The sequence below is a fragment of the Mercenaria mercenaria genome, chromosome 11 (genome assembly GCF_021730395.1).
Source record: "Mercenaria mercenaria strain notata chromosome 11, MADL_Memer_1, whole genome shotgun sequence".
Lineage (NCBI taxonomy): Eukaryota > Metazoa > Mollusca > Bivalvia > Venerida > Veneridae > Mercenaria > Mercenaria mercenaria.
Window position 1 is genome coordinate 34,848,024 of NC_069371.1, and position 72,089 is coordinate 34,920,112.

Below are 72,089 nucleotides of genomic sequence, written 5' to 3' on the forward strand. Positions count from 1 at the left end.
TAGAATCTTGTTTTAAAAAATATTAAAAATTGTTGATAGAATCTGTTTCAAACAAATCATTCAAAGTTTGAACCTGAGTGAAATCAATTAAAAGATGTTTGAAGTTGTGCTTGACATGGGATACATTCAGGTTGGTCTTCATTATTCAAAAGATAAGAATAAGTCAAGAAAGGAGTATTAGGAACATGAACAACTACTAAGGTGTTTACTTTATCATTTTGTTACACTCATGATATCAAAACAATGACTGTATTCAAAGACAAATCACTCTTTATGATATATCAATTCTTAAACATATAATCACTGCAGGGAAAAGTGTTAGTTGTCATTAACAAGAAGAGTTTCATCATGTTGGTATCGAATGGTTTATTTTTCAGCATGATTATAATCACTGGAAATGTCAGTCCAGTGTACATGAATGCCTTATGAAACAACCGTCGCATTCATTTGTATAATTGCTTTGCGTTAGATTTGCAGAAAAAAGGCATTAAATTATCCAAAATTCGCGCTTTTTCTCTACCGTTGCTTTAAGCGCACGCCTGTTAAAATTACCAAATTATACTGTTTTACAAATGTAACATTAAAATAAGTATTTTGCGACACTAATGTAATCAAGTTGCACATGAAAATACCCAAACGGTACTAAATCATTTGTACACGACCTGACAAAGTATAAATAGAAACTTAATAGATTCGCAAGCATATTACGTATGATAATGTTTGCATGTAACATAACAGTTAGTCGGCTCGTTATTTATGTTGTTTCAGAAATAGATTAAGCCACAGTTCTGTTGCGGGTGCTGTTTTTTGTAAAACATAACGTCTAATCTAACACGATCCGATTCATATTCCTATTAAACAAAGAAGGCTGAAAACAGCGAATTATTATTCAACAATTCACTGTTCTGACGTCATAATTATTACGTCATAGCGTCAAACGGCATAGCGGCGCGCTGGAAAAGAAACCGATTGAAAATGGGCAAATATTTAATGAATGCCGTCAAGGATGTACTTTAAAGTCATTGGTAACGTGTTAGAATCGAAATAATATATCTCATTTAGTGATTTGCACTTGAATAAAATCATTGTTTGTCGTTCAGATGCGTATTATTATATCACTGCGTCCTCGTGATATTATTCCTTCGCATTTGAACTCCAGATGTTCAATGACTTATTCAGCGACAAATCACTAAATGAGATATATTATTTCTTAAATATTATTAGTTATTGGGTTCGCTAACGCCTCGTACGCCATTTTTTATACTTACCCCACATATATCCGTGAAGGGTCATTGAGAAACCCTATAAATTAAATTTATTTGTTTTATCAACCACTTATTTTTAGCCTAGAACAACATGAAAATCTACTGACCCTCCACAGAAATATAGGGGGTCACCACGTGACCATCTTTTATCCAAAGAAAATGCTAGGATCTTGTGGGAGGTAAGGCAAAACAATTTAGTACTTTATGCATACTGGAAATATGTCAAAGACCATAATCATGATTTATTCTGGTGCGGTGGAGAGACATAACTATTATAGACACTTTACGGATAGAAGTAGAAAAAATTATTACTTATAAGCAATAACCCAGACAAATTGACAGTTATTATAATAAAATATAACATTCTGTGATAAACTGGTAATGGTGCTCTATATTTAATAAATGTTTCACCCATAATTGTGCACTAGAGCAAGCTCCACATTTGAATTATAATTAGATATTTAGGCAAATATATATACAATATATATCTATTCTTTTATTCATTGATCAAATTGCTACAACGCCAGACATTACAATAGGTTTAAAGAAATATGTGATAATATATAACTAATTTATGAGAAAATTGAGAGCTAAAATCTGTTGATATATTACATCAAAAGAAAGCCAGTTATGAAATTAAAAGAATGCGTTATGTCTGTTTAAGAGGACGTTAAATGATTGCACAAAATACAGAAGTAGTGATATTCGATATTACACTTGAATTGGACTCTTTCATATCGTAGCTGGTAAAATGTGGTAAATCCATGACTGTTTGTTTTTAATATGTAAGAATCACCTTCAGTTCAACCCTCCTGAAATACTGATAAAACAATGCTTTGATACCAAGTATTTAAAAATTGAACACAGGAAACATTCTTCTAAGATCTTTTCAAAAACGTGACATTGAGTTTCATCGTATTGCTCTAGATCTCTATACAACTAGTTTAACATCTTCTTTCTATAACTTTGAACTATGAATGTTTTGTATCGGCGTAATCTAATTCGAATTCTGTTTATGAATGTTAATCCAAAATAATTTGCACCTAAGAAAACACCCTTTGTTTACTAAGAATTCTCAGTTTTCTCAGATAAAATTCAATACAGAATTATACTGCTTATCTATATTAACATGGCAGCTCAGTGTAAATAATGTAAATATATATCAGATATCTTATTATGAAACACAATTTCCACAACAATTCGGAAGATGAAGCATGCGGAAGTCAAGTAATAAGGTTTGTTTGCCGCCAATAAAATACAACAGTTTTCATTAGATATTATACTGCACATACACTGATGAAGGTACATCTGTTTACTAATAGGCTAAACTCCACTAAATTCGGCTGTTCTTTATTTGATATAAAATCCACTTACTTTATAACGGTTTTCGACATTTTCTAGCATATTAGATGTTCAGAGACGTATATTCTCATGAAGAACTATATCGCTACTATAGCAAAAGAAAAAGAAAAAGGGATGTTAACTTTATATAAGAAAACTACAATTCGTTGAGTACAACACACTGAATTTACTCATTTTCGCTTCTTTCAATGTCTCTTTTCGAGAGACATAAAATTCTTACGCCTCTATTTCTACGTAGCATGAGATAGGAACATGCCGATTTCGATCGAATGCTACACATACAAACTGAAACGCGGTAATGCAAAAGTTAACACGTTGCTATTGAGAATAGGCACTTGGAAAGGAGAACAATAAGACTATTTTTATTTGGACTACTTGTGACCAGACCTGCGGAGGCTTACATTTGATATGGTAGTGATCAGCCTTTATTTCGCCTATACAAGTTCTTGCATTTCATTGGTCAACAGACGTCACGTGTTACTTAGCTTAGGTTTGTGAAGATAGCCATAAACAGCAGAAATAGAAGAAAAATAACTCTGTATGGGAGAAAATGATATTATGCTAAACTCGTGTTTAAATCAAGTCCTCTTAGAGCAAAGGATATAACATATTAGTTACTCAGCAATTTGTTGTAGGATCATTTGACCTACGTGTAAGATTAAGGATTTAACAGGAAAGCCGAAGTTTCAAGAAATTTCTGATATCGTGAAATCTGATAATTTTCAAAACGATGGAACACAGACTGATAAATTTTTCTGTGTTTCTGAATAAAACCAGTTCATAATCTGTTTTAAATTAGCTTTTGTGCTTTGTGATTCAGTCAAAACACAGTTCATTGTGCATTTTATGACTGATGTTAATCTACTATAAACAAAACATGATGCCATAAACCAAACACATTATGATTGCTGGAGTAGGAAACACACGCTCCTAACTCAAACGGCGAAATTTGACTGTGCCTCTAGTGAGAGTCCGCACATGCGCAAAAAAGAATTCTTTATACAATATTTCATGACCGACCAGGTCTGTATTCATGGCAATTATATCGTGTTTTCACGAAGACTGACCAAGCCCTGATCATGCGATGGAAAACGTGCTGACTGGGCAATAAATGTTGTGTCCGCAAAAGCGTGCAACCATCGTAATTACATATAAATACATAACAAAATGTATAGGTTTTTAATTCATCAACTAAAGTGTTTCTTTGGAAGCATGGCGCCCAGTGAAAATGAAACTTATGCGATTTAATTTCGATGGCTCTAAATTTGTGGTTTTGATATTATAATACTAAAGAAAGCTTAAATGTGTGGAGTTCAACGTTTAAGAGTTGGGTCCATGTTTCGAAGAAAAGCTTTCGAACATCACCATACCATAGAAAGAAAGAATTGTTTTACATGAAAATTACACAGCATATAAAGCATTTATATTATTCTACAAAACCATTGTCAATTTACTCAGTAATGTATTGAATTCCGAAAAGGGACTGCATGAAGGGGCCACCCCATTATTAAAAAGCTGTTGCATGTCTCCGTTTTGATGCTTTTGCAACAATGTACCAGTGCATAAACTTTCCATAACTAGATTAAACATCGTTTTTGACAATTGTTTACTTTTATTTCTTTACAAATGACATTCCTTTTTAAAGGGGGAGAACTCTTTTAGAATATTTTAAGTACCCAATTCTACGGACATGGTAAAAATGTATTGGACAGATAGGCTGTTTTTTAATTTAAATTAAATGTACTTTGCGTGCTGGTCGAGATTGAAAATGATTCAACAACACTCTTTATAACTGTTTTACAAGTAAACACAAAAATCAATCGTTACGGATATATTTTCCCTCGTTTTTGTAAAAATGATTTTCGAATACATAGATTTTACTAAGAAATTTATACCTCCGCTCTTCTCCTTTAAGTATATTGTTCAACTGAAAATATATTAAGAAAAAAATACACAACATTACGCTACAGAGAATTTTGTATTGCATTTCACCACATGAAACTTCACGACTTCATTTCCGACAAGTCACGAAGTAACAGGAATTTTGCCAAACATTCGCATACTAACCTAATACAGCTAGCTACTTTACATGTAATTCTTAAATCGCAAGTGTAAGCGTATTTATCAATCATTGAAAATGTTGCCGCGAATAGATTTTGCATATGCTGGAAACAAACACGTAAGTATTCATATGAAAAAAAAATCAAACAGAGACACTATAAATTCCTTTTATGACTCAAATGTACTGACTGAAATAGTTTAAACATATTTTATTGCAAACTTATAATACAAATAAACACATGCATTATTTTAACATAAATTAAAGACAATTTGAAAAGCATGTTAAGTAGAGTATACATGAAATCAGAAGCAAAATGGTTGGGCCACAAGTGTTTCCAACATTAGCGACGGCCCTTCGCCAAGAGTAGGTTAAGGTAACAGATGGATCTAGAATTTAGCATAAACATACATTGACTGAAATATGTAGCAGATATAACCTGAGAATCAATCTTAGAAAAAAGTTCGCATGACGAAAACACATCAATCATACAACCGAGTAAACAGAGAAGAGCAATATTCGACGTCGATAATGGAAAACACAATGGAATATATGGATGACATTTGAAAAGTCGGAATATGAGTCGCATTTGCTGACACTGTATGATAAATGAACATCATTAATATATTTTGAATAACAACCCGACAAAATATATATCAGTTTAGAAGAAATGATATAATATATTGTAAATTCAACCAGACAAGCTTCATAAATTATGCAACAGCAAGGCACAAAACAACCTTCTTTTTCTCTTTGTGGACCTCTTTAAATGAATACATAAGTGCAATTAACGTTTAACTTGCTAAATTTCTAAAATGGACTTGTCCATCATTCAATTTGGGCAATGCCATTTATTATTCGAAGGGGTGTTTACGGACTGAATAACGAACAACGCAGACTATGATTGCACTGGTCGGTCGCAAAGGCAGAATCACTTGCCAGGCTAAAGGTTGAAGCAGTGAATGCATAAACATACTGAAATAGCTGTTTTTATTCTATTTAAAACTGAAAATCTCCCAAGGTCCGCACGATACACCAAATACACCAAATGACTGTAATCTGGATGTTATTTTCTTGAAGAACGTTGTCAGTATAAAGTACACAACGAAAGAAAATCGGGGGCATGTCTGGTGCAAGAATCTAACAACTAAAACTGAAACAGCTGTAACCGTTCCATCTGCTAAGACTTAAAATAGTGCCAACTTAAGCTGATCCTGTAGGATGCAATTAACTAGCAACCCTCAAGTTCACTCAAGTTTCACCAAGCATGCAGCTTTCCAGCCATGCTATAGCTCCAAAGAGCAGATATTTCAGTAGGGTGGTTACTACCCTAGGTTCGTACACTGGGTATATCAAGTTTACTCTAAAGTTAGACCAAGTAAAAACCAAGCTGTATAACGGTTTTCAAACTTATTTACAAAACCCTTAACAATAGCGAACAGCTAAGTTATTATACGAGAATACCATCATAAAATAAAATTTGACAAGTAAAATCATGAATACTATGTACAGTTCATAGATGAGGCTTTGCTAAGAACTTGCGGGTTGTGACAGAAGAGGGCCGTCCGTAACCCATATTGTACCATATGCTATTATAAGGGTTATGACAGAATGGGGCTGTCTGTACCCTTTTAGATGTAGAAGTTATTATATCCACTAGAGTTATGACAGAAATTGACTGCCAGAAACCCGGATTTGTGACAAACAAATATACTAGACGTAGGGTCAGAGTTGCTGACCTAGTTGCTTTGATTTCATTAGTATTTATGTAAACTTTCAGTTACAGTTAAACTGATATGAAATTAGCATATTAACATATTCATAAGTAAGAAACATTTTACTCATATCATAATCAGAATTCTTTTACATTTTAAAGAGAAATAAAATTGCTCTAAGAATAATTATTAATGTGTAACTCTAACAAACTGTATATTTGCTGTGAAACAATTGTAATTAAATTTTCAGAAGAAAAGGATATTAATTCATGCGATATTACAAAATTAAGTAAGAGTTACTAAACTTCATATTAGCATAAAGAAAAGTCAAAACCATTACACAGCAAAATGTAGCTGTAGTGTATAACATTTGATTCCATGACATATTCTACACTCTAATTATTATAGGGCGCCATAAAGCATAGACCTATTATTTGATCTCAGCAAAATATTGCAATAGAGTCTTGTGGCACTTGGCTGTTTAGTGTCAGAAATCCTAGAGCTTAAAACTACTGGTCAACAATTTAAGACATTTCTGAACAAGATCCGTGTGTCTGGTCCTTTCGTTGTGAACAGTCATGATCGTTGACAGAGATTTCTGTTTGACTAGTTCATTAAAGGTTTTCGTTGAAAACAGCTGCATACTTTTGTTAATTAATCGTTAAGCAATCAAAAGTCATCTCTAAACGCCGAGCTCAATCTAAAACAATATCTTTACTTTAACAGTACATATTTTGTAAATAAGACCAGAAATGAAGTAATGTAATAAATCCACTGTACTCAACAATGACATTGAACCACGCAGTCTTAATATCGGGGTCACAGTTGTGGTGAATAAAAGGGCATAAAAGGTGTGTCCCCATCAATCTGACTAAGTACTTGATCTTCTAAACGAAGATCTGAGAACGACCCATTCACATTCGTATTCTGTATATTTTGTATTTCCAGTATTGCTATTTTTATTTTATCCAATCAGACGACTTGTTCGAATGTCAAAGAGTAAGAAAAATTGCAGTCATTCTAGGGCTCGAACCCGGGACCCCTCGCTTACAAAGCAAGTGGCCTACCGACTGAGCTAGCCGGCTATCTGATACATTACGACATAAGAATTGTAAATATCAAAAGTCAAGGCTACAGGTAGATTTGCAAGATGTTGTAAGTTAGGCTCTGATTGGCTAGCGAAAGGGTCGTCAGAACGAGGCTATGAATAGGTCGTTCTCAGATCCTATGCGTAGCGTAATAGGAGATGTACTTCAGTCAGATTGTGTCCCCATCTCAGTACTGAGAAAACGTTGTGAAAGAAATAACATAGAAGGGGACATTTCCAGGCTTTGCAATCCTTTTTACTAAAAACTAGAATTAAGTAATAGTTATAGTATGTGTGAGAGTGTGTTACCTGGATATATCAGAGCTAGGGGTACATCGAGGGTATTTTTCTCTGCACATATCTGTCTCGGCCTACCGGCCTCGACGATATGTGCAGAGAAAAATACCCTCGATGTACCCCTAGCTCTGATATATCCTCGTAACACACAAGCATTACATATTATAACTGTTTTATCGCATAGTTTTATCATTTAAATTTATATATTATTTTCATTTATTTTTTTTAATTATTATCTTTACACTTTTGATTCCCTTTCTGTGCCTCGCTGACTGAAACTTCTGTTTTAGAAAATGTGTTCCCCAGATAAAAGTATCCAACAGATTTCTGCATCGGTTTTAAATCTTTGCATTTCATTGGTCAAACATATTGTAAAACTTGTTGTTTTGTTTCTAAAAGAAACAAAGAAAAAATAACATTTGAAAAAACAGTAAGAAAAAAGTGTTTTTTCTAATGAAACTCCATAGAGATTTCCGTGTTGATATATATCGTAACAGTTTTGTAAAATATCAGCACATATTTGTAATAATAATGTGTGTTACCATGTTTAACATACCGTAAAGATCAAAGGAAAATTGCCGCACTATGCGATAATAATATATATCTGCCCTCTTATCCCTCAATTATTCTTGCAGTTTTGACATTTGTCAGATAATCCCTCTTCCAAAACGGAGGCGTATATTGTAATTATTATTGTTATATTGTAGCATATTAGTTTAACCTTAAATATTGAATTACAAATAATACTTGCAGAAAATGGTTTTGTTATTACTGTATTCATGTTGCACATAAAATAACAAACAATGGAACATGACAAATTATATGTTAAATTGAAAAATAAATTTAAATATAAAGCAAAATAATATTGGCATTGAAGAAAGAAAGGTCGTCGGCACGGTATGTATAGTATTTCAGAAGAAATTAACTACACGTTCCCTTGTTAGCTCTGTTGATTTAAATGTACTGTATTTCTTTTTATTTACAATCTCATTTGTGTGAGCATAACAATTCTTGTCTTATTTATGAACTGCATTTAAACATTACAGTTCTATTTTTAATTTGGGGAGAGGGTAGGGGTTCTGGTCTAAAGAAATATCTTCGAAGAAGAGGGTGCGTGTTTATCGTCTGTCGGTCGGTATGTCGGTCTGTATATCATTTATTTCAGATCAATAACTCTCGAAATTGTTGAGACCATTTTGTACAAGTCCACTTTGACCCTAAGAGTGAAAACAGTTTCCGCTCAATGACTAATTAAGAATGCTTTGACTAAAGTTCTTAAATTTCAAAGGTTAGTAAATGACTCCCATTGTTCCGTAGGTCAAACATTAAAGTCACAGTGACCTCGAGACGGAGAACCGTTTCCGCTAAATAACGTAGGAACACTTTGGCTTACCATCGTTAAACGTCGTATAATAATTGCCTGTGAGCAGTAAAATGTTATGATTAGTATGTTTGAGTAGCGGAACAGCCCAACCCGTATGTATTTCTAATAATGCCTGCATGAATTTGATGTCTGTATATGTGTATACACACACAATAAATAGATTCCTTGTATTGTACATTAGTTAATATGGTAAGGTATATGATAAAAAAATCGAATCTAGTCAGACAAAAATTAAACATTCGATATTACCTATTGATATTTGATAATTCAGTGTTTTGTTTAGTATCTATTTTTTAAGCACATATGTCAGTACCATTTTACTTTAAAATTGTGCATATTACTTTGATGATTCACATTATTTATAGGTAACAATCAGTTTTTACTACTATGCATTATTTAAAAAGTCAGACGTCATCATTTGGTTGTATTTTGTAAGTTATTGCATTAAGTTGATTACGAGTGCGCATCCCTGTTGGGTGCAGTCCAAAATTGCCCATTGATTCTGGGTTAGTTACCTTGAAACCTGTAGAATTCCAGGAATTTATTCCACTGCCAAAACAAATTCTAAAAAAGTTCTTAATAAAGCAAAAGAACAAGTTTTTCATGTAAAAGTGCTTTTATTGGGAATTATACTTTGATTAATGTCCAGTTTCAGAACTTTAATTTATTTAGTAGTTTAAAACAATCTGTTTTTGATGAATTTTTAAAACCATAGTTTTGGCTGTCCATGTACACATTGTTTGATGTTAATTGCAAATTGACATCACTCAAAGTTTGTGTGGGGCACCATATCGTGGTCTGTCTCACATGTTGTTTAGTGTAGCTTGGTCAGTATAAAGCTTTTTGTAGCATCATTCAATTCTCCAACTTTGAACTTCAAGAGCCTTAACCTATTTTTTTGTAACTCCAGTTTTCTATTTGACTTTAGATTTTTCAAACTTGAATTATTTTGGTTAAGTAATAACTTTTAAACAGTAAATAAGATTACTTTTAAATATTAAAGACTGAAGTTATGCAAGCTTTTGTTTCATTTAAAGATTCTAAAAATTTAAAGTTTTGTTGAACTAAGATGTTTTGCTGATAACAATTGTATTTATTTTAGAGTCATATTTTAATATGCAATTGTCTCATTAATTTTGTTAGGAATAAAAAAAATATTTGAATTTAAATTTTAATTGATCTTAGTGTTTCTTATTATTAAGAAATTAAGTAAATCTTCTGAAATAAGGTAGTCTAACTGAGTAAATAGACCTTAGTGAATCGGCACAAAGCAGAATTGTATCGAACCAATGTTTAACACGAAAAACCGTGAAAGTTGCAAGCCTTGCATGAATAGACCGTTTTACGTAACCAACATAGCCAGAAGTTCGAGATCAGCCGTAATCCTCTAACTCAAACTTCTCTGCCGAAACCACAACCATCCCGAAACCATCCGAGCATAGCCCAGAGCGCAACAACTTTTGTTTATATTTTGGGGTAATAATGTTAAAGTCTCTTTCATGCGTTTTTAATATACATACAATATGCAGCAACATTTTAACAGGCATTATTACGATTAAAAATGGTGATATGTTTTCTTTTTATATATCACAGTAAGGAAAGGAAAAATACGAATGAAGAAACTTATAACTAAAATCGTTTACTGCTGACTTGTGTCAAAGTGCCTGCAATGGTCAAACCCAAGTCCAAATCCCGGTAAATGTGCAGTTTAGGTAAGGTAACAGTCCAAAACGGTCACTTGTGGAATGCGTCTATGGATCGCGGGATCGTGAGTTCGATCCTCGGGTGGGGCGTATGTTCTCCGTGACGAGTTGATAAAAAGACAATGTGTCTCAAATCATTCGTCCTCCACCTCTGATTCATTTGGAGAAATTGGCAGTTACTTTCGGAGAACAGGTTTGTACTGGTACAGAATCCAGGAACACTGGTTAGGTTAACTGCCCGCCATTATATGACTGAAATACTGTTAAAAAAACGGCGTTAAACCCAAAACAAACAAACAAACAAACACCGTCATGCGTTGCAACTGTATCCACCGCCCCTGCGTTGGAATCGTATTCGGTTGATTATTTCATATTCTTGCATTGGCAATTCGGCGATTACAAGGAAACAGTTGTGGATTGATAGTGTCATACTTACGATATATTTACAAACGTAATTAGGGGTCGTTTTGTATAAAATACTACTATTGTAATCAAAGAAAACGACAGTCCCTCATCAAACTGTACAGAAGTGTTTACATTATTGGCAGGGAATTGCACTGCACAAATGTTTGTGACTGGAAGAGTACACATGGTGGCTCCTGTCTCACTTGTTGTTTCCAGTTAAGGTATTAGATCACTAATAGGCAACCTCCTTTTTGAAGAGTATTCAATTCCTACCATAAACCTACTTTTACTGCAATTCTTAGGGGGCTTAGGTTCAAGCCCTACTTTCCTTATTTTCCTTTTTTTTCTAGTAAGTTTTTACTTATTTCAAGACTTATTATTGATTTCTTGTACAAAAATGGAATAAGCGATTTCTTGGTGTTCAAAGTGAATTTACTACTTAAACAGAAGGAGTAGAGTTACACATCTTTAAAAATATTGAGTTACACGCGGTGAAAGTTCTCTATTTTGCTTTCACTCTTAGATTATATATTGTGGAAGAAATTTAGGTAGGTTTTACGTCTGCCCTAAGGTTATTTTTAAATGGAGTAAGCAAAATTCAAAAAAGAAACACAGCATTCGACCTTATTTTTTCAATGTTGAAGTATGAATTCTGTCTCATTAAATCCGTTTACTTGAGGCACCATAGAAAAAAATGATATTGACATTTTTATTTTGTGTTTATAATTGTATACCAATAGTTTGATGTTTCTTTTATTAAAAATAATGGTAAAATGAGTTCTCTGCAAACGTTTTGGATAGTGGCTATCACTTTGAAATTTGTTACTACTTGTGCTTGAGGAGATACCATAAGTTATACAAAATTTATAAAAAAACGGCATGGTGAAAGTTGTTTAAAAATTGCAAAATAGTGCAAAACACGGTTACCTTTCAGAATATACCAATCAAAGACCATTTTGTAAACATTACTATTATTATTGCTCTAATACCTTAAACGTGAAAAATCATGTAAAACTCATCAGGAAACTAACAGATTACATTCACCCGGCCATATTTATCCACTGTTTCTGCGAGAAATCCCACACCGTCGCTGCGAAAGCTTTGGACAGTGTGTCTATGGGAAAATTAATTGGTGCGAATATATTTTCGCAAAAATCACTGCATAATGAAAAGCACGTGTGTTTAAAAGTTCATACGGATGCACATGAAATGCCCATTTCCATTTGCTATACAGGGCCCTTATTCCCAAAGTTATAACAAGCAGCACTGAAAATATTTGTTTTCAGCCATCATTTTAAACTACACAGACGGTGACATATAAATATCTACATACAAATATTAGATATATATAGCCAAAACGTTCGACTTAGTAACAACACATCTTGGCAGAGACGATCGGACCAAATCAGCATTTCCTCTTGCTCTTTATATTCCCACGTAACTGCATCGCTACATAACATAATTCATTTGGGTCCTGTCTTTCAATTGACCGTTATTTTGCAAGCACTACAATGTAATATTTATTCATAATCCAATAACCTGAACATAGTGGATTGACAATTGGAAGTACTTGTTGATGCATTGGCGTGATGACTTTTAAATATGGACAGAGTGTAGCTATCATAAAATGATAGAAAATATGTTTTCGGACTTCATTTTAATCACATTGTCTTTGCTTAAGTGCAAATTGAATTATTGCAAAAGTGAATTATCTAGGAATTCTACCAGCTGTCAAAGAATAAGTAATTTACATGCACGAAAAACACACTGCCTTTACGCTCTAAATTGCTTTGAACATAGTGAAAAAAGGTATTGCCTTAATAAATTCAGAAAATAAAACGAGATTATTTCACGTTTTGGCGTGTATACACTCTAAATAAATATTAATAGATAAGTAAATATGGTTAGATATACAAGAACAAAATTTCACTTTAGTAGTTCATTGCATAGTCCTTATATTGATATTTAAGGGGAAATGGGACAGTTAAAACAGTTAAAAGGTCTCATATCGATGGCCAGTCTCACAACGGTGGCTGATTTCCACAACGATGGCCGAGTGTACTACACAATGAAGGCCAATTTATAGTTTCCACAACGACGGCTGATATCACAACGACGGCCGACTCATATTACCCATAACGGTGGCCGATCTATAAATCCTAAAATGTTTGCGAAAATGACGTCATGTATAAGCAAATAGAGTGACGTTATGAAATACTGACGTCATAATTAGCCGCTCGCCTTGATGTTCATGTTCAAAGACGGATGGTCAACGCCCCGACAGCTTTAGACATAAGAATATTTTCAAGATGGAGGTATGCATTATAAATTTAATATTTCTACTGTGATATTTATTATTCACATTCAGACTGTTTGCGTGAGAAATTGTAGCCAGGAACCCCATTGTATCGATCTAGTTAATGTTTACCGTTAAGTGCAATAAAGAAAATACAGGTTACCTGTATATTTCATCAATATGCAATCATTTGATCTCTCTCCCTTCTAATCATGCAAAGAATCATAAGGAAATGTAATTTTATTAGGCAAAAAATGTCAACTACAAGCAGCCATGTTGAAACTGGGTAAAAAATAGGTCACACCATTATATCGTACTATTGTGAGAATCATTCATTGTTTTCAAACTATGGAAAGCCTGTTCGGCGTTCCATAGTTGAAAAGAAATTGACAGGATGTGGTCACGGGACTTTTTGTTTTGCAGACGAACATGCTGATCAATAAGCCGAAATGGCAAACAAAATGTCACATCAGTGCATCAGTTTTGTTAAAAACTGTTGTAAAACTTTCAATTATGATACTTACCACTGGTTTGAACATGTTTTTGCCGAAAACCTTTGCTAAACAGAAACTGAAAGTAACCGGTAACACTGCTGTGAACGTAAACAATCGGTAGAGGGCGCTCATAAAAGAAATATCACCCATGATATGAAACTTTCATATGTATATAGGCAAAAATTTTCCTATGGGCAGAATTTCTTTAAACTTTGTATCCTGACTGAGAATCAAGTTTAAAACGGACATATGTATTAAAAATCATAGGTATCTAGGCTTGATCCCGAGTTATCTGCCCTTAAAAATCAGAAAATACTAAAACATTCAATTTTCGAGGGCAGATAATTCAAGATCAAGGCAAGAAAACTGTGTATTTTAAATTTTATTTCTGTTTCAGACTTCATTTGCAGTCAGTATACAAGGTTTAAAGAAATTCGATCTATGGGAAAGACTAGGACTTTGCGGTATCATTTTGTCATGTTCATAGTTACGGACATTTGTTCATAGTTACATAGTCTCTACATTGACATAGGGTAAAAATTTTCTTACAGAAGGAATTTTTTCTTTAAACTTTTTTTACTAACAGAAAATCAAATCAAAAATAGAAATTTGAAATAAAACAAACCATAGGAACCCAGCCTTAGTCATGACTTATCGGCCCTTGAAAGTAGGAAAATACTGAAAAAATCTACTTTCTAGGGCAGATAATTCAAGATCAAATCTGGGTACCTATGGTTTTTGATACATATTTCTGTTTTAAACTTGTTTCCTAGTCAGTACACAAAGTTTAAAGGAATTCTGCCTGTAGGAAAATTTTGCCCTATATACATATAGGCAACTGTGGCATTTCCCCTTAAATGAGACCTAAATATTTGCTTTGTAAATTAATTCTTTATATGCACCTGCGAAAAGATAAATAAATTAAAACGAGCTCTTCTTTGGCTATCACTGGCTTGCTTCGAACTTGCATCACCCTGGAGCAATTTTACACAACTAAGAATCTAAAACACAAGCAATTGGGTATGTCAATAAATTTTTTAAAATATTTGAATATATGCTACAGTTATGATACGAAAGCTAAGATTCAAAAAAATATATATGTCAGCTATATTAAAATTTCGTTGTTTTCCTTTTGTCGAGTCCCTATTGAAGAACTGTAACAATAGTAGTGTATCGTCATTAGTGTCATTAGAATGTCAGTCTCACTGAACGAATGTCAATTCGTTAATTGATGTGGTAATCTTTCGGGTGTTCTGCAAAATCGTTGTCTTCACAACGATAACGCGAAACATAAACTTAATTACTGGAGTTCTGGTACGTTTAAACACATTAAGATATGACGAGGGTATCGCATAAGGCCGTAAGGGATATATTGCGAGTTCTATTGATTGTATTGATTGTAACATGGTAATAAGTGAATTAACGTGAGCTCACTCGTGTAATTTTTGACATTTCGGTTTTCAATTCTGCAGCAGTGTAACGTAATGAAACGACTGGTGTCATTCAGTTAAAAGTACGATTAGAGTTTATACAGAAAAGCAACCGATGAACTATAGTAAACAGATCAAGCATAGTTGGTACAGCCAAATGAATGTTTTTGGTCGTTTCTGTGACTGCTAATGCTACTGGAAAACCTAAGTGTCAACGAAACGTCGGCGGATTGGATAAAAATGTGTCATCAATATTCTTAATATTCTGACCCTTTCTTTAAAATTTCTGATTAATTAGAAGTGATGTATGTGATTGCCAGATATGTATATATCTTTTCTCTCTTCTTTTTGTTCTAATCTCATTCTTCTTTTCCTTTACCTCCCACTTCTCATTCTTCTTCTTCACCTTTGTCTTCTACTTCTCATTCTTCTTCTTCTCCTTTTCCTTATACTTCTCTTTCTTCTTTTTCTTTCTACTTCTTCTCATTTTATTTCTACTTCTGATCCTTCCTCTTCTCCATTTTCTCCTAGTTTTCATTTTTCTTCTCCATTTACTCCTACTTCTCATTTTTCTTCTTCTCCTTTTTGTTCTTCTTCTCATTCGTCTTCTCCTTTTTCTTCTACTTCTCCTTTTTCTTCTTCTCTTTTTTCTTCTACTGCTCATTTTTCTCCTTTTTCTTTTACTTCTCATTCGTCTTCTTCTTCTTCTTCTTCCTCTTCTTACCAAGATTAATCTGAAGCTTTATATAATCTTTCGTAAAGTTTGAATTCTTTCTTTATGTAATTTCAAGATGTAAACAAGATCTTTTACCGATATAACCCGTGTTCGATTTCTGACTCAGACATACTAAGTACGTTTTCTTTATCTAGCATTTTTAACATAGTTTAGAAACAAAAACTTATGTTAAAAAGTTCATAATATGACAAAACATTAATTTCAGAAAAAGTTAAATATGGAGTCCAGTTCCTTTAACTTAAACGCTTTTTGAATGGAGAAAGTTGTTAAGGTAAGTAATCTCGAAATGTTTCCACAATATATATACTGACAGTTACTAAGTGTCAAAGCCTTCTCTTCTTAAAAATGTATCAATAATTTATGATATCATAAATGGTCATAAGTGGGCCAGATTGTTGTCGTAGGATTTGGTGGACAGTCCCTTTAATGAAGTGTCAATTCACCACTAGAATAGTGGGTAGACTTTTTAAATAAAAACTGCAAAATGGCCCGGTTATGCCAAAAGTAAAATGTATGTCTGGAAGTTGTTTTCGTATAAAATGAAGCATTGACTGTCAACAACTGTTGTGAAGTAATCTTACGTTGTCTTACAATGTAAGTCAATTAGAACATAAAATGTGTTACTTTGTGTGTGTTATTGCTGAGACTTATCAAGAAAATCTTAATTATGTTTCAAAAATATCAATAATATCAACATGTAGAGTGCTCTAGAAATAAACAGAGGTGAACTCATTATGAATATTGGAAAATTAATGTCGAATGATATTCTTTGAAATTCCAGTTCTGACGCAATGTCGGCCATACTGGTCATGAAGACATAATAATACCTTCCTTATATCGAAATTCACTAATTATGACGAAGGTATATTTCAAATCTTAATTCAAATGTGAAAATATGAACCTCGAATGTAAATCCTTTACTAGTATTTAATAGTATTAGACATAAATTTGCTATTTTTACCGTGTTTGCTGTGTTTGCTATTGACTATATGGGGAAGAAATAATGACATTTAGTATCCTTTCTTTAAATATTCAGATGTCTGTATCATTCATATTTTCAGTTTTCATGGAGTTGTACTTAATGGATATGGTGCATATTTTCTTTAAAATAAATAATTACTGCATTTCTTTTCTGTATTTGATTCTTTTTATAATCTGTAAGAAATATATCGATCAAATATAACAACTCTTGTCCCACTTATATCAAAGAGTGGAAGATACTAAATCAATAGCAATATATCATTTTAAACCGATAAGTCATTTACAATGTGTAAAAAGTGGCTGATGAATATAGGATTCTTTAAACTTTCATTGTGAACGTTAACCTTCTGTATACCACTAATGGGTATTTATAAGTATAGATAAGCAATGAAATTGAACGTTCATAAAAACATTATATTGTTTTCAACAAAATCTTCAGGTGCATTATTAATCTTAGGATCCATTCTTGTGTGTTATATCGGAAAGACCGCTATGAATGTATTGCAGAGTAGAAAAGGGTTGGATCCTGAGCAATTTGTTGTGGATTATATAGCAGCAAATCTCAAGGTGAAGGTCAAAGCTGGTGACAACGAGACAACTGCACGGTCCGTTCGAGTCACTCTATCAAATGTTGGACATGAGAACATATCATTTGGAGAATGGAGGATATTTTTTTATACATTAACTCCATCTAGCACAAACAAAACGGCAGGATTTAATGTGGGTCAGATTAATGGAGGATTGTTTTTCTTGGCACCAATTAAAGACGAGTTCCCAGGGATTTCTGTCGGCAGTAGCCTCGATCTCATCCTTGAAGGATGGAAGATGTCGGCTAAAACAGATCAGTTCCCAAACTGGTTTGTTGCTTTAAGTACGTATGGATTATCATCTCCAAGAATAATTGAAAGTACAAAGGACGAGAGCCTATCCTTTGTTACTTCATTTGAGAACTCAGTTCAATAGAAGAAGCACAAACGTGATAGGTACAATCCGTACACGCCAGGAGGCAGGTATATGATGAATAAGGCATTTCAGGTGGTAAAAAGTGGTATTCAGGTTATACCGAAACCATTCTTTGTGAAAACTTTTCCTAGCAAAACCATAGTTTTCGATAAAACTTGGGTCATTGTAAAGCAAATGACTACAGATAGAGAGCATGTGCCAGTTTCAAACATACTAGCAATGCATCTTGGACTGAAGGAAGTGCCACTTCTAGATGAAAATGGTAAATGCATTAAATTTGAAACGGATGAAAGCCACATCAAGGAACAATATGAAATAAAAGTAGAGTCAAAAACAAAATCAATCGTTATAATTTCAAGCAGTAGTAAAGGGGCATTTTACGGCATCCAAACGCTTATCAGCATGTTGGAATTATCACACACATTACCGGATATGGTGATAAAAGACCATCCACGGTTCTCGTATCGCGGATTAATGATAGATGTAGTTAGAAACTTTCACAATTAAGAAACAATTAAGAAATTAATCTACATAATGTCACTGTATAAATTAAATAAATTACATATGCACCTAACGGATAATGACGGTTGGAGAATCGAAATATCATCGATCCCAGAACTAACAAAAATATGGCTGACGGCGATGCTACTATTTTGAAAATGATAAATATTTAATTCCGAGTCTTGGATCTGGTCCACATTCAGACAGACAAGGTTCTGGTTTCTACACTGTTAGTGAGTTTAGGGAGATATTACAATACGCAAAGGAAAGGCACGTTGAAGTGATACCGGAAATAGATGTTCCAGGACATGCTTTCTCCGCCATTAAAGCAATGCAGTATAGAGAACAAGATTTACGTCAATTTAAAAGCGATGGAACTAGACAGTCTTATATTCTTTCAGACTATGTTTCTGGTGTCCAGGCTCAGCAAGGTTGGTTGGGAAGTTCTATAAATCCTTGTCTAAATGCGACCTACAGTTTCGTCGAAACGATTCTAACTGACTTACAGTCAATATATAAAGGCATAGAAAAATTAAAGCTTGTTCATTTGGGCGGTGACGAGGTGCCAGATGGCGTGTGGGAAAATTCCAAAACACGTAAATCTTTGTTGCAAGACTCTAGTCTTGATCACAGTGCTATCAAAAAACTGTTTATCGTTAAAGTAGCCGATATTGCGCGCAGGCATGGTTTAAAGTTCTCGTTGTGGGAGGACGGAATTTATAATGCTACCCAAGGTCCTTATGACGCAAATGAATTCAAACAAACAGAAGTCCTTGTGAATGCATGGAACAACATTTGGGAGGCTCGGATTGGTCATACTTTCGATGGCCACCCATTTATATTTTGACCATCCATATGAACCGGATCCTGAAGAAAGAGGTCTATACTGGGCTACCAGGTACATGGACACGTACAAAGTTTTTGGATTCATGCCCATGGATATATATGCTAATGCAGAGTTTGACTCACTGGGGCGGAAAATAGACTTAAATGACCTGTGCGAAGGACCATGTCCAAAACCTAAAGCTCCAAATAATTTTGTTGGCATGGAGGCCTGTATATGGTCAGAAACTATACGAAATGAAAGTCAACTTTTTGAAATGACTTTTCCACGACTTCTTGCTTTTGCTGAACGGGCATGGCATGAGGCAGGGTGGGAGAACTCGAAAATACCTAAAGAAAGAAAAAATGCGAAAATGAGGGATTTTAAGAGATTTGTAAATATTGTAGGAAGGAAGGAATTGTGTCGTTTGGAAGATGCTGGGATCACATATAGGATTCCGCCACCAGGTTTGTCTTTTTCTGAGGAGAAGAGGGTTCTTAAAATAAATACCTTTTATTCTAGGCATGAAGTCATGATATCGCTTGGGAATGACAGTAGATCATGGAGAAGTGTCGGCACAGAAACTCAAATACCAAAGGGAGTATCAGATATTCATGCATATGCTGTCTCGCCATTTTTGAACAGAAAAAGTAGAACAGTATCGTTACATATCACAAACGATGCTGAATCTAATATTTCGCACAGGAGTTACACGTGTATCTTTGCGATAATGCCAATTCAGTTATTTGTAAATATATGTATTCACTATTTGATACTATGAAACAATGGCGAGTACATTATATAATTGTTATGGAGGTTATCAAGAACATTTTCTTTAGCAAGTGACCTTGCTGAACGTTTTTGGTATTTCAGGATGAACATTAGAATACAGAGTGTACACACTGCGTTTACATTGCAAAGTTTTTGTTAATCACATTATCTGTAGTCGAGTAATATCAAGATGCAATATTTTCAAGAAATATATTCTAATGTTGTTGTGTAAACATGTCTTTCTAAGGATATATTTGGTGAAAAAATCCGTTTATTTATAGCTCCGCGGTCAATGATAACTCCGTGCCATGGTAATTATATTTGACAATCTAAATGTGAAATATTATTAGATATGTACTATCATTACATTTCAGTAAAAATGAGAAACATGTATAATTAGCCTCTGTTAGTAGTCTAATAAGGGTGGAGGTTGTTAAATCAATTGCAGTTTTATTGCCAGATCTTTTTTTCTGCCCATGAAACAATTCTCAAATTTACATTTGTACATTAACCTGTTGCTTTGCCGCTATTTCTTTAAAGTTTCATAGCAGTCCATCAATGAGTATAGAAAAAAAATGACAGTTTTACATTTTGGTGTCCAATACGGCTGAAATTTACAACAAAAGTATCTCATGGAAAGTTATATTAAAGATATATTCAAAACTGAACATTTTTTAAATGATTTTATCACTACCTCGTCAGTTTTATTTTAAATGGTGCATGATATGAATGGGTCAAGGGAAATCAACGAAAATCAGTGTTTTGAACAGAAAATGTAGATCAATGAAACAATAAACGATGGGAAAATTTATGCCGCTAAAATAGGTAAACAAGGAGATGTCTAAAATTCACGTGACACAGCTGTTCTATCTTCCCATATGTTGTCTGTATGAACATTTTGTGCATACTTCCATGATAAATTTCTTCTACGGACATACAATATCATCTAAGAAATTACAAACGTTTTATATTAATTTCCGGACATGACCATGTGATACACATTAGGGAAATATACTCCAAATGCAGATTTGATTGGGGAGATAGATTGGAAACCACTAAATGTTTGACTTTGGGGTTCAGTATTCAGACAGTACTTTAGAGTTATGAATATGTCAAATTCAAGAAGGAACAAAGTTATATTTTCATAATCAAAAAATGAAAATATTAGGAATTATAGTTATTTTAGAATGAAAAACTGTCTTCAGAATATTAACTGTGTTCATTTGTTGAATCATGTTGTTGGAAACTATAAACCCGTAATCAACCTCATTGAAGAAAACTGTCTAATGTTGAAAAATTGAAATGGAAAGCATTGTTAGATAGAAATACCGCTATAAAAGGAAATGATGGTAATAAGCTTTGAACCTATAGAATTCTCAAGTCAGATTTTTGTTCAGAGAAATATTTAAAATCAAATATGCCTTTTCATTATCGATCAGCTTTTACAAAATTTAGGTGTGGTGTAGCACCATTACGAGTGGAGACCGGTAGATATGAAAACTTAGAATTGAGGAGAAGATGCTGTTTTAATTGTCAAGATGTTTTGGAAGATGAGAAACATGTATTATATAACTGCCCTTTGTACAATGAATATAGAACTGAACTGATTTCTGCTATAAATAATATGCCAAATGTTGACTATGAAAATTTGTCAGATGATGAAAAACTATTTGCAACATTATACATGATAAGAATGCATATATTGCTGCCAAAACCTGCTATAAAATTTTATCCGAACGTAGGAACTTTTTATAATCTAGGTCATAAATCTACTTTTTGTATATATATTCTGAATTCTCAGTCAATGATTTATGTGAAAATTGTAAAAAGTTACTTCTAGAATAGTACATTTGAACGCATCTTGTATATGAATAAGGCTTCTTACCTTTTTAGCAAAATTGTGTACAGTAATTAGTATTTTCAGACAAGATTGGTATTTAAAAAAAACAACGTAGAAACATTTTTAGATTCACTGATGTGATTTTATGGTATAGTATTGTCTTAGTGATGGTAAGGGTCTTTTTATGGTATAGTATTGTTTTAGTGTACGAATTGCCATATGTATAGTCTCAGATAAGTCATTTATAATTGGTCACATACAGGTTCTTGTGATATTCGATATTTGTAAAGTGTACTGTACATGTAATGTGAATGAGACTTTAATAAAATATTTGAATTGAATTGAATTTATTACTGCTAATTACGTAAATCAGTTCTATAATGGTGCCTTCTAGCGTAAAGTGTCCAGTTTTAAAAAACGAGGTGAGTGTGAAATAATAATATTGATTATGGTAGATAAATAGAAGACCAGAATTAAAACTAAAAAGACACGAACTAAAAATAAATAGATCAGATTATTCTAAATATATTGTATGTGCAAAAGGCCGGGCTACGTTAAGAGCTTAACTTGCCCCAATCAGTATGTATATGAAATAGCATATTTTCTACGTGTATTTCAGACTTCGTCAAGATATACTGACCAGACGTCCATAATGAACAAACTATAGATTACATGTAGTGAAGATTTACTTCGGGAAGATGTTTTATTGTATTTGATTGATGTATTGAGTATTACTCTGTAGAATGTTTCAGTTTATATTACTTAATCCAATAAGATGTATTTAATCACAATACAATAAAATTAATATACCTAAATTCGGATTTCGTTTTCGACTCGAGATGATTTTGCTAGACCTGAATTACCTGAGGCTCGAGGTGTGTCAAGGAATAAGACAACTTGAATCGATGGAAATTTAATTTACAAACTTCGTAATTTCCGTTCTTTATTTATTCAATGACCTTATTCTGATTCACATTGTATGTTTAGGGTTCGGCCCTTTTACTGTTGGGTTGGACTACATATGCATTCTTCTTTGCCTGTGCATTGACGGAACAGGCGAGGGAGTGCTCTTCATTCAGCTCTTAATTCCTCAGTAGGGACGTATACGTACTGATTGAACAACAGTGCCGAGTCCTGCTCCCTCCTAATGCTATAAGTAGTGTTCCTCCTGGTTGTTTTGACTTTTGCAAAGTCTACACTTCGATTTGCATTTTCAAATTAATAATTTCAAATCATACTTACACGCTTGTTTGATGTGGTACTTTTAAAGTTTGCAATATTTGTGTCATGTGTCGCTGTACACGTTGCCATCAGTAAAAGTTCAATTAACAACAAAGTGAGCAAGAAACATTTTACAGTGAATATTTTCATTTTTTAGGCATGAACTTTCGTCGTTTAGGTGAAAATGGCTTAATTTCGTAGGGATAAGTATTCGTAGGTTTCTGCTTTTACATATAAAATGATTCCAAAATTTTATTAATTTTGTTCCTTTCGTGGATTGACGCAAGCAAGCATGAAATCACCGAAAAAAAGATAAAAGGAATGATAATGATTTTGCAGTATATAGTAAATAGTGTACAGTTAAAACACGGTTGTGATGTAATCCTTTGTTAGTTTTGTCCATTATATAGGTTATTGTACCGATACCGCGCTATACCCACGATTAGTTTACTATACCTGTCCATTATCATTAACCTGTAACTGTCCATTCTTAAAATAAATGAACAGTTACAGGTTAATAATGGACATGCATAGTAACAACCTCGTGCGTTCAGAGGTGCTGGTAAATGAACCTAAGAAATTAGAAAAGTTTCGAAATATAAACAATTTTTTCCGAATATTTTACGTACAAATGACATTCATTTTCAAAGGGAGACAACATTTTCCTAATATATTAAGTATTCGTCGAGAAAAAGTTGTCTCCCTTTGAAAATGAATGCCATTTGTAAAGAAATAAAGATAAGCAATTGCTGAAAACTGTGTTTCATCTTGTTATGTGAAATTTCACCACTCGCACGCTATTGCAAATGCATCCAAACGAACATGTGTAACAGTTCTTTGAAAATGGTGAGTTTTTAAAGGCGTTTGACTGACCGAAGTGGGGTCCCTTTACGCAGTCATTTTCTGGAATTCAATGTTTATATCAGTATAGTGACACTTGTTTCGTAAAGTAATATAAATGTTTTACATGCTGTTCAATTTTCGTGTTAAACAACTCTTTCTTTCTATGATTTGGTGTTGTTTGATTTTTGTTTCTCAAGGCTTAATTCTCAACCTTAAGATATATATCCTAGCAAACTTTGACAAAGAATAATACGTTTTCTCCATTCTATGATATAAGATTCGGACTTATATATGAAATACCACACTATTGTTTATTACAATATAGGGCACGGTAAAGAAAAACACTACTTTATTTGTTAATCTGGAGCGGTGCTTTGATTGATGTGGTCGGTTTCTGCCAGACGGAATTAATATCTTACCGAAAAATATATGTGAACTTCCTCTCCTATTTGAAGAGGTAACCTTTTGAGCTACATAATTTTATATATTTCGCATTGCTCAATTTAATCATTGACAACAACCAATAGAATATCTTATTTTGCTATAAATACACTGAACATACTCAGCGGCATTTATAAAGGTAGAATGAAAACAAAAAGCTATTAAGAATGAATTTTGGTCATTAGTTTCCATGTCTGAAATACCAGTATCGGACCCCCTCTGTATATAAAGATAATAACACAACTCAACACTAAAGAATAAGGGAAGCTTCTGGAATTTGAACGTCTTCTGTATCTTCCACTATCCGTCTATTAACACTACTAACAGTCCTGTGGAGTTGTCGCCCATATGGGTTACCACCGTTGGCGACTTAAGATAAGACAGTCAACAATCATCTCCATATCTCCAGCTGATTGGTTCTTTTTAATTTAGAATATTTCACGTATACTTTATTTAGTTGTGTATTGCACTTAAATTGGTCCCCTCTAATAATGTCTTTGCTGTTTGTACGTTTTTATATAAATTATATCATGTCTATTATTTTACCAAAAATTACGGACAGAAATCCACTAGACTTACAATAATAATATTTGCTTTTCTTTCATATTTTGTAAAGGTCAGCCATTTTAAGCCATTTTCAGAGTAAACAAAGTTTGAGGATTCGGGTTTCTGCATAACTTAATTGTTCAAGAAAGGATACGACCTTTTTAACTATTGGTTAAGGCGTGGCATATCACATTAATGCAGCAATTTTTGCGCAACTATTTTAACCGAGAATGTATGATAATTTTGGTAGAAAAATTATTTAAGTAAATGTGACATCTTCTCTTCTCTTATATGGTTATGTCTTACAAATATATCTATATAACATGTAAAATTGCCTCCCGTCCTTTACGTAAAACGGGGGTACTCGAAAGCCTGTTACAGATTTTTACTAGCCGTTGGCGTAACACTCTTCATTTGATACTTTTATATTTATGAATAATTTTGCCCAGAATGTATGTTGGTTTCTAACTACAGTGCGTTTACTGGCTTGACGTCCTATGCAAATAAACGCGGAAAGCAATCCCAGCTTTAGAAGGAATTTGACAAATTACTTATTTTGTCATCAGGCAAGCAGACATTGGAGTATTATCTTATGCCTACACAACACTGATTTAATTGAATGTGTCTTATCTGTTTCGCAACAGATACTGAGTCTATGTCATCTTCTCTTTATAACTTGTGTTAGGCTTATTTATTCCCTAAACATACGCACATTGAGACGGAGGAGGAAATCATTCAGTTCTGTTCTGAAACTAGAGAAACAGATAATATGTCGATCATTCAACTTGGGAAGTGCTTAATATATGAACCCGGCCGCAACTTGCACGGGTGGTACCTTGTTCCCTAGATAACCAAGTACTGCACAAAACTGTTAGTATTTCCTTTAAGACTCCACAAAAGCACATTTTCATCTGATGTCTTAAACATTCCTTATTTGGGAGGAAAGGGCAATGAAATGTCAGTATAGAAACAGCCTTCTGGAAGGGTTTTCCACAGCTAATGATGAAAAAACTTATTTATGAGTAATTTGAAAGAACAAACATATGAACGGGAGCCAGTCTCCCAAGGATGATGCTGATATCATCTCATAGAAATCAGTGACGTCCAAGTGTTTTCCCTCCTGACTATTCGTTCAACCTATATATATTATGTCACGTAGATAAACTTACAATAACGCGTTACCTTTACAATTCTTGCCAATATGCCAAATGACTGACTACTGCCTATTTCTATTCAAACCAATGAAAATCCTTACACAGTTTTTGAAATCTAGAGAATTGACGAAATCCGCTAGAATATACTTTTCGTGATATTAATATGGACGAACTTGCTACTTTCTCTAAGACAGGCGATTTAGACCGGTTTTATAATCTATATACATTGTATATTTTACATGACTTTATAAATCCCTAAATATCCTATTTCGATACGTAAGCAGCGATAAACACAATACAATATAATGCTAATGGCAGAAACCGTGGAAGTCGAAAGATAAAAAAACTAAATTCTGCTAAACAGCATCTCATTTTCTTACACATTTGATTTTGCGCGTACCATCGTTATAAGCAACTGCGTTAGTCGCAAAAGCTTGAGGTAAAAGGGTCGAACTATCCATTGATTCAGAAATGGTTGCACGTCTTTATTAGATATCAGTGATAGAACTGGCGACAGTAATTTGTTTGGGTCAACAATAAATGCAATTAAATGCAGCAGTTGTTCGTAAATAGGCTAATTAAAGTGGAACAAACTAAATAACCTAAACGGTATTTTTCTTTTCTAAGGCTATCTTATGGTAGCATGGAGATTGGCAATGATGAGGACTTCATTGTTTTATTGGGAAGGTATTATTTTATACACAAGAGAGATACTCTTGAGTAGGCTAGCTCCTAGACTATGATATATATATTTTTTTACATTTTTATGATTGAATATAGCCAGTCTATATCCTATGTCCAATGTCATTGACTGATAATTTCAACATCATTCCTCTGTGAAAATCACTAAAATAGACTGGCTTTTGTCTCTATGAAATTGAATTCGACAAAAAAGGGGAATAATGTAGAAATATATTTATTATCAGTCTAGTGGCTAGTCTAACTCTTGAGGTACCACTCGCCCTGTGCATTATTTCGTCTACTAACGTCTCAAACAGTAATTGTAACGTATTCATTCTTTAGATGGGGTTTAGATTGGGTAACTTTCTGCGTATTGGCTTGGTTTGTGTATGAGAGATACGAGAAGTTAATTATGATTGAGATGGCAATTTGCAGATTTCCTGCTTACTCAGTGAGAATATACTGTTATCTTTGCCTTTAATATTGCCATTATTGGATAGTTTTATCAATATAGGTTTTCATTATTCAGACAGTGTAATCTTTGTATTCTAATATGTATTTGAATAGTATGTATGACATGAAGTGCAATAAGGAACTTCCGCAGGTTTTAAAATTATTAAAAATCGTTGTAATACATTGAACAATTTTTGTCACACAGGCTCCTTGATAAGAATATTGACTTGCTTGATAACCCCTAACAACAATGACAACTACTGGCCAGTTAACTACTTCACCTGCTAGCAGTTACAGCAGTTAACTGCTACAACTGCTGCAACTGCTAACTGCTATTCTTAAAGTAAATTAATTCTAACACCTAGAAAACCGGAAAATGGCCGTCGATATCCGTGAAAAATATTAGCTTTCCTTTTACTTGAAAGATATTGTCAAATTACGAATACTAATACAGAGGAAAGAAAGACACTGAAATTGAATAGTTTAATAAGCATACACCCTGTACGTGAAGAACAAATGTAATGAAAACGTGACGGAATTTTTGAGAAAATAAGCAGATATTTTTCTTAAAATGTGGAATTTCTACGACTTCACTATAATTTTGTGAATATAACAAATATCGCATCGTGTCCACATTTTTGTCCGAGTGTTTTGAAAAACCTGAAAAGATCAAGTTCTATTAATTTGATGCCTGAAAGGTAGTTAAGCAAACCCAATAAGGTGCGAGAAGGACGCGTTCAGTGTACAAGTAATTATTTCAAGAAAATAACTTTTCAGATCGAGGTTATACGATGATAAATTGCTGTTTGTCATGTAATTTATTTTTGGGGGCAAAAATATGATAAATACTAATTACTAAGCAGGCACAGTAAAATATAAGCATGTTTCTTATGATTATTTTATAGAGACATCATATGAATGGAAATGATAAAACTGTCGTTTTTCAGGCTTTTGAAATTTGCTACGAGTGTTTCGTGTATTATATACAACAGTGACATCGTCATTGTACGGCACATGCCCCCGTGAAAATGAAGAATATGAAGTTCAAACAAGTGGACTTATTTAAAAGATAAGTATGAAACTTCAAACAATATGTGCCAATGTGTATTTCAATATGAGGAAGGCTGTAGGATGAGTTAAGGTGGATCGATACCTTATCCATCAAATATGACATTCCTTCCGATTTTGATGAAACTTGGTCCAACTATAGCGCTATGGTTCCTTTTTTGTTTTTCAGTCGTCTTAGCAACAATAAATAATCAGTGATGACGTCACGAACGTCACAACTAAGGGCGCCAAAATGCCCCAAATCCGCCGTAATAGGTCTTCTAAAATATCTAATCAAGATTTAAAATAGGCGAAATTTCACAATATGATACTTTATCTAATTCACATATGGTCTAGTGTGGTTTTAAATGGTATCGCACCACATTACAACGGACATTTATAATTTTATTGAGCAACCCATTTCCTTCTGCTATAAAATTTTGACAAAAAATTGGCAGATATACGCAAAAATGACATCTTTAAAAATCTACAGGCCCATTAAAGTCTGATTTTCAGCACAAGCGATCAATTTGCAAATGGAATGTCAAATAAAAAAGGGAACTTTACGTTTTCAGTTTTTCACAACATTGTGTTAAAGACAAACTGTCCTTCCGATTTTTGGACGTAAAACGCAACGTTTTATCGACGTTGCTTATTGTTTGCATCGTTGTGCTTTGGACGTTTGCATTATATCTTAGGTCCATTCCAACTGTATTCATGAGTCAACCACTTTGATAAATTATTATGCATCAGTCGTTCTAATATTGACGCACTACCAGCTATCTGGGTTTCACGCAAGGACATTTTCCTTCCTTTTTAACTACAAGTCGCTACTTAACTGACCACGATACACGGAACGTAATTTTGACATCATCGATCTAAGAAATATGATCTTTCCTTTTATTTATGTTCATTTAATATTAGTTTTTTTTGTCTCCTTCCCGCTGAATTTACAGTCAGTGTCCTTAATCCCGCCCTTCATTCGCACGTGAATTCCGTCTGGCACGTTGCGCGTATGCGTATCTTTAAGTTAGTAATGGCTGTTTCGCATACGCACCAAAAAACTGAACCGGAGAAAAAGAAATAGAATGTAGCTAAATGACATCGAGGCATGCCGAAACGAAAACATGCATGAATTGAGTATTTTTCCTTGCATGTTAATCACTTTTCCCTAATATTAGTCGAATTTTTACATGCTGCACGACTATTTAAAACAGGCGTACAGATTCATCGTGCAATCATATGTTGATAAATCAATGCTACCGATTTCATTATCCAATGCCGACGAAATTGTTATATCATCATAATCCATATTAAGGACATATCTGTGTCAGGTATTTTGATATATTTGCAAAGCACTAGCCTATTCGGAAACCTTTTTTCCACAGCAAAATGTGTAAATCTCTAAGAAAACCAACAGTATAATATTTCCAGCAGTCATTCTCGTTTACAATTATGTGAAGTCACTAATGTTGCATAGAGTTATATTTACTACAGAGTTACGCAAATGTCTTCTCTTCTAATACGTGGCTTATCATGTATTTGAACTATATTTTTTTCAGTTAAATCGCTAATGCATCACTGCAAAGTTAAACTGTAAAAAATCGCGAACATCGGTTTCTTTAAAATACCTGCATGCTTATCTGATTTGCAATATGAACTTATCTTCTGTTAGTTTCCAGTCATATTTTGCCCCCCCCCCCCACCCGGATTAATGTAAATAATAGACAGACCTATCATAAATTAGTGCATTTTTGCAGTTAGAAGTATTAATGACAAAGCCAGCATCGTAAAAAGAAAACTTTTTAAAAAACCTATATTACGCTGAAGTAAAACAAAAATGTGACTTGCGAAATATTTCACACCTTTTTCTAAATATAACCAGTCTTACATTATTTCCATTATAGGTTAAACAGTATGTAGACAAAAATCACAAGATACTTTCACGTTTAGCCATTTAAAGGCACTGGCCTCCTGATTTTCGCTTGAAGTTCAGTCATGTTTTGACCATTAGAACATGATTTTTTGTTTCTAATCTGTCTTAAACTACCAAATCAAGAGAGTAGTTTTAAAACCTTAAGAAACATAGCAATAATTTTTGATATCTATGTTTTTTCTTTTTTGTTGTCGTAAGATCTAGAGGTCAATGCCTTTAAAAGAACATGTACTGCGTGAAATCATTTAAAAAAGTTGAAGTTTCTTGTTTAACGTGAGTAGTCGACGAAAGTCCCCACCTGGGATGGATGGAACAACTTATATCCAGCCGAGCCCACGGCAGGTGTCATATTTACCTCCCCAGCATCCAGTCTAGGCAGATACTGCTGGAAACAGTACCAATTTAAGCATATCACCCAGCACTGAACACTAGTCGGGATATCAGCCGCGACCGCGAATCGAACCCGGACCGCTGGCGTTGTTGCTAACCACTGCACCGCTGACTCTATTATTTGAAAAACGGATGACTGAATTTCTTTAAATCATGACTGTTCAAATAAACCACAAGTCTTGTCGGCGTCAGGGCATGAATGATGAAGGCATGATACATGTTTGTTTTAAGGACACAACATGATTCTTCCGATACATGTACCATATTTTAGTAGAAACTGTGCTAGATCACTATATTCATTTTCGCACACTGTTCGGAAGATATAAACGTCAAACTGGAAACGTAATTGAAATTCGGCTTGAATATGCGTAAATATCGGGTCTACTTGACAGATAGGGAAGCAGACGTTCTTTTTTTTTGTATTTTTGCGGGAAAACAGCATGTTCCTTCCAGGATGTTCCTTCGGTAATGACTGAATGCTTATAGAAAATTACGTTTTGGTGTTATATTTCTGCGTCAACATTGTGTTGAAGCTTTTATGTTATTGTTAACAAAATGCTCTACAACCAAATAAAAATGCATGCTTAAGAGCTTGAATTTATATCGTGTCTGTTCGTCCGTCACGGGCTTTTATGATTTTTTTTTATTCGAGTATTTAATATTATATTCATGGTTTCAAAAATAAGAAAGGATGTTAACGTTTAAACACTAACAGGTATGTAACGACAATTGTTTCACTTGTTCTGGCGGCTCACTTCTTGAAGTGCTGGGTTGGAAGCTATAAACGAACATGTTTTACGGGTGAGCTTATAATAAATCAGATGGGTGGGGTTTAGACATTTTTCCATTCTAACGGCAAATTTTCAAAGCGGAATGAAGCAGTTTGGTGACTCTTAGACGTTTTTGAGATGTAGAAAGGGAAAACGGTAAATTCCACAGACTCTCTCCATGTTTCGATTTTTGTACATTTAGTAATTGTAGGTGGTGGGAGTAAGTAGAAAATTCATAATTATAGGTAGTGGGGGTAGAGGAAAATCAAAAATCATGGGAAGTGGGGTTGGAGGAAAATAAAAAAGTATGGGTGGTGTTTTTTTTTCTTTTTCTTTTTTTTTCAAAAAGTGCCTTCCGACCCTCCAATACAATTAATTCTGGAACTGTCCTTATAACATTCACTTACTTTTATCAACTACATACGATATGATATCAAAGTTTACAATTAATTTACCCTTAGTTATATTTGCTTATTATGTGATCTCCTCGTAGAACGAAGAACAAACACGTGTATAGATATCAAATTGCTATGGCGCGCTTTACGTACATTGCATCTAACGTCAAAACGTTGAGTTGTACGTCCAAAAATCGGAAGGACAGTTTGTCTTCAACAAAATATTGCGAAAAACTGAAAACGTAAAGTTCCCTTTTTTGACATTTCATTTGCAAATTGATCACTTGTGCCGAAATTTAGACTTTTAATGGGCCTGTAGATTTTTAAAGATGTCATTTTTGCGTATATTTGTCGATTTTTGTCAAAATTCTATATCAGAAGGAACATGGTTTGCTTTATCAAATGATAAATGTCCGTTGTAATATGGTGCGATACCACTTACAAACACGCTAGTCCTAAAATAAATTAAATAAAGTGTCAAAATGTACAGTTTCGCTGATTTTAAATCATAATTAGGCATTTTAGAGGACTCAAAACGGCAGTATTTCGACATTTTGGCGTCTTTAGGTGTGACGTTCGTGACGTCATCACTGATAACGCATTGTTGCCAAGACGATGGAAAAATAGTTTAGAACCATAGTGCTACAGTTGGACCAAGTTTCATCAAAATCGAAGGGAATGTAATATTTGACGAATAAGGTATCGAATCACCTTAATTAAGTAAAGCAGAGTATGATGTAATATTGAGTCGTCCAGAAAACGGTAAAAAGTAATGAAATAAAACATGAAACTCCGGACAATATGGGCAAATCCACTTCCGAATCGATGCAGGCTGGTTATAGTTTATGCCTATGTTAAATTATTTCTCTTCGCAATATGACATTGCGGCTATAATAAAATGTTTGCTTTTCAATATATAAATAATGGAGATTTAACTTTTAGCCATTGGTGGCGTGAGACGAAATGTTAACATATCATATAAACATTATGTTGCTATTAAACAATACCTGAGCTACGGAATCACCAACGGCGTAAGATAATATGGATCTAATAACTCTTTTGCACCAGGTTTATGTGTAATTCAATAGTTTACAAGTCGGTTGTTTTCGCATTAAAACGGATTATCGAGCACAGATGTTTAGGCGTCATAAATTATCAAATAACAAGAATCCTCTTTTCAAGCTGTTGAGATGTTATCACATTGTGTATAAAGTCTTAAAGCTTTCTCACAGCTGGTTGGTAGGGGCCAATGGACGACAAACACTTTCTAATTAAGTTTAAAATAAAGGGTAAAAATTCATCGGCTTGTAGTACTTTATGAAATATATTCAACACAACTTTGGAAATGTCTAATTATATTTGGTACAAACTAAAGCTCCTGACGGAAACAATTGTTTGAACATTATTGTAGTTACACCAGCGTTCAAAAATAAGCAAGAACTTAGCATGGTTCAACATGTAAAAAGCTGATTTTATAACTTATCACTTGACATTTAAATATTTGGTTTATCTTTAAGATTTTATCCCAGTTAAAACTTAGAATTTTAAGTAAGACCTACTCAAATTTTAACAACATTGATGCAGTTAAATAAATTATTCATTGTTAGTCCTAACAACAGTTAAATACTTATAAGATATACTTGTAAAATTTGTAACTTTTTACCATTATTTGAAAAAAGGTAATATCCAGTTAAACTTCTTCAAAAAGAACATAAAATTATAGTTACTGTACAGTTTCAGTAAAATAACTGTTTTGATTTTATTAACTTGGATACAGAAATGTAAGAAAATTGAAGCATTGAAAATTTTATTCATATTGAAAAGACCCAGTGATTGTCTAGTTTTATTAAGCCATTGGAAATATAAGAAGTAACAAAAGAAAAAGTACTTAAACTTGAAATTTAAGATACAGGTAAATAAAAGATTGCTACGTATGACTACTAAATATTTTTGTGCCATGTTATGCTGTTATTGAACCATAACATAATATTTCAGATTTTCTTTTTTAACCTAGCTTTATTTTTATTGGTCGTATTTCAATCACTAAGCCGTTTGAAAAGGTTCAACCACTCAAAGAATGAAACAGTGTCGAAGGAGTACATAGCAATAAATTTATACATCTGAACAAAAAATCAACGAGTAAAATACTAGGAATAGAGAAGATGTAAAATGTACAAGTGTGTAGTGATAGAAAAACATCTTTTTAGTGACATTTTCAAATAGCAAATGTGTATTCAGGCTATGGAAATATTAATATACATTTTTATTGCATAATTTTGTATACATAATTATTCTTTTTTTTTCTTGGAAAATAGCCAAGGTGTGGAATTTATTTGAAATAATATGAAAGTATAATACAGTGGAACATCTGAATACCAGACCTTACAAAACCGGACTTCTTCTAAAAAACCGACTTTTCTCCTACTTTTTATATACTAGATCGTACTTTTAAATATCGGAACTTCGAAATTCTGAACACCAGACACCATTTTCAAAAGACTACTTATTTCAATACAATACCGCACGACACGAACAAGTAGGTATTTGCTGGAATGCAAATCTGTGCCTCTGGGAAAATCTCATCTGTGATTCCATTGTTTGCCAATTAGCGGTGACCGATTATTTTGACACGCAAAAGTAGTAAATCAACGCAGCATTTAAACTATCCCACAAGCCAGTGTTTTAAATCCACCAGAATTTATCAGATTTTAAGATAAATCACAGATAACAAAATCAAATTTGATTGCATTATCAATTTTAAATTAAAACCTAACTATTGAACAAACCACACAATATACTTCTTTTTATACTTAAGAAAAGGTAAACAGCAGGGAATGCATTTTAATTAAACACATTACCAGTTTATATTGCTCTTGTCTGTTAGTCTGTTGTTCTTCTGAGAACGAAAATGTTTGTATAATCAAACATCCTAGGTTTTACAGATATCTGTTGAAAAAGAATTCCACTCATTTTCATGCCTTACGCCGAATGAGCAAACAAAACTGTTTCAGCATGAATGCCGTGACGTGTAGTGACATTGTCTTTGGATTTTGAATGACATGCCATTAAAGCGGAAATTATTTTCGAGCATACGCTTCTATTGTCACATTAGTAACTGGCCACACAATATATGGATTAATTTCGTGTTCTGACAGTTACAACATTTATAACGTAAATAGCGTAACCTATTTTTGACGGTAGAATGTTTTTAGAAGCAGATTCAAAATATTGTTAAATCAAGAAACCATAATGAAATTGTGAATACAGCAAAGTTGAATTGAATGATCTGTCTTCATGGAAACAATATTTTATCAACACCATTATGTTATGCGTGTTACTGCAAAACTGTTACATCATTTATGCAATTCATGAATGACTAAACTGAATAGTATTTTACCATACTTTTCAGTAAAAATGAGCATATTTGACAATTATACTGTACTGATATTGTAACAAAAATGTTTTACGATCGCCGCCTAAGCTCAGATTGTGGCGGGATGAGAGGTTGTGTTCTTGACCAAAGTGTCATAGAAGGCTTGTATCTCGCTCTATTCAATTAAAAACATAGGTCGATGGTAAAATATTTAATAGCTAGTGTAATATTTATCATAAAAGTTTGACAGTATGCCATAACTAATTGTTAAATATGAAAAAGATACGAGTTTCACGAGTTTCATGAGTTTTCATTTCATGCTACTGTTCCCAGAACTCTTTACTAGTACTGAATTGTTACATGTATCTGCATCAATAGTTATAGATGTATTTCATTGTACTCTGCAAAAGCGAATTTGTTTTATTACAGGCCTTAAATCTTTTTCATACATCCGTTATTTAGAATTTGTTTAGAATAACTGGAATTAAAAAAATAAGGATATGTCGAATCCTATACATTCTACTATTTATAAGGGCGGAGATGTTATTCGTGTAATGCATATTTTTAATACTTAGTCTTATATCTGAAATAAATAGCAAAATATTACAGTATTTTTCGTTCCTATTTTTAACGTTTCTTAAAATATATCACTGAAAGCAATAGGTCAACTTCTGCTTAACACGAAAATGAAACCTTATAATAAAAGAATTCTACATATCATATCCCACCAGTTCTCACGAGTTTTCATGTATTAATTTGAATGCATATTTTAACAAATAAACTTGTTGAAATTTGTATCGCGCCTTTACTGGAAGAGTTTGTAAAAAGCAGCTTATGCCATTGTATTTTGAAAGATTCGTTAACAAACGGAAATTAGTGAGCATCTTGTCCCGCTTAGAAACTCATTATCAAGTAATACATTTGATCATCTGGAAATGACAAAGGTTTTCATTTCAATTATCTGAATTCGGATCAATGCTAGCAAATGTTTCGTGGTTTTGACCTAAATTGTTGAAATCTATAAACCAAAAACAATGAAAAAATATCATGTATAAAAACATGACTCTCTAGGTCAATGGTATAAGGGAAAATCCCTTTATTGTTCAATCAGCACTATGATAGGGAGTAATACTGGTTGTCTATGGTATTATGTTGCATGACACTGCCTCTCTCAAGCGAGCTACCATGTAAATGTTTGCCTGAATTTTAATCACTATGATTGTTGCCCGACGACTTCAGACAACATCAACAACAAGCTGAAATAAAATCATAATACCTACTACATTATAACTTAATACACATACTTTATCACCATTTTGCACATTCTCATCAGTTCTATCAAAATACCTAGGCTCCAGGGAGATAATAGGTAAACATTTGGTACGGGAGAATGTATTTTGCTATACGTTGCAATGTTTTTTCATTACTATAGTGTATTGCAATGCTTTGTCAATGACCCTTGTGAGGCTTTTAGAGAAAAATAAGCGTTCGCCTTCTTGGTAAATAGTGTAGTATGGTTTTGAAATGAACAGTAAATTTACCATAGATAATCTTATAACATGTTATAATTACTGTATTTAACAGAAATTACATCAGCTTTGTCACGCAACGAACCTATCATACGACAACAGAAACATTGATCTGGAACTATTTCGATTTACAAAAGAGGACAAGATAAATTGATGTACCGACAAATGTATGACATATTTTTACCACTTTGCGTAACCTGTGCACGTTTTCTTTTCAATTTCTTCACAGCTTGTTTTGTTTAGCATTAGTTAGTTCACTGACGTCATTGTTAGAATTCAAAATCTCATTTTAACGTTCAGTCACGTTTTGAAATTTATTCAACTCTTTCAAATAGATCGGTATATAGTAGTCCATTGTCCCGTTTAATCACCACAGAAATAGTATATGTACAGGTCTTATCTATTAATAGGAATGTGTAGAAAATATATTTAATTAAAAACAAAAACATTGTACTGTTGGTAATCGCCAGCTGAATGGATTAAAACTCTTTAGAAACGGTTACCAAACAATATTATGTTCTGGGATCTGTAATTCTATATATTATAATTTCACTTTTCAGCAAAATAGGACGAACAATGAAGATATAAATGTACTTTTCCATGGAATGTTTTATTAAACGCAACTCATACTCTAACAATTGATTTGAATAAGAGATAACTGACTTTAGACATGCTCATGTTCTTCACTGTTCAGCTGCTGCTAACATTGCAAATATAAAAGTTTCGGTGTCAATTATATTTCACTGGCAGCACCACTTTGTAAGTTCATAATCTAAAAAAAAATCATGTAAGAGAATATTTCGTAAAATTGATGAAAAATGTTTAAAAACTAGGTCATAGAATTTTTACCAGAAAATTCCCATCAATTTAACAAACTCAGTACGCCGAGGACTCGTGTTTTTTTGTGCATGTTTTGCCACAAAATTATACAAGTTTACACAATTGTTTTGTGTACGGAAGGGAAAAGTAGTGAGCTATTATATTGTTCTGTATAATTGTTAGTTACATTCACCTATTTTTTAGCAATCATGACACTGCTCGCTTTATGTCAGATGAAATAAACCCAAAGAGTGCGTCGCTGATTAATTTTTAATACCGGCAATGGCAATATACACTTTAATATTAACTCTTCGTGTTGAATTCAGGTACGTCATAGGATAGAAATTGAAATGCTAAATCTGTCAGCATATCAATTCAGGGATGTGCCGAGGGTCGACCTACTTTAAGAACGTCGCATAAATCATACCATACATTTTTATTGTCATGTAAGGGTATTTGGAAGTAGCACGATTAAAACAAACGCAGACATATCTATGCTTGAAATGACTTGGTACAGGAGGACAAAGATGAAAGATAAAGCAGTTTTCTTCAATCATGGATACATTTAAATAAAATTCTTCATATCTGTTAATCATATATTGATATAGGCTACACTGTTTTTGTGCTACGAGCGGTGTTCAGAAAACCACATTATTAAAGTAACGTCATGTAACGTTCGGCGGGGCAGGGCCATTTTACTGCAGCGAGGCTATCAATATACCTGCGATACAGCCAGTGTGTAGATGGTTAATACACACTACGACTTCTTAAAATGCACTCAAGTATTCAGACCATTTCCGCCATCCATGAAACCGCCATAGCTACCGCCACCATTATTTTTTGTTATTGCTTATTTGTTTATTATTATACAATATATTTGTGGTAAATGAAACAGGCAAACTGTCTCAATAGAAGATACCTAAGAACTGGCAAAATGCATTCTGTCCAGATTTATTTACAATGCACATGTCTGAAAGGAACGGAATCTCTAATAGAAGCTTTCACATTAGTGAGACTTACTAGCTATGTAGTTAACTATAAGATATAATCTGAAAGTTCTCTACGCTTACAAATATAATTTATTAAAATTCTTTCGTGTTTTCCAAACAGGTGGGGTACTTGTTTACATCGGAAAGTAATATTTTACTCACGTTTCTCAAAATAGCATTTGGTCACATTCTGAATTCCATTCCATAATCTGGCAACTCAAGTAAAATTATAAATATAAAAAAACCGATTCAGAGCAAGTTTCGTTTCCTGTAAAGGGAAGCACCACGAAATGTATGCACCAAAAAGGAAATAAAATGCAAATTTTAGCGCGGCACACAGGTGAATCATTTATTTCATAGTACAAACTGAAGAACAGATTTCAACTTTTCAAACTATCGGTGGAAATTAATGCAATCTATACGAGAGTCAATCATTCGGTTATTACAAAAATCAAACTGTTTCGCTCAGAAATGCTAAAGAATAACTTATTTGTCGAATAATGGTATTGTACATTATAGATCATGCTAGTAGCTGAATACAAGTTTCATTAAAAACTTTCGTGTCGCTGACATATCTGGTGTGTAGACTACCCTAATGATGAACACTTACTGACAATTATAACAAAATAGAAAAAGTGGAAACTCAAAGACCGGCAAAGACGGTTATATCCCGAATTTCACAGGAGTCGCCTAATCAGGAACAGTAACTGTTCTATATTTCATATCTAATATTTTGCAAGGTGTGTGTTGTTTGGAATACCTCGTGTCATACCGTAGATATATCGATCCCACTTAGCGACGAAAACCCGTGGATCGAATTCCTGTTACAAATGTTGCCATGAACAGAAATACGCGTTTTTCTTTTCTACACTATTTAAGCAGAAGTCATCAGCTGTTCGTTGGCAAATACAACAATGAGTCAAGACAAAATTCAGTCACATTCAAGCTGCCCTTGGCATACTTCTTTGCAAAGCATTTCAGATAAAATCTTTTTGGTATGTGACAGATGTACAACAATTATGCAATTACTTCATATGGGAGAATTAGTGAGCGAGTGAAATGACTTTTGAGGCGAATCTACACAAAAATATCATACCGGTATACCACCATGAAGAAGTTATATTTGAAACGTACATAGAAAACCATTTCTAAAAGCATAGATGTAAAAACGTATATATAGAGTTTTAAAATACCAATTCCGCAATAGACGTAAATCAAAATTTCATGTTCAGATTTTTTGATAGAATCTTGTTTTAAGAAATATAATAATTTGTTGATAGAGTTTGTATCACACAACTCTTTCAAAGTAATCAATTAAAAGATGTTTGAAGTAGTGCTTGACATGGGATACATTCAGGTTGGTCTTCGTTATTCAAAAGATAAGAATAAGTCCAATTGACAGCGAGAAAGAACAACTTCCTCCTTGGGAAAAGATTTATTTACTTTGTGCCAGTCACCGTAATAAAAGTAGGTTTAATATCATTAGGTTTATTGAACGAAGCATTGTTCCATGACGATTGCTATTTAGATATTATATGTACAGTGAACTTGCCTATTCCGAACCAGTCTGTAAATTGACTCATTTCCAAGTTTTTAAGCAGCTGTCGCGCATACGTCAAGAAAAACCGTAAGCTATGTTTTGGTTTTATATCTTATACATTAAACTAATAATTAATTGCTGGTAAATATTCAAGTTATTCTTACATAATACATATTTGCAACATTGTCCAAATGCTATATTTTTTCTTATGTGGAAATTTGACGAATGTAAACAAAAATGTCAGATTCAAAGAGCGCTTGCGTTCTAGTTTTTTAATAAAATGAAACGGAAGGGAGATTAAAAAGAAGGAAATTTTATGCTCTTTCTAGTCATATATCCCACATTTAAAACAATTTGACCATTGAGATGCCTAAAGAGGAAATATAGATGGCATACATTGTGCCTATTCCGAATCACACATCTGTTCTGCTGTACGTTGTTTAAAGATTGCAGAAAAAATATTGATTCAATGTGTCCAAAATATTAATTTATGTTATTGTTTTTACCCATGGCCAGATGTTAAAGAAAAAGGCGGATGTATTATTATACAATGTGACTATTTAAATCGCATATTGGACAAGACCGCCCACATGACTGTTTTAAAACAGAATATTTCAATAATGCCAAAGAAGGATGTCATGCCTATCGTTTTAGTCATTTAATTGGCCTTAAATGCGATTATTTCTATTCCTGACATAAAATAATTTCAGTTTTCGATTCAAGATGGTCGTTTTATGTTGTTCTGGATAGTAGTAAGAAAACCATTTCAGGTCATTTGTGGTGATTCGAAATAGGCGAGTATGACCCGGATTACGCACAGTACCAGTCTGATCAATTACAGAAATCTGTTACGAACAATGTTTTGTTTCGAATTTCTTTTCACATTATTTTAATCATGATATATTTGTCCAGCATTTAAGATGAAATTTATATTTAAAATATAAACTTGACGAAGTAAAGCGATAAAAAAATTAAAAACTGGTTCGGAAAGGGCAAGTTCGCTGTATTTATATTTTATTTAAAATCAGTATATAATAATTTGAAATTAGATCGTGGAAATGAAAGGGATTTCTTTGCTGTAGAATTAGCATCCTCGTTTCCATTAATACCAACATGATTTGGAATCCAACAAAATATATAATGCAAAATTCAATGCCAGTTCCATTTTAGATGACTAAATGCGGAATCCAAACAGTTTGATTTGTTGTTTTTCTCATAACAATCGAAATATTTGGGTTTAAAAATGTTTTTGTGAGCAGGATTAGAAGTGTTTGCAGCTACCTTCAAAGCATATTGCAATTAAAAAGGTAAGGGTAAATATCCCGTAAGCACAGAGTACCCTAAACACAGCCATAGAGCAATGTATCGCAAAGTAGGCTCGTAGCAAAGCGAAACTGTAATAACAGAAATATATAGCAGACGGGTTGCTTCAAAAATCAAATAATCATATTTAATCATATGCAAACTACAAAAATGGGTAAGGGGTAGATAATAGGGACGGGATGTTCGGGAAAGCGGAAAAAAGCAAGGATGAATATTATTATTATTATTATTATTATTATATTAGATTTATATAGCGCCCTTTTCATGATCAATTTCACGTTCAAAGGCGCTTTACATAGTTCAAATGCAGCCACACAGGGCGCATTATTCATCCTCTACTAGTACAGACACAGAGCGATCTGACCAGAGGGACAGAGTGAGACAAAACCCCCACGACAGAGAGATCAGAATTCAGATACAGGCTTGTCCGGCTAACTTAGCCTAGCTCGTTGCGAATAGACAGCCTGGTTCTTTAACGTGCCCAGTATATAGCACTGAAACACGCAAGGAATATTCAAAGTTTTCTGGACGTGGGTATGCTTCTACATACAGACTCTAAACTGGCGATGTTCTAAATGCACCAATAGCAATACGAATACCTGGATTATGAATGGTATCTAACAGTACAACCGCCATCTAGCTTGGATCTAAACAAAGTTCAATTGAGTCCTAATAAAACATTGCGGTCGACTACCCAATCGGTATTTGAAAGTACTTTAAACAGATTTAAAGCCTTCAAGATACAATGGAACTTTGCTTCGTCAACAACGGGTATTTTTCTACCGTCTAGAAAAAGGTCAGGGACACAATGTTGTTTTCGTAGGAAAAGTAAACACACTCAAAAGTGAACACACTGAATTTTCGATTTTGATAATTTAGAACCATTTTCCGCGGACCATGTTTGAATTTTATCCAAGCATTGCTGTAAAAAGGTCTGGCTACCGACTAGATAATCATTTTTTTTAGAAAAAATAATTCTGTTATATATTCTGACTTCATCATTCTAGGCTCTGATTATCCTGTGTTTTGAGAAGAAAAGGGACATAATTATACAAAATTTCAATAGCCTCAGGAGTTATCTCCTGTGAACGAAACATAGGGTCTGAACACAGACTATGCTGTATCTGACGTTCGTTTGTACGCACATTTTTCGAGTCACTAACAAACCCTATTATTTATTAGTTTTATTATCCTAGAACGACAAGAAAAGCTACTGACCCTCTGCAGAAATATAGGGGGTCACCATATGACCATCTTTTATCCAGTGAAAATGCTAGAATCTTGTGGGAGGTAAGACAAAACAATTTAGTACTATATACATACTGGAAATATGTCCAAGACCATAATCATGATTTAATCTGGTGCGGCGGAGAGACATAATAATTATTATAGATACTTTACAAATAAAAGTAACAATTACAAAGAAAATAAAGTTATTACTTATAAGCAAAAACCTAGACAAATTGACAGTTATTATAACAAAATATAACATTCTGTGATAACCTGGTATTGTTGCTCTAAATTTAACCAATGTTTCACCCAAAATTGTGCACTAGAGCAAGCTCCATATTTGAATTACAGTTAGATATTTAGGCATATATATATATATATATACCGTAAAATTATAAAATGACTTCACACGCTCGCTTTGATTTTCTTAAATTTTAATATAAAAGTCACAAACTAGTTTCGCCGTGAATGGCGATGATGGTGATGAGCCATTCACGGCGAAACTAGTTTGTGACTTTTATATTAAAATTTAAGAATTTCAAAGCGAGCGTGTGAAGTCATTTTATAATTTTACGATATTTTGTTCCCGTTCCGGGTTCTTTTTTGTTCGTAATATATATATTATATTTATATTATATATACACACTAGTATATATATTGTTCTTTTATTCATTGATTAAATTGCTATAATGCCAGACATTACAATAGGTTTAAACACCTGCTCTTTTAACTTTAAATTGTCACTGAAAAAGCATGGAAATCCTGTCTATGAACAGTGACGCCTGTCCAAATAGAGTCTATTTTATATAAAATTCTGTGGTTTTGCGTGCTAAAGTGTGGCACGTGGCCGTTAACTGTTACCTATTGTAATCTTGGGTTGCATATACACAATAGAATTTGAATAGCCGCGGAGCAGGGCTTTAAAGAAATAATAATTATGTGATATATAACTGCATTTATGACAAAATGGAGAGCTAATATTTTTTGATATATAACATCAAAGTAAAGGCAGTTATGAAATTAAAGGAATTCATTATGTCTGTTTAAGAGGGCGCTAAATGATTGCACGAAATGCAGAAGTAGAGATATTCGTTATTACACTTGAATTCGACTCTTTCACATCGTAGCTGGTAAAATGTTGTAAATCCGCGACTGTTTGTTTTTAATATGTAAATGTCACCTTCAGTTCAACCCTTCCAAAACATTGATAAAACAATGCTTTGATACGAAGTATTTAAAAAATGAACACAGGAAACATTCTTCTAAGATCTTTACAAATACGTGACTTCGATTTTCACTTTACTGTTTTAGATCTCTATATTTACTTGTTTAACATCTTCTTTCTATAACTTTGAACTATGAATGTTTTGTATGGCTTCGAAATATGTTTATAAATGTTAATCCAAAAATAAATTGCATCTAAGAAAACACCCTTTGTTTCCTAAGAATTCTTAATTTTCTCACATAAAATTCAATACAAAATTATACTACTTATCTGTATTAACATGGTAATTCAGTGTAAAATAATGTAAATCTGTATCAGATATCTTATCATAAACAGGAATACCACAACAATACGAAAGACGAAGCATGTTGAAGTCAAGTAATGATGTTTGTTTTGTGTCGAATTGCCGACAATTAAACACAAAAAAAATCATTAGATCTCCATACACATACGCTGATAAAGGTACATCTGTTTATATCGCCTTAACAAGTTCTTGCATTTCTATAGGTCAGTAGACGTCACGTGCACATAGGATAAATTCCATATCCTGCTAGTAATTTTCCGATATGAATTGTGATTAAAACAAAATGGCTGCAGCATCGCTAGCTTAGGGCCTAACTATAAGGAACCAGAGTGGGAACCATCTGGTCTAGTCGCTTAATGGCGGACAGGTTTTTGAACACTAATTTTCCCCTTGACATGGCAACAGAGGTCTAAATTAAAGCTAGTTTCTGTTTAAATTTCATTGTGGATGTATGTTTGACCTTTTTGTAGGAAAAATCGGAAAGCAGGTTGTATTTGGTGAAGTGAAGCTAAATTTTAGTATGAGTAGTACTTACAGGTCACAGCAGTGTGATTTTGATGTGATTTTACAGTAAGCAAATGTGACAAGAGAAATCTCTCTCAGAAGATACACGACCCCTACTTTTCTCTTCATTTTTTATCAGTTCTATCATAACTCTTTAAAATGAGGTAAGGATTTGTCCTCTGAAATGGGTTTAGCTATGTTTGGTAGCTCTTTAAAAAATGTCACTTTTTATAAAGAATATATAGGGAAAACTATTTACTTGTTTGTGACCTTAATCGAATCACGTCAGAATATTATAGCTACAGCTATAGATATCTTTTTCGATAACAAATTTAGTTTTTTCTTTGCCGTTTTTATCCACTTACTTATGATAATCAGTGGAAATAGACAATAACTCTGTATGGGAGACAATGAGATTATGTTGAACTCGTCTTTAATCAAATCCTCGTTTAGCGAAGGATATAACATATTCGTTGCCAGCAATCTGTTGTAGGATCATTTGATCTACGTGCATGATAAACGATTTAACAGGAAACGGCGGTTTGAGAGAAATTTCTGACATCATGCAATTTGATGAGTTTCAAAAAGATGGAACATAGACTGAAAGTGTTTCTGTGTTTCTGAATAGAACCATTTCATAACCTGTTTAAATGAGCTTTTGTGTTTTGTGATTCAGCCAAAATACAGTTCATTGTGCATTTTATGGCTGGTGAAACTTGCAGACTCGGTTTTATTGAGTCAGTACATGAACAGTAATGGGAAACACAACACTTCCCACGCACCCTCAACGATTTAACAGGAAACGGCGGTTTGAGAGAAATTTCTGACATCATGCAATTTGATGAGTTTCAAAAAGATGGAACATAGACTGAAAGTGTTTCTGTGTTTCTGAATAGAACCAGTTCATAACCTGTTTAAATGAGCTTTTGTGTTTTGTGATTCAGCCAAAATACAGTTCATTGTGCATTTTATGGCTGGTGAAACTTGCAGACTCGGTTTTATTGAGTCAGTACATGAACAGTAATGGGAAACACAACACTTCCCACGCACCCTAGCACCGGCTTAAGCAGTATTCAATCTTCAAATCTAAATGAGTTGAAATCAATGATCCCGAAGGACCAGAAAATATAACAACACTGAGATGAAGTCGGGACGACTTTTTACGACCGCCATACAGCCCTTAACACCCGCTGTTGTGAAATAAATAAAATCTGGAAAGTAGATCCCTCGGAAGCACCGAGAACAAGGCAAACAGTGAAAATTGCAGACTCGGTTTTATTGAGTCTGTACATGAGCAGTAATGGAAAATGCAACACTACCCACGCCCCCTAACACCGGCTTAAGCAGTATTCAATCTTCAAATCTAAATTAGTTGAAATCAATGATCCCGAAGGACCAGAAAATATAACAACACTGATACCTGATGTCATAAACCAAACAAATTATGTTTGCAGTAGGAAACACACGCGCCGAACTCAAACGGCGAAATTTGACTGTGCCTCTAGTGAATGTCTGCACATGCGCAAAAAGAATTTTGTACACAAGCTAAAAAGTAAGGGTAAATTCCCAGGAAGCACAGAGAAGCCCCAAATACAGTCAAATAGAGCCATGCATCGCAAAGTAAGTTGGCGACCAAGCCAACATCATTAACAACCCGAAAATACACAACATTACGCTACAGACAATAACACTAGAGCAGAACCTTGTATTGCATTTCACCACTGAAACTTCATAACTTCATTTTCGGCAAGTCACGAAATAACAGAAATTTCGCCAAACCTAATACAGCTAGCTACTTTACATGTAATTCTTAAATCGCAACAGTAAGCGTATTTGTCAAACATTGAAAATGTTGCATATGCTGGAAACGAACACGTATTTATTCATATGAAAAATACAGAGAATATAAATCCCTTTTATGACTCAAATGTACTGACTGAAATAGTTTAAACATATTTTATTGCAAACTTATAATACATATAAACACATGCATTATTTTAACGTACTAGATTAATTAAAGTTTGAAAAGCATGTTAAGTAATGTATACATTGAAATCAGAAGCAAAATGGTTTGGCCACAAGTGTTTCCAACATAAGCGACGGTCCCAAGAGTATGTTAAGGTAACAGATGGATCTAGAATTTAGTATAAACATATATTGACTGAAATATGTAGAAGAAATGTGAGGATCAATCTTAGAAAAAAGTTCGCATGACGAAAACACATCAATCATACAACCGAGTAAACAAAGAAGAGCAGTATTCGACGTCGAAAATGGAAAACACAATGAAATATATGGATGACATTTGAAAAGTCGGAATATGAGTCGCATTTGCTGACACTGTATGATAAATGAACATCATTAACAACCCGACAAAATATATATCAGTTTAGAAGAAATGATATAATATATTGTAAATTCAAACAGACAAGCTTAATAAATTATGCAACAGCAAGACACATAGCAACCTTCTTTTTCTCTTTGTGGACCTCTTAAAATGAATACGTAAGTGCTGTTAACCTTTAGCCTGCTAAATTCCTAAAATGGACTGGTCCATCATTCAATTTGGGCAATGCCATTTATTATTCGAAAGGGTGTTTATGGACTGAATAACGAACAGTGCAGACTATGATCAGCCTGCACTGGTCGCAAAGGCAGAATCACTTGCCAGGCTAAAGGTTGAAGCAGTGAATGCATAAAAAACTGAAATGGCTGTTTTTATTCAATTTAAAACTGAAAATCTCCCAAGGTCCACACGATACACCAAATACACCAAATGATTGTAATCTAGATGTTATTTTCTCGACGAACGTTGTCAGTATAAAGTACACAACGAAAGAAACTCAGGGGCATGTCTGGTGCAAGAATCTAAAACTAAAACTGAAACAGCAAAATGTAGCTGTAGTGTATAACATTTGATTCCATGACATATTCTACACTCTAATTATTATAGGGCGTCATAAAGCATAGACCTATTATTTGATCTCAGCAAAATATTGCAATGGAGTTTTATGACACTTGGCTGTTCAGTGTCAAAAATCCTAGAGCTTAAAAATACTGGTCAACAATTTAAGACATTTCTGAACAAGATCCGTGTGTCTGGACCTTTCGTTGTGAACAGTCATGATCGTTGACAGAGATTTCTGTTTGACTTTAAAGTAGGTTTTCGTTGAAAACAATTGCAGACATTTGTTAATTGATCGTTAAGCAATCAAAAGTAATCTCTAAATGCCTAATCTCAATCTAAAACAATTTCCTTACCTTTAACAGTACAGATTTTGTAAATAAGACCACAGATGAAGTAATGTAATAAATCCACTGTATTCCACAATGACATTGAACCACACAGTCTAGATATCGGGGTCACAGTTGTGGTGAAAAAAAGGGCATAAAGGTGTGTCCTCATCATTTCAGTACTGAGAAGACTTTGTGAAAGAAATAACATAGAAGGAGACATTTCCAGGCTTTGCAATCCCTTTTACTTAAAATAGAATTAATAAAAGATATCTACCATCTTATCCCTCAATTATTCTTGCAGTTTTGACATTTGTCAAATAATCCCTCGTCCAAAACGGATGCGTATATTGTAATTATTAGTGTTATATTTTAGCATATTAGTTTAACCTTAATGTTGAACTACAAATAAGACTTGCAGAAAATGGTTTCGTTATTACTGTATTCATGTTGCACATGAAATAACAAACAATGGATCATGACAAATTATATGTCAAATTGAAACATAAATTTAAATGTAAAGCAAAATATCATTGGCATTGAAGAAAGAAAGGTTGTCGGCACGGTATGTATAGTGTTTCAGAAGAAATTAACTTCCAGTTCCCTTGTTAGTTCTGTTGATTTAAATGTATTGTATCTCTTTTTATTTACAATCTCATTTGTGTGAGCATAACAATTCTTGTCTTATTTATGAACTGCATTTAAACATTATAGTACTATTTTTAATTTGGAGAGAGGGTAAGGGTTCTGGTCTAAAGAAATATCTTCGAAAAAGAGGGGCGTGTTTAGCTCATTGTCTATCGGTTGGTATGTCGGTCTGTTTACCATTTATTTCAGATCAATAACTCTCCCCTATGTATAAGTCCACTTTGACTCTGAGAGTGAAAACGCTTTCCGCTCAATGACTAATAAAGAATACTTTGACTAAAGTCCTTAAACTTCAAAGGTTAGTAAATGACTCCCATTGTTCCGTAGGTCACACATCAAAGTCACAGTGACCTCGAGACGGAAACCCGTTTCCGCTAAATAACGTAAGAACGCTTTGGCTTGCCGTCGTTAAACGTCGTATGAGAAGTGCCTGCGATCAGTAAAATGTATATAGTATGTTTGAGTGGCTTATATTTTGTCTGGTCCCGGGACAGCCCAAACCGTATACTTGCATGACTGTGATGTCTGTATGTGTGTATACATACAATAAATATGCTTATTTTAGCCATAATACTCATACAGCAAATAGATTTACCAGTTATATCTATTCCTCCGTGGTAAGAGATTTCTAGTTCTAGATTAATTTGGAGAAGCCATAGACAAGACAGTTTTGGGCTGCTAAACTTATAATTATATAAATGAGGAAGCGAACACACATCGAGCACAGTTTAAAGACACCACCGGAATCAAGAAAGCTACAGATGAGTTTCGGACAGTAACACTGCAAATTACAAAATGCTTTGTATCTGGTGTTAATAAGTACATAGTATTGCTATGATATCATTACATTATTACGCATCTGGTGAATTTAACATAAAACATTTTACACCATAAAACATATTGTACCATAAAATACTTTCTACGATAACTGTAAAAGCCAGTCACCTCTGTTGGAAGTTATACGCTATTCAATCATAAACTATTCTGCAGTATGCACTTTCCCTCGGCGCGGTACAGATAAAAATAGTTCCACGCACTAGTCATAAATGTGGACAAAAGGTACTTCTGGTACCATTTCGACATCAATGCCGGGTGTTGTGTTGGATAATATAGTAAACTCCTGCGGAATCATCCGTGGTTGACGATCATTGTATTCCTATGATATTCAAGTGAAAATAAATTAAATTTAAGATTAAAACAATGGCTGAGGATTGCAATCTACTTCAGATTTAAACGTCAATACCTTTGCGTAAGATTCATACTTTGAAAAGAAACATCCAATATTACGCCCTCTTCTTTTAGTTAGTAATAACATCTTTCGGTTTTTAATCTTCGTGAAATTTCTTTCCGCCATAGAACATACAGAAGTTTATTTTTAGTGCATTATTTATATTTCTTGCCTACCAGAAAGGATTTTCCCGTGTTTTACCGTTTCTGGGAAAAAACTCAATATACACCCCGGGGTGTAAGATGACTCACGTGTTGTGATGTATGTATTAATGCTGAAATTCATACACTACTATAAGTAATAGAACATTCATTTTATTTCATTTCGTCTTTTATTCAAAGAATACGGTATGCAAGAAAACTAATCACTCGTAGAAGGTGCGTTTGGAAATATCAGGCTCTCGGGTAACGACCGAGGCTCGACAGAGCCTCGTCACCACATAAATAGTTACCCTCTAGCCAGATATTTCTATCTGCACTTTCAACCAGTGACATGATTTTATAAGATCAATAAATACTTTCAGACTGCATCGCGGTAAGCCACTGCCCGGTACTTCGAGCGGCAACTGTAAACATTCTGCGAGGACATAAGCTGTGTTATGACAATGGAGTATTTTGGTTCTACGTATGAGTTTTGATACGCACTAAAACAAAATTTTATTGTGATATTTTACAAATCTAATTTGGTATTTACGCAAATACGAAGCTTATCTGTTGCTCATAAAGTAACTATCACTTGGAAAATTAATGATAAAACACTTACTGAAAGGCTTGGCAGTCAATACTAAAAGCTATAGCCAATAGCGTTCCTGTTCCTGTATTCTTTCCTGCTTTTTATTTAATTTGAAAGTCACATATTCATTGTAACTTTTTCGATTGATTCAAGTGGAGTAATATCCAATATTTACTGTACATGTGAGAATTATATGTCTACGTATTATTCATTGTTGTATTGTACATCAGTCAATATGGTAAGCTATATTATGAAAAAAATGGTATAGTATTCAACAGTAAGAAGAGGAAGTACAAATGAATTGAACATAATTACTTAACATTGCGTTTTACTGCTGATTTGTGGCAAAGTGATACAATGGTCAAAATAAAAAAAAAATAATAAAATAATAATAAAAAAAAAATAAATAAACCAGCGCACACGACCAACACACAAGCACAAGGACAAAACGAACAAATAAAGAAACACAGTGGGGCACAGCCTTGGAACGGTTAGTGGCAAAACCATCAATGGAGGGCTTAAACCGGTTTATGATGCACCTTACCTCACTCTTAACCCCCATCATGTTCCAAAGTCACAGGACAGTGTAAATAGTTATCCCCGCCAGGTGAAACCGTAACATACACAAAGGCAACAAAAGGCATGTAATATAAAACACAAAAGTCTTCTTGTATATTATATTAATGCAATCCTTAAGAACTACTCAATGCCTTTGCAGAAGACAGAGCAACAAGGGAAACACCTTTAAGGGTCCGACCAAACAAACTAGAAGACAAGTCAAAATCCCGGGAAAAGTGCAGTTTAGATAGGTAAATAGTCCAAAAGGGTCACTAACGGAATCGGACACGTCGTAAAGCGTAGCCATCATTTCAAACTAAACAGACGGTGACAAATAGATATCTACATATATATAAGACATATATATATATATTAGATATATATAGTCAAAACGTCCGACTTAGTGACAACAAAACTTTGGCAGAGACGATCGGACCAACTCGACTTTGTTCCAAAAGCATTTCCTCTTGCGCTTTATAGCATCGCTACATAACAAAATTTATTTATTTGGGTAAATCAATAGCCTTAACGTAGTGCCTTGACAATTGGATGTACTGGCTGATCATGCATTGGCTAGTTGACTGGTAACTGTGGGCAGCGCAGCCATCATAAAATGATAGAAATTATGTTTTCGGACCTCATTTTAATCAAATTTTCTTTGAATCAATGCAAATTTTAAAGTGGATTATCTAGGAATTCAGTTTTTAGCTCACCTGTCACGAAGTGACAAAGTGAGCTATTGTGATCGCTTGATGTCCGTCGTCTGTCGTCTGTCATGCGTCGTGCGTCAACAATTTGTAAAAAAATATTCTTCTTGAAAACCACTGGGCAGAATTACACCAAACTTCACAAGAATGATCCTTGGGTGGCCCCCTTTCATTTTATTTCAAAGAATTGAATTCCATGCAGAACTCTGGTTGCCATGGCAACCGAAAGGAAAAACTTTAAAAATCTTCTTCTCAAAAACCAGAAGCCCTAGAGCTTAGATATTTGGTGTGTAGCATTACCTAGTGGAGCTCTACAAATATTTTTCAAATCTTGACACACCCCCCGGGTCAAATTGACCCAGCCCCAGGGGTTACTTGATTGTACATCGGAAAATCTTCCAAAACATTCTAAAAATCATCAGTTTGACATTTGAAACATATAGCTCATATTACTCAGGTGAGATATCCAGGGTCATCATGACCCTCTTGTGACATATCTGTACCTTTAAGAAAAATTCAGCTATATTTTCTCATGATTCTTTTGATTGATCTTGATGGAGTCTTTTTACCTTATTGTCATTAAGTGTAGTGATAACAGGTGAGCGATATAGGGCCATGATGGCCCTCTTGTTAAAGAATCAGTAATATACATTACGACCAACACACTCCATTTACGCTTTAAATTGCTTCGAACATAGTTTTATAATAGTGAAAAGGGTATTGCGTTAATAAATTCAGAGAATCAAACGAGATTATTTCAAGTTTAGCGTGTTTAAACTGTTTAATGATTAAATGAATATGGTTATGGAAATGTATGCCATTGCAAAACTAAAACAACATAGTGAAAAATAAATTCAATTCTAACCATGTTCCAACAACATACAAGTTATGAGGAATGGTGACAATTTGAAACTAAAAGTGTCCAGGTTTATTTGACATATTGCAGTTGAAACCTATTACCATGCATAACATGTTCTGTTATTCTGTCTTCAGCAGCAAGTGCATTGCAACCATGAGTATTTATGCGTATTTCTTGATGTTTCTATCTACACGCGCAATTTTTAGCACACCTGAGCCAAAGGCTCATGGTGAGCTTTTGTGACCCTCTCAATGTCCGGCGTCCGTCGTCAGTCGTCCGTCGTGTGTCGTGTGTCCGTCAACATTTTAAAAAAAAATCTTCTCCTTGAGAACCACTGGGCAGAATTTCACCAAACTTCACAGGAATGATCCTTGGGTGGTCCCCTTTCAAAATTATTCAATGAATTTAATTCCGTGCAGAACTCTGGTTGCCATGGCAACCAAAAGGAAAATGCTTTAAAAATCTTCTTGTCCAAAACTGCAAGACGTAGAGCCTTGATGTGACATCATCTTATAGTTCTCTATTCAGATTGTTCAAATTGTGCCCCTGGGTGAAAAGGGGCCCCGCCCAGGAGATCACAAGTTTTAGATGGACTTATATAGGAAAAAAAAAATAAAAATCTTCTTGTCTTAAACCACAAGACCTAGACCTTTGATATTTGGTATGTAGCATTGCCTTGTAGTCCTCTACTAAACTTCTTCAAATTATTACCCTGGGGTGAAAAGAGGCCCCGCCCCAGGGGTCAGAAGTTTTACATAGACTTATATAGGAAAAAACTTTATAAATTTTCTTGTCTAAAACCACAAGACCTAGACCTTTGATATTTGGTATGTAGCATTGCCTTGTGGTCCTCTACCAAAAATATTCAAATTATTACCCTGGGGTGAAAAGAGGCCCTGCACCCGGGGGCCTCAAGTTTTACATAGGCTTATATGGGAATTTATTTTTTAAATCTTCTTGTCTGAAACTACAAAACCTAGGCCTTTGTTATTTTATATGTAGCATTGCCTTGTAGTTCTCTATGAAGATTATTCAAATTGTGCCCCTGTGGAGAAAATTGGGCCCGCATCAGGGGTCCCAAGTTTTACATAAACTTTAAAAATTTTCTTGTCTGAAACTACAAGGCCTAGGCTTTTGATATTTGGTTTGTTGCATTGGCTAGTGCACCTCTAACACGACTGTTAAAATTATGCCCGTGGGGTGAAAAGAGGCCCCGCCCTGGTGGTCACTTCTTATATGAATTATATAGGAAAAAATACTTAAAAAAATATCAGATTATATTTCCTAGACTGTTTAATTATATTTACCTATTTTACCCAAGTGATTAAGTGTCACCTTACTGTAACCTTGACCTACTGACCTACTTTCTTGTTTTTTGAGATACAGCTTTGAAATTGTGATGACATGTACAGTTTTGCATACCAATTTTAAAGCTGACTTTCAGTTACCATGGATGTGACCTACTGACCTATTTTCTAATATTATAGCATCAGTTTGCCATTTGATACATGTGGCTCATAGCAGGTGAACGATTTAGGGTCATCATGACCCTCTTGTTTATTTGCCATATCATGTCTTTTATTACCATTAATATGAAAATGATTCCTTTGGCAGATAGTACTTTTAATTCATTATTTTAACTGTAAGGGAACTATGAATGCGATACATGTAGTGATGTGCGCACTGTAAGTTATTGCCCACCAGAAAAGTCACTACTGCGTTGGCTGGAATTACGATCTAGCAGATTTTGCAATTTTTGTAATCTTCGAAGTCATGTTTCACTTTTTAATTTTTGTAATACACCATTATGATATTTTCTATAACCTTTGCTTATTGCACAAACAAGTAACAAGCGGAGGCGAACAACCTTTTTAATGCTTCTGTCGCTACTTGATATGCAATATCACCTTAAATTGTCTTTCAGATGCTATTTGCGGACAATGTTTGCATTATTACTGTAATAATGCTTCATATAAAACAACAGATGATAATAAATCTTTTGAAACGTGACATATTATTTTACAAATTGCAACAAATATTCGAAGGAAAAATAAATTTGTGTTGTCATCTTAAAAAAAAAATTGCCGTCACGATATGTATTGGGTTTCAGCATCATCTGCTGAACGTAATTGCCCATCAATTCTCTTGTGAATGTTGTTGATTGAGCGGCGTATCTTCACCCATCAACCTTTGTCTAATGTTAGTCTGATCACAACATACAAGCTGAGAATGGGAGGACCTCTGCCGGTTAGAGATGGTTGTTACAAGGTTTAGCTTATTCAAAGAACTTCGCCATGTTAACATTTTGTTGTCAGTGTTCTAGACTATTACAGTGTTTATATTATGCATTTGTCACAACCTTTCGTACCTGCCCTAGTTAATTTTAAATTACTGCAAAAAGCGACACGAAATATATATTACTCTCTGATTTATTGGTTCTCTAAAAATAATTAGAAATAAAATAATCAGTTGAAATTGGTCGCAATAGTGATGATTTATTTCATATTTCTAGCCTTAAATTGTGAACAAGATATTGATATCAAACTTACGTCTTTTTTGTAGGGTAGATGCTAATGTTTATTTTCTCTAAATATCTACGTATACTTTGATATAAATACACTTTCACAATTCATTCATAGAACAATTAATTAAAATTAAGTTTCATAATAAGATTTTTCTACGGAAGGGTCTTCATTTTTTATCTAATAGTAGTACACGGTGTTTGTTTGTTTTAACTCGAATCTTCGGCTTGTGACTTATCTATGTAACAGAATTCAACTTAAGCTGGTTCTAGAGGGCATGAGGTGTGTTTTATTTTCCACTAGCGCTGATGAACAGACTCAATCAAAACCAAGTCTGCTATAATTTTACTTGGTTGCATGCCATACTCTTTCTTATAGATTTTATTATTTTCAGTATCGAAATTTCCATTTACTCCATCAATCAAAATGAATCGAGTGAATAAATTCGAAGTTTCGAGTGAAGAAGTCAAAATTTCGACTTGATACACTAAATAAAATCCTTAACAGTGTTTCATCTAAACATCCCAGAAGAGATAACTTATGTATATATTAATCAAATATCAAGGTGGTCAATCATCTTTGCAACACGAAGCGTGACTGCCATTTTGGAGTAGTTTTACTAGGACATACAGATATTCGGCCGTCGGAATAGCAAAACAATTATCCGATAAAGTCGTTACGCCATTAAAAATAAATAAAATGAACAGTATTTCCAATAATAAAAAGTTGAATTCATTGACGAAAAGACAAACGGCACTAAGTGAGTTCAATGATGCAAATAAAAACGTATTGTTAGGGCGTATAATAATGTTAATATGAACGACCAAATTTAGCTATCAAACGTGGATACACAATTGTGTACAAAAGAACAAAGTAAAAGTACACAAATTCAGCGTGGGAAAGGCGTCTGATACTTCTGTTCCAATATTCCAAATTAAAATGTCCTTAACTTCGACTGACATTTACTCTCAATTAACAAAACATTCTTTTGTTTTCAAAGAACGTTCGAAAATAGAAATAGATTAGAATGTGTGACAGGCGATCAACATTTAAGTGTTGTATATAATATTATATCAGCATGTAGAGCTGAAAATTTTATCTTATCCTAATGATGAATTATTAAAAAAGCATCTAACATAATTAAAACGCGAGTGCATATTCAATCGACGTCTTTAGAAATATTGTGATCCTTTAGCCCGCTATTAAGAAAAGAACAGCTATCTAAAATAAAAGAAAGTTGTAAAAAAAATAACATACGTTTTTAACAAAATGCTCTGTGAAACTATAATTAGATTGCAAATTTAAAACTTTATGACTGTAAAATAATTTTATTTGTTTTAAATTGTTATATAAGGTTAGACAGTACACCAGCTACACACCTGTCAAGTTGATATATTGTTGATGCATTTATGTAATTGTTTATTTATCAAACCCTCATGTTTTATACGTCAAATTGTCAGACAGTGCATATAACTGATGTTAGAGAAATGCTATATATTGCTGTTTCAGATATCTCGGATAGTCAGAAGGGCTTAGGACAGTCCGACTGGACTGAGACCTAGGAAATGGGTTTCATAGATATTAAGATTAAGGATGTACGATCGAATTTTTTTCTAACGTTAAGAATTTTTGCATACTCTGTGAGCTTGAAGAACATTAGTAGAAGAAAAAACATAGGTCACCGAACTCGTTTTAATTTTATAGGGCATTTTCTACACCCACTGTTTAAGCATTTCTGAAATTTTGTAAAATTTTAAAAAATGGTTGTTCTTAATTAGACATATAATATCCGATTTAATGTTATAGGGATTTCATGTCTTACAGGTTAATATGAATACAAGGTGATGTCAGTATTATATAAGCATAAATGTCACAAACAAATCTCTTTCATTTTTACATGTTGACATAATTACCCAACCCACTTTATTTTCAATGGAAAAAATGTATTTAAATCTACAAAAAAGTTCTGACGGTAAGATTTTAAAAATATTTTGCAGCTTTAATGACGCACAAAAATGCTTTACAATGGAAAGAAAAAAACGTAGGGGTCACCTTGCATCTAAGAGATTTATTAATAAAAAAATGTCAAAAACTGGTGAATTTTGATATTTTGTGTTCTTTTTTATTTAATTTATATTTTCCAGATAAAATAAAGAGTTATCTTGAAAATTTTTATTTCAATTAAAGCTTACCATTATATGTAACAGTCAGGAAAATATCAAAACGAAACCTGATCTACTTTGAAAATTCATAGATATTTGAAATTACCTACCCCTACCCCGTTGTAAAACTTACGTCAATTTTAGACAAATGCCAGCGAAAAATAAGGGTGAAAATTTGTTTTTCGCAAAAAGCAGAATCTTTTAGCTTAAATGGTACTTTATTAGCCATATTTTAATGATTTAGCATTAATTTTCGGCAAAACTTTTGTTGGAAGGCAATATTTGAAGAATCATTTTTCAAAATGGCGGGTATCCTGAAAAAAAACGCTCGTACATCCTTAAGTTAGGTTTTAGAGATGACACTTGTTAAGATCAGACTTAAGAAGTTACAAAATGAATTATGAAAGTTATGTACGAAATATTCTACTGTGTAAATAAACATCAAAAACGTTCAGACTCGTGTTGTTACGTTACACAATTTTCAACAATTTTTGGAGCCGTAGACCAGGATGTCGAATTTCAAAATGGGTTGTTGCGACATTACGAAGCGAAGTACGACTGTCACTTCCACACGCTGCCGAGACGGAAGAAGAGAAACTGTGAGTTACCATCTTACCTATCTTCTTGTATAATTATGCATTTTTTTATTAAATATTTGTTTCTATTTTTGAACAAAATTTCAAGGTAAATTTATTTTGATCAAATTGTTAGACACGAAAAGAAATTTAATGTTATAAAATGATAAAACCTAACTCATTACATACAAAATTCTTAAAAAGAAGAGAGAAAAATAGAAATAAAAAGTAAAAAAGTAAGGAACAATGCATTGAGGAAAATATTCAAAAGACTGAATTAAGGAATGCAAATGTGAAAATATTTGTTTTCCGAAACTTTTACTTGTCATATTATATTTATTTCCCTTATGGCCACATTTAAACAGTTTTGAGCATTCCCGCATTGACAAATTGTTTAAATGAAGGGAAACGAATAGTCCTATGTGGCATGTGATATAGTCATAGATATGCGCAAAAATGAATTGTAAATAGTTTCTGTTACGGTATATGGGTAATATTTCATCACAAATATATATATATGTGTGTGAAATATAAGGAACAGCTGAAAAAGCCAGTTAGCTAGTTAGATATGTGAAGTTCATGTTTAGATGATTCATGCGTGAAAATGCATGGCTGGGTTATGTTTACATGGTTATTTTTCTAAAATATGGTTTCTTCAGGTCTCAGTAAATTATAAGGTTGGTCTGTTGTGCTGGAAATATTTTGAAGCTATGGCAAGGAAGAATATGTTTATTATGCAAAAATGACTTGATATTGTCGCTGGAACATGTGGATTCCAGTAAGATTGAATTTATATATATTGTGAGATACTAAGAGTTACTTGATATTGTCTTTGTGAAACTGGAAGTTGTGATCCCGGTTGTCTTGTAAGATGTATACTATTATACAGACACAGATACTGTCTTCTGAAATCTTTAGTCGGAGTCTTACTATCATAGCGTGAAATCGATGCGTATATTGCATTTTGAGGTACGGGTGTGTACCGGATATTTTAAGTACAACAGCTTTTTGTTTTATGAGACCTGATGTAGTATTTTTGTCAAAGAGTTCAAAAACAGTCGAACGTGCTGTAACTTTTTCATGTTACCCTTCATGATTTTCATACAGGGAATTTTGTCGGAAAAGTTATTTTTCTCGCGGACGACATAATGTTCTGTTGAATCATCAAGTAAGGTCCCATTGTGTAAAAACAAATTATAGAAGAAATCATTATCAGTTGTTCTGTTTATATATTGGTGTTGGTTTTGAAGGTATTTCTGTTTGTATTTAATTATGACTAAAAGCTTTATTTTGCAGAGTTTTTGTAGCTTTCATATGCATTCTTACATATAATATATTGGTATTTTTATGTTGAGAACATATTTTGCTTTTTGTTAGGAACATATTTTGGCTGATATCTTAATTTTTCGAAAAATGGTAAAAATAAGACATTGCTTGCAGAAAGTACACAGAAGTAAGTTTCTCGGTAACATAACGGTTTATTCGAAGTATACCACTTATGAAAAGAAAGTACGAACTGTCTGAAATAAAATACGAACTGTCTGGAATAAAATACCGATAAACTGTCAAATTAACCTGGGAAAAAGTGTTTTCCAAGTCAACATTATAAGTCTTGTCATATTGTGGACTGTCATTATATAATAGCCAAAGGGAAACTAATTACATGTAACTGTTACATATTGGGAAGTACCTGTCAAAACGAAATGATGACATTTGCGTTTGTGTATTATGACAATTTGTAAACATGCAGTTTTGATTTTATCTGTCATTTAAGACAAATGGGAAACAACATAATTATCTACTTTACGACATAATAACCTGAAATATTTTCGTTGGTCATCTGAAATATTGGACATTACGTTAATGAAACAGTAATATTATAACTGGGAGAACTCTAGAACATTTCAGAATTCAGCAAATACATTAGATGGATGAACATCATTAACTGGGAGAGTATAACACAACGTTATAACAAAACATGGCCGATGACGGGAGATCCTTAGCTACAGAGATGGTGATGCGTTACATTGTAGAAGAATGTCGAAACCGAGGGACAAATGTGTAGAAGGATGGCGAAACCAAGCGACTATGGTGAAGTGGAGTGACAAGCTGTGTAGCCTGTGGAGTTTGGCGAAGAAGATGGACCAGCTGGAGAATTGCAGAACACTAAAACAACAACTAATTATCTTTTCTTTCTTTCTACTTATCAATACATAATTCATATATTTTGGTCATTACATATCGATTTTACTATTTATTTAAGATCTGTAGTCAAATATCAAAATATTCAAAAGTTAGATTAATATGCTGAATAACATCTTTGTATAAATAAGTGAAATTTAAATATCATGATAAATTTCTTTACAGGCGACAATAATTACAGGCAATTTAGCAATGTTACTAAACGAATTTTATTTTTTTCTTAACTTTTCAATCGCATATATTCTAAAAGATGCTCAGCTGTGTTTTGCTTTATTTACAGTTATTGGTTTTGTGAAATATGGATGTAACACGGGTTAAAGAAAAAGTCTTGGAGGAAGAAAGGAGAAGTGCCACTACAAAGGCCGATATAAAAAAAGACTTTCTATGAGTTGTGAAAAGTGTTTAGTTTAAAATTCTATTCTCCTTTGTTCTTGTTTACATTAATTGCATAAATGACTTAAGATTTTTTCTTTAACACTATTCTTTAATATCATTCCTTCAGATAGTATTCTAATGTTCTTGATCATATTAAATATCATTCTACATGTCATATTGTAAGGCGAGTGATAGTACTTCAAGTCTGAAAAAATTAAATTTACAATTCATTTTAATTTCGGTGGGTAACGAGTTAAAAATATTCAAAGATTATTTTATTTGTTTTAAATTGTTATATAAGGTTAGACAGTACACCAGCTACACACCTGTCAAGTTGATATATTGTTGATGCATTTATGTAATTGTTTATCTATCAAACCCACACGTTTTATACGTCAAATTGTCAGACAGACTGGACTGAGACCTAGGAAATGGGTCTCATAGATATTAAGATTAAATTAGGTTTTAGATATGACACTTGTTAAGATCAGACTTAAGAAGTTACAAAATGAATTATGAAAGTTATGTACGAAATATCCTACTGTGTAAATAAACATCAAAAACGTTCAAACTCGTGTTGTTACGTTACATGTCTCTTTATATTAAAATCAAAGAGACACGCATGGTAGTATCTCAGAAAATGTCAAGTTTCAACGAGAAGGTCAAATGTACAACATTTCATTAACCAACCTCGAAAACAGTACCATTTTTACGCAAAATAGTTACACCGAATTATTTGCTATTTGAGCTAGTTCTGCATGTTTGATTAACCTGAAGTAATGGCGTGACGGCATTTATCCGGATAACGAAGAATAAAGCTTGGACTTGGCATATGGAAACGAAAACAAGTTTATGAATATGGCAACCTGTGAGAATAATATACATTTTGTGTATTTCTAAAATAAAAATATAACATTAAAAAGCTTGATACGTTAAATACTTCCAAGTAATGTATCAAAATCAGCTTGAAATGTGCTAATCTCTTAAAACATGATCAAATATCTTAGACCTTTATATCTTATTTCACCATATTATAGACCGTGTTAGTTTAAATCGTTAAAATCTATTTTAAAATATAGAAAAAGATCTATTTGCGTAAATTTAATCAAAACTGTGATATTCCAGCAGACTCGTATTATGAAAACTGAATGTTGACTAACTTTTCAAAAATCAATCTAACAAAAAATCAAGCATTCTAAGTACATTCAGAAGTTTTGAAAATCAGGGTTTAATCAAATTCTTCATTGTGGAAAAAAGTTTGATTCGAACGTGTAGAACTACCACAAACCGTATTTTTCAACACTTTAAGCCACATAATATTATAGAGTCTCCTGTCGCACAGTGTGAAAACAAAACACGGAAACAAATCACCAAATCATATGATATGAAGTCATTCAAAACCAAACGCGAAAAAATTAGTTTTACTTCTACGCCAAATCATTTGAAATCAAGTTACATGCTTGCCATTTAGTAACACATGGTTGTAAAATTAATTAAAAGATGATATTTCTCTGAGAAAACATAGTACATGTACATGAGTATTAGGAATTTTCAATATTGCAGCAGCAATTAAGATATTGTAGGGTTTCATAGTAATAAATTTGTTAAAGTTAATACACCTTTATTTCCTTTAAGGAAAGTTGTTATTTTGAATGTGACTCTGGTAATTATATCAGAATCGGTTGGCTGTCTAGATATTACTGCTAATGAAGTAAGTAACGTTCGTATATAAAGTGTTACCTATCACTAGATTATCGTGGAGCTTTGTATTGTATAATTGATTAAAGTTATCTCTGAACATGTTATAAGCCTAATGTAACAGCAGGTTTATATTGCATATATGTTCTGATTTGTTTCCATTGAACATAAAACAACACCTGCTGCTTTAAAAAATACAGCCTGTTGAGTACATAGCTGTCATATATATTTCTGTTTTTCATTGTATCTAATTACATTATGCCTATATACAATATAAGGTGTTCGATTACTTAGCTAAGGTTTTTTAACATTATACATCTTAGTGTATATCACTATTCCACAAAGTTTATGTCCTAATGTGCTTAGAACAAGTACGAGATGCTTTAAAAAATCTCTTCAAGGAGGAAAGTCATTTTTAGGACGCAAAAAGCACACTGATTTTGTAGTTCAACTAGCTTATAATGTCGTTTTGAAAGAAATAAAATTGCAGTTTGCTGGTTTATGTATGAATATATTGGCGTATTCGTAAAGTATACTTCATGGCATTACGTACTTTGTAAATAACCATTTATTTGATACCCGAAAGGGTTTTATACCTTATATAGGCAATGGGCCTAAACATAGACTTCAAATTGGCACTACATTTTTTAGATATTTTGTAGTCAATTGCATCAAAGCACACTGCTGAAAATCAATCAAGGTATCATTTTCTTTAAAAATTGTTATTTCAGCCGAAACAAATGTTCCTGGGTAAAATATTTGGAAAAATGGAGACAACTCTACTTCGATTTTATTGTAGGTTTAGGTGACAATGAAGCGATTACCTCCCGCAAACCATACAGACTTTATCTCTAGGAATGAAAGGAGCACACGTTGGTTAGTAATATGAAAAGAAAAATATGTAAAGGTAAAATCAAGAATTGTCCTACTAGGTAAAGTATAACATTCTTTGTAGTCAAATTTGTCAACAAACATACGATTTATTTAAACGTTAAAACCAACAGAATTTCATTATAAAGCTACTGCTGAAAAGGCAAAAAATCTCTCTTACACACACTCACACATATATATATATATGTCTGCCCTGATGATTATGATATGAAACCGGTAGGTGGACAGAAATACAGACAGAGGAAACCCATTGGATGTTTTTTTTTTATTTAAATATATATATCCCTTAACGCAAATTATCTATAATATTATATATTCAATGTATCCTCGAGATCCAGTTAACTTTCAGAGAGAGAAAATATAGCTTCTCTGGTCCCAATCAGTTATAAAGACTTAAAAGTCACTACTGATTTGTGAGACATGAAAACAGAGATTTGAGTATATATATGCAAATATTGAACCAGTACGAATGTGTAGTACAATTCGGGCTCGTATATAAAGCAGTATCGAAACTAATCTTATTGGGGTAGTGGACTTGCTGTGGCATGTGCGTGTTCGTTTGTACTGCTAGGCGCTTTGCCGTAATTGGTCTGGTATATTGTGGTGGTGATTAAGTTCGTATTAATAACTCTCTCTACTATATAATAATTTATAATGCGAACTTGTATCCTAGCGGATCTCACGTATGGGAAAGTCAACTGTTCTGAATATAATTATATCCCTTAACGCAAATTATCTATATATATTCAATGTATCCTCGAGATCCAGTTAACTTTCAGAGAGAGAAAATATAGCTTCTCTGGTCCCAATCAGTTATAAAGACTTAAAAGTCACTACTGATTTGTGAGACATGAAAACTGAGATTTGAGTATATATATGCAAATGTTGAACCAGTACGAATGTGTAGTACAATTCGGGCTCGTATATAAAGCAGTATAAACTAATCTTATTGGGTTAGTGGACTTGCTGTGGCATGTGCGTGTTCGTTTGTACTGCTAGGCGCTTTGCCGTAATTGGTCTGGTATATTGTGTTGGTGATTTAGTTCGTATTAATTAATTCTCTCTACAAATATATATATATATATATATATATATATATATATATATATGAGAGAGAGAGAGAGAGAGAGAGAGCCGAAGGCTCATTGAATTCCAGTACCGTTAGTCTGCCCACATTTACGGTTCCATTTCTATAGTACTGTATCTGCCGACTTTTACGGATTGAATCTCAAGATCAAACATGTATCTGCCCACTTCTACAGTATAGTAAGTCTATATATATATATATATAGGCAAATACAATGTAATTCATGTAATGTTGTTTATTTTTTCTTGATAAAATACTTGATCCGGTACAGGCTTTTGCATATATGCACCAAAGTATGAGAAGATATCTAGGAACATGAGAAAATTAACGAACAAAAAATCAGGACTGTTAGATGCATGACTATATTATCCAGTATAGCAGAAAACATAAATAGAGATTACTTTTCCATTGCACTGATATAATATGAACAGAATAACGATTGACAAACGGAGTTAACTCAATGATTTCAATCAATATATTGTTTATTTTGGGTAAAGGGGATTCAGGGTCTCTTCCTTATAAGATTATTTATAGCCCACTTTTTTCACATCATTTAAATTGATCTAAGTTGCATACTGTTTAAATCTTAGAGCTCGCAACAAAAACGTGCTAACTGTTAGAAGACGCTTGTTGAAATAGCAAACGTTATGATGTCACGTCACAATGCATATTTCCATAAGAAACGTTGAATGAAATGCATGTCCCTGGAATCACTTGTTAAAACCTCTGGAAAGCTCTGCCTTTACGTGACGTCATAATCAGGTGAGTTTACTGGTAATTGTTAGCACACGTGTGATACAGATTTATCGCTGTATATGCTGCCAAACAACAGTTAGATTAATATTATCTATCTGCTAGGAAATTTGGTATTATTGAAAATAATATATGTCTGTCTAGTCATAAAAGAGGTAGGACACACTGTTTCAAGACTGATAAGCGTTCTTAAAGGATGGTATCATTTTTATGACTTTTGAATTACTGATTCTTTTTTAAAGAAAATTTAATACATGTCATTCATCAAAACATACTCGAGTCTTCCCTTTTCTAATTGTATGAATAGTTCGAATACACAGCCACTTTATTTAACATTTTCGATCTAACGTCCGTACTGGGTAACAAAAGTGAATTGAATTGTACAAGTAGAGTTTTGCTTTAAATACATAAGATGATAAGATGGCGTATACCTGCAATTTTAAAATTTTCTTTTTGTATTCGTTTTGTTTCAATAAAATTCAATCAAAGACCTGGCGTCATTTTTCCGTATCGGATGGAAATGAATGCAGGGATATTTATTCGTCTGTGGAATACAAGTTGTATTTTAGACATAAAATTCGATCATATATAATAAAAATGGACTTCTGGACGGACAATCAGAAATGAAACGTACCATCTGTGTTCATGTTTCATAGTTAATTTACCCCTGTGTCCGAAAGTCAAAATTTAAAATGATATATAAGCACATTTATATTAGTAGCAGGAAGTCAATATTCTTTACAATACTTAAATCCCGACTAGTATTTAGTACGGAGTTATAACGTAGAGTGGTGCTGCTTCCAGCAGTAATGGCCAGCGGTAAATGTTGCTGTACACACGTGTTACATCCATAATTGGCGTGATCTGAAATAAAAGTTCCATTCATTCATAATGGAGGCTTCCGTCAACTATCCAAGTAAAGCAAGAAGCCTTTCGTCATTGATAAGGAGGCGATATGTTCTGATAACACTTCAATTAAAAATGCAGTAAGAGCCTATATATGCAGTAAAATATAAGAAACACTTTTTGAATAAACAATACAGCAAAAACAAAACTGATAGGAAAGCTTTCGCCTGATTACTCCGCTCAGCGTTTGCATTACAACTTATTCCCTGCCAAATAAAATGCCAAGTCTAACAAAAGTGTAATTAGAAAAGAAATTGGATATTGACAGATGCTCTAAATCTAAGCTCGTTGCTGGAAGAAGATAAGAACAGTCTCTATATTCTTTCACAATTGGCAAAGGTACAGTTATAGTGTAAGCGCTGTATGTATATTTTTATCATGTCGATATCCACGTGGCAACATGCAATTAGATGTGTCAAACCCGTTTCCTATCTTTATGAAAATGTGTATTTAGGTTTAGATTGTTCATTAGGACCGAGAGCTTTCTTAAGTATTGTTATTCATAAAATGAAAAGACACTGATGTATTTACATTGAGAACCTGGACAAAAGTCAAACTAGAAAATCGTTAATCTATAGAATACATAACTGCTGTTGAGCGGCACGTTGTGTTAAAATACGTTTAGTATTAAAAGAACTAAATACAACTGTTTGATACCGTTAAACCAACATGCGGATGTAACTTTTATCTGTGAATTAGTCATCGCACGTTACACTAGTACCCAGAGCATTTCACCCCTAATGAAGAAGAAGTTAACACGCATGACAAGAAACTTTTTTGTTATCTTTCAAGAACTTGAAACAGAACGGTTTGATATGTTTTGGTTTTAGTGCACAAAAACTTTGTGAGGGGCCATGATCTGTATGTTACACCATTAATCAAAAAGTTTGTATTTTCGTTCCGACAAAGCCTCTTTTGTGACTTTCTTAAACCTTTTTTTATATCTGAATCTGTACTAAAATCAAAACTTTGTATATATTACAAAAGACTAAACAAAGCTATTTTACGAATAACGTAAATGTAATGGTACTACAGTTTTGTCATCTATGGATTCGTTAATGCCCATGTATTTAAAAGAAAAACAGAAACAGTATGTAAGAAAACCGTGCGAACAGCTTTTAATCAAAATGAGATCCAGTCCCATTATAGACTGGAGATTAAATTGAGTAACTTCTAATTTCAGACTATTCTATGTTTAACATTATGTTATGTTTATGCTAACTTGATTAAATAGAACTTGATTGCATTTCGTGGTTTCGCAAGAAGTGATATGTTTATTTGATAAATTGGTGTGAAACATCAGCAAGTTTCTCTTCCAAAGGGATCCTCTGTAAAAAGATTTTAAGTACAGACACTTTTAACAGTTAAGTTTTAATGAAGCTTTGCAGAGACAGTAGCTTATTTTTTAAGAAAAAATAACTGTGTTACAATTAAAACAATAATTTACACGTTCACATGTTCCTTATTCTACAGATTTGCAATGTCATTAAAAGTTGAATATCTACTACCGATTTGTATTGAAAAAACTACCAAATCAAATATAACCGAAGGTAAAATAACGCTACTTAGAAAAGTGGCTAACACATATCAACTGCATTTATATATTAGTTCCATATTTTATCATTGAGCACAGCAGAATAATGATTAAATTTGCTGATGAAAAGTCACAGTACTAGTATGCTCTATGTAATATAAGTATATATTTTTGGCAACTAGACTCCAAAAATTACTCTGAATGATAAAACGGACATTCATAGCTGAAAAACTGCTATATTTGCACTCACAAGCGTATACGTTATAATATACGATCCATGTGTTGATGCGATGTATCGTCTGTATTCTTTCCTCTGCATATTCTTTTAAATAATTTAAGAAGTATAGTCGCCATAAAAAGTAAATATACTGAAAGTTATTTGTTGACGACATGTTTATTTCTTACTCCGAACAACAATTAAATGACCAGTTTCAAGACAAAGTTATGTGTTTCGTTCATTATTTTCTTATGCACCATTAGTTTAAAACCTCTTATCCAACACTCCGACCTAGTGATTCCTGTGAGCTCAAATGGGGTCATTAAAAGAAGTACATTTCCCCATAGGGTAAATCAGTATCCGGACATATAATTCGAGGCTGACTGACAATTATTTTGAGGAAGTAAAATATGTAGCTTATAATTTTTCGGCGACGCCGTCTAAATTCGTTTTCGTTACCTATGCCACGTGACTTCAGTTTGCAAATCAAACTACTTGATAACGCATTAAAGATAATTTATCAAAATGGAAGATTTATGCAACACTCTGCCTGATTGGACGAGAGTGTCAATTTCTTTCACTCTGTTGGTTGTGCTACGCTGAGTAAAAAGTAGACAAAGCGTTTATCCTAAACGACGCTGTTCACAGTTTTAAAGCTAATTTTGGCACAGTATATTTAGCAAGAATATTGATATATCTCAAAATGATAAGTAAGTTTAATAAATATGATAAAAACTTGTTCAAATACCAACATATATCAAAGAAAGAGCTGAATACGGTCTGCGTATCACATGAATAAGGGTGTGATAAGAGTCTTTTATGTAGAGAAGTGCTTTTTAAAAGATTTTCCTTGTTACAATTGTCGTCTGTATATGAAAAGGTTTCTTGCTTTTGTGACTTATTCAGATTGCATATTAAAACGAGTACTTGTTTGCTTTGATATATTTATTATAAATTATTTAACTGATTTATTATATATGAACATTTTTCTTTAGTATGGTATGCAAATTATGAACTCAGTTGAAATCTGTTTTATTATATATATGCTATATAATGACTGAATCTCATTACACTGAAATGAAGGTACGCTGCATACAGTTTATCTATGTGATATGACTACGGTCAAACTTTGCTTATGAAACAGAAATATTGAAATAATTACAATTGTATGTTTTGCTTGACCTTCACTTTTTTTATAGGTGTGACGTCATTGTCCAAAGGTTCATGAATAGCAAATATGCTATTTGTTAAAGCGGGATCAGTTGGCCTATTTTAGAAATAAATAAAAAAATCCTTTAATTGATTTTTTCTCATGTATTCTAAATAAACTTGATTTGTAGCATCTTTATTAGGCCCGCAGCCAACTTTGTTCAGCTGGGACATTTGACCCCTTTGCTGTAATTATTCGTCTAAGGATAAACGAAACAAAATTGCAACCCTACGAAACCTTTGCGAAAAATTAAAAGAGAACCATTTAAATTATTAAAGTGCTGTGTTTAGTTTTGCAATTTGAAAATTGTTAGATGAAAGATGAATGTTAGATGAAAAATTCATAAACTTCTTTCCTTATTACAATTCGCCGACCATCATTTTTAAAGATATTTCTTGTTTATTATTTCTGTTTTCAGCAGCACATATATTATTAAATGATATTCCGACTGTCAAAAGCAATGGGAGCAGCAGAAGCTATCTCCCTATTACTCGAATTTTGTCTTAAATGAACCCTTGATCATTTTAACAGATGTTGTATTGAAACAACGCAAAATTGTCATACATGCAAATAAAAATAATGCCGTGAAATTAGTTGGAGCCGTAAATCTTATATAGAATAAATTGCTTGATTCCCATGGTCCCTTAACGAGTTGGCATTATTTCTCATACGCAATGTCCCTGTTTCTATGGAAAAGTATTATCACAGATGATATATCATCACAGGATTTTACGTATATATGACCGTGTGTAAATTTTAAAGTATTATCTTGTAATGAAAAAATCAAATATCCAAATGATAAGGATTAAACTACTTAATAAAAAATGCCAAAAATAAGTGGTTTTATACATGTCCGGAGAGTGGTCTTGTCCGGTATTTAGTTCACAACCAGTACGCTAAAAAGCCGCCAATTATGAAATTTGAAACAGATATACACTCGCAGAAACATCATACAAACATTTTTCTATTTGTCTATTGTTCTCGTAAGTGCGTTGTATAATAGGGTGTAATTGTGATGTATTGAGATATCAATCATGTCGCTTTTCAGACACAAACTATGATGTTATGAATACTATCAATTATTTATATAAGATGTATTAAAGGAGCCCTGTTTCTACAGTAGCCTTGAAAATGATAAACGTAATATGGGTTAATACATCTCTAGTTTAAACACTGTTACGTAGTGACTGCACAATGAGTCTTTATAAATTTGTTTGTTTGTTTGTTTGTTTTGGGGTTGACGCCATTTTTAACAGTATTTCAGTTATGTGACGGCGGGCAGTTAGCCTAATCAGTGTTCTTGGATTCTGTACCAGTACAAACCTGTTCTCCGCAAGTACCTACCAACATCCCTACATGAATCAGAGATGGAGGACGAATGTTATCAGACACAATGCCTTTTATCAAATAGTCACGGAGAACTTACGCATCGCCTGCGGATCGAACTCACAACCCCGCGATCCGTAGATCTGCGCTCTCCCTATTGAGGTAAGCGGGCGGGCTATTTAAATTTGTAGGAGGTATTTGGCAAAGGGTGTATTGTTCGTCAAGTTTAATCCAGTTTATGTAAATTCGTTGTATATTTAGCAAGGTAATACATTTGAAACTTATTTCACTAAATGATATGGAGAACATACTTGTTTGAAGAAAATGCAAAGTCCCAGCGACGGTTTTAAGTCCGTACTAATAGCCACAAAAATTCAATGACTGATTGTCTGCTAAAGATAGTCACATTTAATCAACAAATAATGACATTTCAGTTTTTGTATATATTGCAGATTTATTTAAGGAACAAAACTGAATAGAACGGAAAGTTTAAATCATGAAGATAAATTTTCAAAACATATCTCCAGTGAAAATAGATCACGTATTAGACACTCAATGGGCATAGAAAAGTGTGACTGATCACATTTTAGATTTTCATTTCTTGACCAAAATCTGATTAACCATCTTTGAGTCTAGGGCTGACAACTTTAATGCCAGCCTGAATTTCTTCATATTACTTTCTTGCCCTTTATTTTCGCTTTTTTTACTCTGTATTTATCAAGTTTGTTCATTTTTAAGATCTACAGTAAGCTAGCTGGTAGTTTTCTGACTTCGTGACAACAAAATTACCAATATCTGATTTAATCTTAAAGTTATAGTCCGGAGAGATCATTTCTTACTTTGTTTCGTACTTACTTTGGTAGTTATATGCACTCACACTGTAAGCGAGGGGTCTCGTGTTCAAGCCACGTGATGACTGTACATTTGTCTCATCCTGTGACATATGGCACGTAAGATTAGGGGTCGTGGCATGCTTGCTAAGCCAGTCTGACGACGATGCCGATGCACCACAAGAAATCGAGAAAATATTCACTGTGTAGGGGTGTATGTCTCGGTACAGATTAAGTCGTCATATTAGGGGAGAATATGTGTCATTCAGCTGGTAAGACTTGACAGTAGAGAACTCGCCCCGAGAGCGAGGGGTCCCAATCCCAAATTCGGGCCTTGCACTGACTGCACATTTTCTAACTTGTGACATGATCATGTCTTAATACTGAAGGGAAGTAATTGACAGCGTTAGAATAATCAGTCCCGCCACAAATCACCTCATAGGAATTAACGAAGGTAAGTCTCAGACAGATAAACGAGTAATCTGTCCGCAAAAAATCAGTATATACAAATAATAGCCATCAATCAGTCTGGACTTTATGAATAGAACTGTATAAGTGGCATTTTATGTGCTACATTAATATAATGTTATATACAGGACTTACTAGAAAGTGTCAATTTGATATCCCTTCTGCTATTTTACTCGAACTGTTATCAGTCAAAACGATCAATGTTACTATTTTGTATACGAGCTCATTATGTCCGAATGTGTCCCTAAAGAACAGTTGTTTTTCTACTTTTGTAAATAAAACTAGGATTCTAGACAAAAGTAAAGTAAGGCTTCAAATATATAATATATAAACCTTAAATCAACAAATATCAAAAAGAAAAAACAACAAAAATGTACCTTTTACTTAAAAATGCCTCAACCTAAATAAAACTTGCCAGTTGTCATTTAGCAATTGCTGTTTGCTAAAAGCTATTGTTGCCATTAAATTTGCTAAATGCCATATACCAATTGCTTATAACTTTATGCTGATTGAGAGTTCAGACATGCATTTGCCATATGCTG

General features: G+C 33.4%; 2 protein-coding genes across 2 annotated transcripts; both read left to right on the top strand.

Annotated features, from left to right (window-relative positions):
• Window positions 1-18,351: 18,351 nt before the first annotated feature.
• LOC128546741 (beta-hexosaminidase-like) lies at window positions 18,352-19,525 on the top strand. Its single transcript, XM_053518025.1, has 2 exons — window positions 18,352-18,439; window positions 18,882-19,525. The coding sequence occupies exons 1-2, from the start codon at window positions 18,352-18,354 to the stop codon at window positions 19,523-19,525; spliced, it is 732 nt and encodes a 243-aa protein (XP_053374000.1).
• A 55-nt stretch (window positions 19,526-19,580) lies between these two features.
• On the top strand, window positions 19,581-20,282 carry LOC123530880 (N,N'-diacetylchitobiase-like). The gene has a single exon (XM_045311657.2). The coding sequence runs from the start codon at window positions 19,581-19,583 to the stop codon at window positions 20,280-20,282; it is 702 nt and encodes a 233-aa protein (XP_045167592.2).
• Window positions 20,283-72,089: the final 51,807 nt, after the last annotated feature.

Excerpts from the sequence above, each read along its gene's own strand:
- LOC128546741 (XM_053518025.1), top strand. The coding sequence starts at position 18,352 with ATGACTACAGATAGAGAGCATGTGCCAGTTTCAAACATACTAGCAATG. Across the intron at positions 18,440-18,881 it reads GCCACTTCTAGATGAAAATG|ACAGACAAGGTTCTGGTTTC; the intron begins GTAAATGCATTA and ends GTCCACATTCAG.
- LOC123530880 (XM_045311657.2), top strand. The coding sequence starts at position 19,581 with ATGGACACGTACAAAGTTTTTGGATTCATGCCCATGGATATATATGCT.